General features: G+C 31.8%; 6 protein-coding genes and 1 long non-coding RNA gene across 10 annotated transcripts; 3 read left to right on the top strand and 4 right to left on the bottom strand.

Moving 5' to 3' along the window:
* The first annotated feature begins 1,240 nt into the window (after window positions 1-1,240).
* On the top strand, window positions 1,241-6,270 carry LOC112416298 (uncharacterized). Of its 3 annotated transcripts, none has more exons than XR_003006638.2 (8): window positions 1,241-1,468; window positions 2,096-2,505; window positions 3,504-3,626; window positions 3,723-3,804; window positions 3,889-4,093; window positions 4,786-4,928; window positions 5,043-5,538; window positions 5,910-6,270. It is a non-coding gene; the product is annotated as an uncharacterized lncRNA (long non-coding RNA). The 3 variants fall into 3 exon arrangements; XR_005643027.1 differs by having other exon boundaries at window positions 5,043-5,726; XR_005643028.1 differs by having other exon boundaries at window positions 3,883-4,093; window positions 5,043-5,726.
* A 6,669-nt stretch (window positions 6,271-12,939) lies between these two features.
* LOC25499790 (ras-related protein RABA5e) lies at window positions 12,940-14,915 on the bottom strand. The gene is made up of 2 exons (XM_013592334.3): window positions 14,482-14,915; window positions 12,940-13,661 (listed from the first exon to the last, which is right to left on the bottom strand). Exons 1-2 carry the CDS (start codon window positions 14,822-14,824, stop codon window positions 13,342-13,344), a joined length of 663 nt encoding a protein of 220 aa, XP_013447788.1. The 5' UTR covers window positions 14,825-14,915; the 3' UTR covers window positions 12,940-13,341.
* Window positions 14,916-18,028: 3,113 nt separating this feature from the next.
* On the top strand, window positions 18,029-28,242 carry LOC25499789 (signal peptide peptidase-like 2). Its single transcript, XM_013592330.2, has 14 exons — window positions 18,029-18,355; window positions 18,457-18,615; window positions 19,020-19,131; window positions 19,643-19,759; window positions 21,219-21,376; window positions 21,993-22,172; window positions 22,552-22,586; window positions 22,703-22,859; window positions 23,558-23,611; window positions 23,730-23,822; window positions 24,877-25,019; window positions 25,801-25,871; window positions 27,587-27,670; window positions 27,770-28,242. The coding sequence occupies exons 1-14, from the start codon at window positions 18,200-18,202 to the stop codon at window positions 27,871-27,873; spliced, it is 1,623 nt and encodes a 540-aa protein (XP_013447784.1). The 5' UTR covers window positions 18,029-18,199; the 3' UTR covers window positions 27,874-28,242.
* Window positions 28,243-29,638: 1,396 nt separating this feature from the next.
* Window positions 29,639-31,061, top strand: LOC25499788 (uncharacterized). 2 transcript variants are annotated; one of them, XM_039827271.1, is made up of 2 exons: window positions 29,639-29,930; window positions 30,104-31,061. In XM_039827271.1, the coding sequence occupies exons 1-2, from the start codon at window positions 29,756-29,758 to the stop codon at window positions 30,460-30,462; spliced, it is 534 nt and encodes a 177-aa protein (XP_039683205.1). In that variant the 5' UTR covers window positions 29,639-29,755; the 3' UTR covers window positions 30,463-31,061. The 2 variants fall into 2 exon arrangements, with proteins under 2 accessions (XP_039683205.1, XP_013447783.1); XM_013592329.3 differs by having other exon boundaries at window positions 29,645-29,918.
* A 3,316-nt stretch (window positions 31,062-34,377) lies between these two features.
* Window positions 34,378-35,563, bottom strand: LOC25499786 (auxin-responsive protein SAUR72). The gene has a single exon (XM_013592327.2). The coding sequence runs from the start codon at window positions 35,181-35,183 to the stop codon at window positions 34,695-34,697; it is 489 nt and encodes a 162-aa protein (XP_013447781.1). The 5' UTR covers window positions 35,184-35,563; the 3' UTR covers window positions 34,378-34,694.
* A 3,320-nt stretch (window positions 35,564-38,883) lies between these two features.
* On the bottom strand, window positions 38,884-40,680 carry LOC25499785 (bidirectional sugar transporter N3-like). The gene is made up of 6 exons (XM_013592326.3): window positions 40,496-40,680; window positions 40,220-40,256; window positions 39,926-40,136; window positions 39,669-39,830; window positions 39,452-39,571; window positions 38,884-39,312 (listed from the first exon to the last, which is right to left on the bottom strand). The coding sequence occupies exons 1-6, from the start codon at window positions 40,539-40,541 to the stop codon at window positions 39,082-39,084; spliced, it is 807 nt and encodes a 268-aa protein (XP_013447780.1). The 5' UTR covers window positions 40,542-40,680; the 3' UTR covers window positions 38,884-39,081.
* Window positions 40,681-53,299: 12,619 nt separating this feature from the next.
* Window positions 53,300-54,689, bottom strand: LOC25499784 (bidirectional sugar transporter N3-like). Its single transcript, XM_024770210.2, has 5 exons — window positions 54,571-54,689; window positions 54,380-54,416; window positions 54,062-54,272; window positions 53,648-53,929; window positions 53,300-53,540 (listed from the first exon to the last, which is right to left on the bottom strand). The coding sequence occupies exons 1-5, from the start codon at window positions 54,614-54,616 to the stop codon at window positions 53,310-53,312; spliced, it is 807 nt and encodes a 268-aa protein (XP_024625978.2). The 5' UTR covers window positions 54,617-54,689; the 3' UTR covers window positions 53,300-53,309.
* Between the last annotated feature and the right edge of the window lie 6,259 nt (window positions 54,690-60,948).

Below are 60,948 nucleotides of genomic sequence, written 5' to 3'. Positions count from 1 at the left end.
ATATAAATTATGGTCTATTGCGTTAAGCACTAATTAGTTGATGAATATGTCTGATTGGGCTATTCTTTCTAAATGGACCGTGATGGGTTGGACCATTTAGCTAAGAGGTCCCTGCCTCAGCCGTTTAGCTATTTAAACGTCATCCAGGTTAAACTATTCTGAACATTCTAGTACTAAACAGAATGAGGGTAGTCATTCCTCCCACTCTCATCTGACAGTTATCCTTCATGAACCTAAACATACAAGGTACACAATTTCTTATTCATTTGTTAATTACTACTTATGATATGCTATAATTATATATCTAGTGATCCATGGCTAAACCCTTAAACTTTTATCAATTGGTATCACAGCCAGATAGATACAATTTATGGCTATTGTTTTGATTTAATATTGAGTTGCTATCAATCTGTCATCGAACTTAATTTTGGTAGAACCTATTCTTTTATAATATCTGATTAGTGGTTCATTACAATCATTCTTTGATGGCAATGATGGCTATTCTTTAAACAAATAGAAACATGAATTATTGTTCTCTGTCAGAAATACATAATAAGTACGTGCTTCTAATTATTTTGAATTCTCTCAAGAAAGCATGTTGCCGGATATTCTACCTTTTCGCCAATAATACGTTGCCAGATTCGTAACGTATTCGTAGAAATCTAAATTTCGAGTATTCGAAGCCACAATTCTCAAATAAAAGTTTTCTCACCGTTGGCTTAAAAATTTCATGAAATTAAACGAGGGTTTCTCTCAATAGATCGATTCTAAACCAAACATATGTAATATCGTTGTGTTTCGATGCCTGTAACGAGAGAATGAATCGGGTTTTATTCCGGGTCGTATCGACCCGTTTTCCTTATTTCCGGGCGAAGAAGAAATCACACAAAAAAAAAAAAAAAAAAAAACTGCCCTTTTGCCCACTCGCGGCAGTAGCGTGTCCAGTAGTAGAAATTCCTTTTTTTATTTTATTTTCTTTTACCAAATAATAATAATTTATTATTCTTGATATTTTGGTAAAGATTTTGGAATTTGTTTTGACACCCTAAAAATATATTGTGTAATTTCATACGGGGATAATTATATATTCTAAGATAGTATATTCTCAAATCTTCTACTATACTATACTATATAGAAAAATTAATGTCTATATTTTTGACAATTTTGCCCTTATTAAGGGTATTATGGTAAATTAATTATTGGAGCTGCTCTTGCCTATATATGTGTTGCTGTAGAGAAAAGAAAAAAAAAAAAAAAAAGAAGAAAAACAGAACGACAAAGAGGAGAAGAAGGAAAAGAAGGGAGGCCGATGGAGAAAGAAAAGAAGAGGAAACAGTGGGTAATCAAGAGGAAGAAGGAAAATGGGAGAAGAAGGCAAGCTTGAGAGAGTTCATTCATCCACTACCACAATACTCACCTCACATCATTATCATTATCATCATCTTCAACTTCAATTTCCAATTTTAAGGTGGGTTTCCTTTTCCTTTCCCTCATGCATGTAGAAATTTGATGAATTTAGAGTTAGGTTTTCATTTGGGGGAAAAGACAATTTTAGGGTTTTATGAAATTGAGTAGTAAGAATAGTGAAGTTTTTTTTTTTTTTTTTTGTTATTCATTCAATTGGTATTTACATATCAATTCTTGCTATATAGTGGGAATTTTTGTTTTTGCTTTTGTAGTTTGGTGATTCTGGTTTTTTTTTTTGTTGTCGATTCTGTTTTTGGTGTGATTATGTTTTTGTTTGTGATGTTTCTATACATGTAACTTGTGAAAAAATTGAATCTTTTGAGATGAAATTACACTTGGTATAAATTGCACACAAGGTGTTTGTGAAATTGACTAAAATTGGTGATGCATGAATTGTTTACTTGATGACTTAAAAATTGATGGCACAGATTTTGTTATTTATATTATTGTTTGTTTGGATAGCCATATTCAAGGTTTTAAACCATGGTAGTAGTAATGATAACGATTGTTTGTGTCGTTATTCTTGATATCGTTGAGAATTGCGGTCTCTAATGTGGTCGATGCTGCCTAAATTGCAATTGAATTAGACTTTGATGGAATGTTGTGCTGATGAGATGTTGTTTTGTAGGTGAAGATGGTGATAAGTTGAGTTTGATTAAACTTGCTAAGATAATTGAGGTTTCTGCAAAGAAAGGAACTCGTGATCTCAAGCTCCAGGGCAAGCTGATTGGCTGCCTGATTCTATAGGGAAGTTATCTAGCCTGATTCTTGGTATAATATTTCACTATTGCAATTTTGTCATGGTCCTTGAGTGCTAGGAATTATGGTGACAGCCACAGTTGTAAAAATTGGGCTCATGACATATTGGATGCGGCTTAATCGAAACTTGCTTTATTTGTTATTTGTGAAATGTTTTCAGAAGATTAAAACATCCAGATTTATAAGAATGACTTTTTTTGTTAATTAAGGTTTTGGCCATGGTGAAGAAGACACCTGCTTATAAAAATAAACTAAGGGTGTTGGATGTTGAGCGCAGAGGTGAGATAACAAATTATATGTAATAACAAATCAATATTATTGTTGTTCTCTTAAGATGGTTATGGATAGCAGTTGCTTGAACACCAAGTAATTTTAAAACTTTGGTTGCTGTTTGTGTTATTTTTCTTTGTCATTGGAACATGATTTTGTTGTTTCTTTTTGAAACCAGTGAGATTATTACTAACTGTTCTGGATGAATATGGTTGCTGATTTAGTGCTGCTACAACTGTTGCTTTTTGTTTATGGTTCCTGATTCAAATGATTGAGTAAAAGAGCTTATACCTAAGTTTACATGGTTTTCTGGCTTTCATTCCATTTGTGAAGAATGTTTGAATCTCTTGAGCAAAAACAGAATATGAGTGAACTGATGTAATGAATTATTTTTTCTTCAATTTTTGTTTTAAAGCCAATTGTTGGAGTTAGATTCTGCATGATAAGGATTCTGAATGTTGTGTCTAAGGTGTTAAAAACTGATATAGTTTGTTGATACAAAATTTGGGTGAAAGATAGTGTTTGTCTCAGAATGAGGTTATAATGATAGTGTTTGATACAAAATTTGGGTGAAAGATAGTGTTTGGGTGAATCATTGGCGTAAAATGACCTGAAATTCTAATATCCTGATTCTCTGGTATTCATGTATAGTATAATTTATGATGCTGTGAGGTCATTCTCAAAGGTTTGGTTTTTCTATGAAGTTGGATGAATGTTGGTAAAGTCATGATTATTTTGGCTAATTTTGATAATAATGTTAAAATTATGAGAAATTTGCTATCATTAGCTGGTTTGGGATTGAATACATCTTGATATGTTTATTTTTAATAGGTTTGGTTTGTGAAGTCATACCATTTATATATCATATATGTTTGAATTGATAATTAACCCAAGGCAAAATTTTGAACATATTTCTTAAACATTGTTGAATGATATTACTTTTTTACCACTCATACTGAAATTTTGTAATTGAAATAGCTGTATAAATTGTCTATAACATATGACAGTTACCTAGACAAGTGGATATGACATAAGTGAAGCAGTACCATTTGTTGGATGGGGTCCAAAGGGTGGAAAGCAGATACAATCTGCTGCTGGAACACTGACATTTAATCGCAACAGCATGTGTGGTATGGATTATTACATAGTAACTCATTTTCATACCTTATTATCTTTTTCTAAAAATGAATCTCAACATATAATGCGGACATTTTGTTAATCTGTAGGTCAACCTGCACGAACCGTTGGCTGGCGTGATCCTGGTTTTATACATACAAGTTTCCTTAAAGAACTTTGGCCAAATATGAGGTGTGCATTGAACTATATTTGTTTATGGCACTATAATTGATTAGCAGAGTTCTGAAAATTTCTTTTCTGACTCCTGAGGTGAAGAGTTTGAGGGAAGGATTTGGTTTGAGGGGATCAAGTAGCAATTCTAACAGGGCAGTTTCGTCGTCGTCTCCTCCTACCGTGCAGCTGAGTATGCGTCATGCGCCACTTCAGCCGTAGTAGACTTCTAGGAAACAGAGGAGATGCTCATCACCGGAATTGCACCGGAGATTTGTTAATGCGTTGCAGAAGCTTGGAGGTTCTCAAGGTATCAATTTGAAACTTTACTGTATTTGTGATGTAGCATATGTTTCACTTTCTTAAATTAGAAATGTACATATATTTAATATCTTATATAGTTGTGCTGTGAGGTTTCAAAACACTCAATTTTGACCAATTTGGAAATATTATGGATTAGTAAATCGATGGATGTGCAGAAACTGAATGCCATTGTTAAAGTTTAAGGATTTGATGCTTGAAGTTGTGTTGATGTGAAATTTTAAAGAAAATGTTTGTTCTGTTTAGTTAACCAGTGAAGTTAGGGATTGCGTAAATTTAGATCAGCAAGGAAACAAATAGGAGTGTTATATATAGACAAGTCAATTTGTAGGTTTATTCCGAATTCAAATCTTGGCCGGAACAATCCTTGATCAGATTAATAACCTCCCAACCAAACTATGGATTAACAGGCCCTCCTTTCCCTAGGAATCGGAAGGTTAAGACCAAAAAATATACAAGCCTATCAAGTTCAAATGATTTGCCTTTGCAATTTTGCATAGTTCTCTCTAACTAGATATTCTAGCTGATTTATGAGCGTATAAACATCATAACAATATCGGCAAATGTAAATTGTAAGATAGTTAAGTATAATAGATTCCGGGCTTCTGGAATCTAAGCTATCATTTATGTGATCTCAGTATCTTTTTTCTGAAGTATTTCCGTGTTATTCCTAATGTGCAGGAGATGTTTTTTATGTAAACTGGGGCGAAGTACTTCCTGGAGCTACTGCAGTAGTCTCAACCCTCGGAGGTTTTGGTAGCGAGGAACAAATGAGTAAGATTAACGGCGAGGCTAATGTTGTGGCTGTAAATGCTGCAGAGGAGGTATGTGATGTCTTTGGCATTTGACTCTAATCTTTGTAATTCTTTATTGCACTTGCAGTTCATATTGGATTACGTAACAATATTACTATTATTTTGAATCTGTGTTTGTCTTAGGATATTGAATTGACTTCAACTCTATTGCATCAAATCCAGAAACATAAAAGATATCGTGCCTTCAACTCAAGTGTTCAGAAAATTTCATTTATAGCTCATTCTTTAGGTGGCTTGATAGCAAGGTATGCAATAGCCAAGCTTTATGAGAGAGATATTTCTAAGGAACTATCTCAAGGGAATGTACATAGTGAGAGTCAGATTTCCAATCAAGAATGTCATATTAGAAAATATGAAGGAAAAATTGCAGGACTGGAGCCTATTAATTTTATTACGTCTACAATGCCGCACCTTGGTTGTAGAGGGCATAAGCAGCTAATTCTTTTGGACATGTAGTATATCATGTTTTTTTTATTAAATTTTGTGTGAGTTGTCTGATGAAACTTTACTGCAAATAATGTCATTTGTCTCCTTTACTTTGGCTGATTACACTGCTACAAGTGATTGTTATTGAGGGTAATTAAATAGGAGTTTGCAACACCATGGTGTAAAAAAATAGGTATGTCATACTAATCTGTGTTGGTGAAAGCTTCATGACATGGTTTTGGAATTTCACATACTTTAAGTTCCTTTGTTATGTGGATTTGACTCTTTGGAGAAAACAACATCTCGTCTTTCACGGTTTTTTGGTAAAAATATCAAAATTATTAGGCCGAACGCCGTGACCAAGGTTACAAGATAGTTGAGGTAACAATAATAAAATCCAATGCAGTTTTAGTATTTTAAATATATATTTGTGTTTCAAAATCATTTACTGAAGTGAAGAGACATAATCATGTGTGCTATGTTTTTTAAAAACAGTATATGCTACTCTTGCTACACAGTTTTCACAAAATCATGTGTGTAATGTTTTTTATTCTGTTTCTGAAGGTTTTGGGAGGCCTTCTTCAATCCAGCAAATGGTAATTGCTCCTTTCTGTGAAGGTTTGGATGTGATTTTACAATATCCGGCCAATGGAAAACAATGATTGATGCAAGTAACATTCAGCACGGATCATACATGATCATAGGTGCACCGATACCAAGAACAGTTAACACTGCATTTATTAACTTTAAACAACTATCAATCTTTAGAAATAAGAATTTTAGAATTTTAGTTCAGCATTCAACTTCTATGTTTATCTATCTTTGTTTTTCAGATTCTGGTAAACGAACAATTTGAAGGCAAGTGCCATACTCTTATCATTTACAGTTTTTCGGATTTATATGCATGTAATATGTATGATTTGAATTAGTATCCTTTTAACCAAATTAATAAATATGTGTTTGCCTACAATAATCCGTTTCTTTACAACAATATTTTCCAAAAAAAGGTAATTCAACCCGTGCGAAGCACGGATTTGTAACTAGTTTGTTGTATGAAAATTTTATGAACATTCCTTACTCTTATATACACATAGATAAATTTCACCCTTTAAGTTGATGTGTAAATGAGGAATTATTTATCCTCTAATTAACTTAGAAATATTCTATAATTTTGCGATAAAATATGATTTCTCTTGTAGCCAAAATATTTGGAAGATTTGATTTATTCTATACCCTTAAAATTTGGGATTTAAATTACTTCATGAAATCTCTTAATGTTTGATGCAAATTAATATCGATGTGAGAATATTTTTTATAGTAATAACACTTGTATAAAATATTCTTTTAAAGTGTTATATGAATGTGAAAATTCTTAGACTCATACTTATATTCTTGCATCAAATATTCTATATTAATATTTATTTTGAGATTTGTTGATACCCTCAAAATTATATGTCCTGTCAAGATTCTATATTAATAACTTGACTATTATACTATATATATGGGTTTCAAAATTTTGTCAACTCTTGAAAATTTCAAAGCATATATTCTCAATATTTGAGCCTAAACTGCTTTGAAAATCCTCTCTTATATTATTAACAGTAACTATCTGATCAATTAAAATGTTACTATTGTGAATTTATAGAAGGCTCAATTTTATTAATTTCAATGCCAAATATAATTAATTTAAATTTTATGATTTTAAATAATCTTGGCATTATAAATATTCTAATATAATATATTCTTTAATTCATATTGTCTTAGCATAACGATCCAAAGTTCACTAATTGATCATTCTTTTGACGACATATTTAAACTTAGACACTTGTCGTCCCTGATTCTTGACACAAATTGATTTAAAGGGTCCTAATACTATGTTGTTTTCAAAATGAGCATAGAGACTTGTATATTATATAAGCCACTTATACTAATTGAATCTAAATTGGCATATTTCTCTTTAATATACATTCTTATAGTTTCTACTATACTCTCTAACTCACGTCTGTAATTTATTACTCTAAATATTATGACAAACACTATTAATTATCTAATTATGTGTCTTGTCGCACTTAAATGTTTGGATCACAATAATATTAAATTATACATAGTGAATAATGCATTGTTGCATTTTTTTGCTAAAATTCTATTTATGAATTAAATTTGCACACCTCTTTGTTGTTTATCCATTAAATTTATCAAAACAACATATTAAGAATACATGCAATTTTAAATCATCCTTACAACTGAACACTTCTGTAAATCATAATGATTTATAATTAGAGTTTCATATATGTTTAGTTATAATGACTTATTCTCTATTCATGATTATTTTGAGATGATTATATTATAAGATATTCTTATTAAGTCATCAAAAGTCATTGACTCTAAGCATAAGGATGAATGTCACACACTACGAGGTAAGTCGTTATTTAATTATTTTTTATCCTCTTGTGACTTATCATATATATTATTGCACATATGAAAAACATTTATTCATTCTTCTCTTTTGTTGTGCAATTATGATATCCTATATAGAAGTGAAATCATTTTACCATGATATTTTAAATAGAACTCTATAATTCTTATATATTATTACTATAATACTCCATGTTGTATTTATATTCTAATTCCAATTTATAATGGGAGTATTGAAAAATTTATTCTAAGAGTTCTACTCTGGATAAAATAGAAAACCAATTGGCACACTTGTATTCTAAACAATATCTCTTGTTATTATACTATTTCATATAAATAAATTCTAAAGTCATATTTATGATACGTTAATTTAAAATATTGTTAAGCATGTCATTCTATTATTTAAATATGACTGAAGTTGAGTAAATTAAATACAATTGTTTATGCACGATATTATTTATCACATTCTCTTAAGCATAAACATTATTGATTTGTATAATTGTAATCTCACCTATCGTGGATACAATTATGCAAATTTTGTTAAACAGATTAGCATTATATTGGTGACAGTCATACCCTATCGGTGTGTTGTTATTAATATAATTGCTATTATTCAATGTACCTTAAATTTTATACTTATGTCAAATATAATTAGAGTAACATATCAATATTTAAATTTTTTTAAGACATAAGAATTGTACATTGTGATGATATAGTTCTTACTTATTATTCTTAAGATCTCGAATTGGATTACAATAAGTAAGTTACTCTATTAAAAGATATGTAGCAAACTATATAAATTTTGCAATCCAATATTATTCTAATTTTTGAATTAAATTTCTATTTAAATGTTGTTTTTGTATATATATAAATATTTTGGATTGCTATTATCCCTTTGTTATGTGAGTGGCGGACATACCCTATCGGTGTGACGTTACTTAACATATCATTCTGTGATAGAGAAATAGTTGAAAATTTTATTTAAAATATCTTTCAAACTTTTTAATTCAACTATCATATTCTATTCTCTATCAAGTGGGAGAATCCTTGCTATGTATTATGTAACGTGATGGATATACCCTATCGGTATGACATTACTCAACATAATCATCCTTTTATGGGTAAGAAAAATACCTTATTAGTTTAACTATTATTCTCATCAAGTGGAGAACATATAATTCTTCAACAAGCGAGGAAAATTCTACATGTCAATTAACTATATCTTATAAACAAATATATTATTTGTTTCATAACTCTAGATATAAAATTATTGGAGAGACTTATATTGAGGATATTAATTATAGTATTTTCTCATAAATTATTATATACTTCCATATCCTTTTATAGTATTGTAAAATTATTTTGTAAAAGCAATATGTCGAAATCCTAAAATTCTTAACAACTTTGTTGAGAAAATTTTATTTATACCACTATTCTAAACAATTATAAATGGTATATTTGAGATATTTAATTTTACTATCTTTTGACATATTTTATATTATTGCTATTATTTAATACTTATGGAAGCTTATGACTATTTTCTCTTATATCCTCAATAATAATAAAATATAAGTCTCGTGCATTTCCGCTGCGTGTAGCCTTATTTTTTTTTATCAAATGTGTATAATTATAATTGTAGCATTTGAGTTTTGAGTGAGTTACTACAATTGTGAATGGAGTCTCCTATCCTATTTTATAATATTAGAGACTTATCTCACCCATATGATGATAAACCTTTTATATAATCATCATACTCTGTCATATAAAGGTTACTATATTTATAAAATTCTTTGAAATTTTAATTGTGAAAGGAGATCTTGTGTTATAAAATTCTTAAATGAAAATTTACATTCTCCTTGATTCTAAATGCAGAATATGTGGTTAACTACGAAACCCAATTCTTGATAATATCTGCAATTAATAAAAATAAGTATTTATGGGGTTTCATATTATCCTGGAGTTACCACTTGTGTTAATAATTCTGCTATGCTTATGTGCAAAATATGTGGTTGAGTTCGTGAAACTCTATTAGTTAAAATTATATAACCACTTTTGTTGATAATATTGCACTAGCAATTAAGTATCCTACTGTTGAATATATTACATTATTATAATATTTCATGAGAATCCCATTTACTTTTGTTTATCTATATGTGGGATCAGTGGGAGTGTGTAGACAACACTATATATTATGAGCTCAAATGAGAAATCTCACTCTTGTTTATATATATGTGAAATCAAGAGAAACGTGTACACAATATTATTCTCATCGTTGCCATATAATCTTGTGCACACTATAAAATATGGCATAGCTTAAGAGACTTTAAATTTTAGTCTCATTCTATTATATTGAGATATATATTAAAATTCTTTTAATATCTCAATAATCATCATAATTGAATGCTTAAGTCAATTTTGTTGGAATATGTACAATAACCTCTCAGCATGCAAATATATATTGTGCTTCTCTTTTACCAACATTCCACATTTTATGAGGTAATAAATAATAAGTACAATGTATAATATTAATACTCCTATCGAGTATGATATTGTGTTCTTGAAGTACTTATAAACTAATCATAAAATGTTTGTTCATACATTCTAGTGGCCACGTTAATTCATATTTATTTTCTTTAAACTAAGTGCCTATGTTGATTCATTTCGGAGATTCTTGAATTTCCTATTTTCTTATGGATTTTCATAGTCACATGTTTTGCTAAAACTTGGATTAATTGAATGTTAAAGAACATTTATTGATTTGGACTAAATGTAATTACTTTTTTTTTCATAGGCTATCCCTATAAGTAATTACTGTTCTTATATCTATGTGGATATATGACTTTTATGGAATTGAAAACTCATTGGCAGAACAACTAACCACAAACTTATATAAATGAGTATTGTAACTCATAATGATTTCATTAAGTCCATGATATTTTGGGTTAGTGGGAGTTTGTTATAGCATTTTTAAAATGTTTGGGCCATTATTTGATGACACATTCTTTTTCAATTCAAGTGTGTCACTATAAATTCATCATTTGTTAGAAAAGTAAGTCTTTGATCTGTATGATTTGTTTTCCCTATCGGATTCAATTTCTGGAGCATTAAAGCTTACTTCTCTATTGAATGATTAGTGCTTTGACCATACATATAATTTTAAATTTTAAATTCTTTATGACAACCGAATTTTTATTCTTTTAGTAATTGAGTATCGTCATCCAAGTGGGAGATTGTTGGATTAATTATTTAATTAATCAATTATGGATTGACAATAATCAATTATTATAAGTTGATGTCATAATATAAATTATGGTCTATTGCGTTAAGCACTAATTAGTTGATGAATATGTCTGATTGGGCTATTCTTTCTAAATGGACCGTGATGGGTTTGACCATTTAGCTAAGCCCAATGAGAGGTCCCTGCCCTCAGCCGTTTAGCTATTTAAACGTCATCCCATCAAACGGTTAAACTATTCTGAACATTCTGGTGCTAAACGGAATGAGGGTAGTCATTCCTCCCACTCTCATCTGACAGTTATCCTTCATGAACCTAAACATACAAGGTACACAATTTCTTATTCATTTGTTAATTACTACTTATGATATGCTATAATCTGTATCTAGTGATCCATGGCTAAACCCTTAAACTTTTATCATCAATTTCTAATCTATGCGTTTGGAATTCAACATTGGAGTGAAGATTGAACTTGTGGCGAGCGTAGCGTGAGTGTAGGTTGGACTTTGAACTTGACATTGTGTTTGCTTCATTGTGATTGACATGATATGATATGATAGAGAGATAATTATAGCACACCAAGAAGTGAACAACCTGGCTTGGACAAATTGCGCTTTTCGTTTTTGGTAAAGCAAGATTAATTTGAACCGAAAACAAGATAAACAACCTGTTAGAAACTTTAAATTAAGTTAAAAGACCGTTGATGGTTTCATTCCCTTGGAAGACATTTCATTGTACAAATATAACCGCTTTCTTCATGTGCCCTCCGTTTAACAGGCCAGAAACTAGAGCAGTGTATGTGACATTATCCGGTTGTAGTCCTCCGTCAATAATTTCATTGAAGAGTCTGATTGCATCGTGGAAGTTATCAACTTTTAATCTCCCATCGATTAGAACTCTGTAGGTAATAACATCAGGTTTGATCCCTCTCCTCTTCATATCCTGCAGGAGGCCACGAGTCACATAAAGTTTGTGGCAATGAGTCACGATTCAAACTCCGTCCAGCACACTCTTAGAGAGTAGTACACAACTTTAAGTTGCACCCTAAACACTCGAGTAAATATTAAGCTCATAGTGGTTCAAATTAAGGATCATTGTTGTGGAGATATACGTGGAACCACTAAGATGTCAAATAAACTTTTTTTTTTTTTTTGAGGGAAAGATGTCAAATAACCTAATCATTGTTGTTTTCTATATTAAAAAAAATGTTGGAGAGCTTCTAAAATGAGGCAAGATTTGCTACTATGAAAAGAAATAAATATTAAGCTCCACCTAGTTGTGGACTTGTGGTACCACCACACCCATTGTCATAGATTTCATAGGAGAAGATGACAGTCTCTCAAGTCCTCATTTTTCTTCAATTCTTTGACCCCATAACGTTTACATTAAGTGGACAATTTATGTGATGATAAACGTTGATCTTGTGGTGAAATCTTCCATAATTGGATTAAGAATGTGGTTTGGTAGGTCCTAATATTCTCCCTATTAATTATCTCGTTAGTTAGAGAGTGGATCGCTAATATTTTTGCTAAGCTAACTAGTAACTACATTGTGATATATAGACTCCAAATGTTTTAGTAATTACTATGTTCTTGTATTTCATTTACTATTTCCCTCAAAAAAAATAAAATTGCTTTACTATTAAAATGACGAGTTTAGTTGCGCAAAACAAAAAAGAAAAAAAAAACATTCGTTAAATTTCAAACAATAAAAAATTTAACGACATAAATTACACAATTGACTCCTAAGTCAATAGTTGACAAAATCAGTTAAAGTTTATCACAAAATTTATAGTAGAAGCATTGCCTAACCTATTAGATTGAAAAGCTGGCAGCCAAAAGTTCAAAGTTCAGAGTACAGACACCCTTTTTATAGGGTCGTTGAGAAGTCAATACCTATCAGTGTACCACAAATATTCGCCAAAATCAAAAGAAACCTGTGAACTAAAACCAACTTCTTTCTCGTTGACCATTGACCATGTACAAAAAAATTCAGTACATGCAAATTCTCTAGCAAACCTTGAATGTAACATTGACAAACAATAGGCAACTGAGAAACTTGTAAATTATACCACCGATTAATCAAGAACAACAATCATGTCTAAGAAAACACTAAACATGACATAAATGAATGTTCACTTCATTAACTGAAATTACAATCTCTCTGTACCCCCCAAATTATACAATTGAAACCCGTTTACTTAAAATTGAAGATATATAAAATTTCCATTGCTATATATAGTCTTTTGTGGTTGTAATGTAATCCAAAAACTATTCAAAGATATTCCATGCAAGAAAAAGCCAACCCAATTCAATTTTAATTCATCAAAACCAATAAAAACCAAATTCAGGAACAGCAAGAAAAATAGCCTTTGCTTTGCTTGGATGTAGAGTTGCCATTGTTGACAAGACTGACCCTGTTGACAGATAGTTCAGCCTTGTAAGTGTCTGAGTTGAGGACCTTCCTGCTAACATTGTTGTATATCTCTCTGATAACCATCTCAAAAGCTGTCTTCACATTTGTTGAGTCCAAAGCAGAGGTTTCCATGAAAAACAAACCTTCTGATTCCGCAAGACTTTTGCCTTCTTCAATACTCACATCTCTTATATTATCCAAATCACACTTGTTTCCCACCAGCATCATTGCCACCGTCGTATCACAATGAGCTGCATCACAGTTATCAAACACACAAAAACTTTAATCTTCTAGCTATACTTAGACATTAATTATATAATCAAACAGTTTTAAATTACAGCCCACAACCACAATTAACCATAGCAATTACACATAGATTTTAGAGAGGAAATTGCATTGACCTACATGAGATCTCTTTAAAGGACATTCACAAACCTCTATGATATTCAAAAAGCACTCACGTCCTGTATACTCACTAAAAAAAACCCACATCGAACATTTTTTCACAACACTTACTATTAGAAATATGGAAGGTCTAGTTATGTTCCCAGCGACACAACCTGAATGTGTACTCTAGTGTTTTTTGGTGAGTGTCAGATAGAGACGTAACAGGAAAAAAATGTCAAGCACAAATTTGTAGGGAGTACAGGCGAGGTGAGTGCATTTTGAAAACTAAAAGGGGTCTGAGTGTCACTTAAAGAGACACCTCATAGGAGGTCAATGCAATTTCTCCTAGTTTTTATAGGTCTTCGCAACATCATGACAGCACCAATTACAACCACATTTGCTCATATTTTGCCACAACTGCAATATCAAAGTTTGCAGCAAGACTGCAATTTCGAAACATGTAATCAAATATATAAGATTAATTAAGCTATGAAGAATTAAGATTATATATAATCAAAACAGTCAATTTCACATGGCAAAATCAAGATTAACATAACCTAACTACTAACTAATGCAAGATATAAACAAAATAACTATAACAATTTACGAGATCCAAAACCAAAAACATAAGAGTGAATTAAATTAACTACAAGATCAGATCTAGAAATAGAAAGCACTACTGACTCTTGAGTTCATCGAGCCAACGACCAACGCTATCAAAAGTAGTTCTGCGAGAAATATCATAAACAATAAGAGCACCAACAGCACCACGATAATAAGCAGAAGTAACAGCACGAAAACGTTCTTGACCAGCAGTATCCCAAATCTGAGCTTTAACTTCTTTAGAATCAATTTCTAAGCTCTGAGTTTGAAATTCAACACCGATTGTTGCTTTGGAATGAAGATTGAACTCGTTGCGAGCGTATCGTGAGAGGAGATTGGATTTACCAACGGCGGAGTCGCCGATTATAACGACTTTGAAGAGATATTCTTCTCCTCCTCCTCCTTCGTCTTCTGAACTTGACATTGTGAGAGAGAGAGAGAGAGAGAAGTGAACAACAACCTGGACAAGCTGCGATTCAAGTGGAAACAAATCTAGTGCTAGCTACTTTTTTGCATTGCATTCAATTCATTACCCATATTTCCCTTCTTTTTTTTTTTTATTATTTTTTTTTTTATTTCTTATTGTTTGTATATACATAATCATTTAATTTCACTATAAAGTATCTATAAATATAAGTTTTTTTTTTTTTTTTTTAAATTATTAAATATCTTTTTTTAATAAATCCTTAAATAATAATATCACTTAAGTGTCTTGGATATCCTTCCATGTCATTTACACTTTTTACATTTTACATGATAAACTCTGTAATTTAAATTCTAACACTTATTATATACACATGATATACTAATCAATCAAAGTAATTGAAATTTATTTAAGAGATTTCTAAAGATCACCGATATTATCCCGACGTTAGTAAGAAATATGTTTTATGTAGCTGTCATGTGTTCTAAACTTCTTTTATCGCTTTCATCGTTGCATGTGTGAACTTTAACCCAATTGTTTTCTCGTACGGTTAAAACATATAAATTAGGACACCAATTGGACGATCCTGACCCATCCAATGTCTCACTTTTCATCTATATCTCTTTCACTCTTGTTAATGATCGATCAATTACATATGTAATCTATTTGTTCCTCATCGCCTTAATCGAATCTGCCGTTGTGACAACATTTAACGATCATCGTAAATGAAACTCCCTCTCGAACGTTTTTTATGAAGTGTCGAAAATCAATATATGAAAGTTTAAAATTATAGGTAATAAATGAAGAATCACCCATTAAACCCTAAAATGGCCGAAAAAATATAATTATGCTAATCAAAACAAACCATATACAACGACTTAAAATGAAAAACAAAACACATTACCTTTAATAGTGTTGTGTTTCATTCTGAATGCATTGAATTTTTCCATAAATCTTGAGCTGTTTTTCAACTTCTTCTTCAACTTTTGGTCGCCATGACCAACAAAAGAAAAAAAAAAACGATCACATCACCACCAACAACTTCTTTAATCAATTGTTTGATACAAGTCAATATGAGATCCAATGCTACCCAACATATTTTTCCGGTCTTCCATCTTTTGATGACTTTATTTCGCAGTAAAATGATGTTATCATTGTTAATATAGTTCAAAACCACGATTAAGGCCCTTTATGGTCATTCTAAAATGAAATATTTAAGTGTGTATTAAAGAATTAATTCATAAAGACCACACCACGATGGAATATTTCTTTTTTTATTTATTGTTTGTTTTCTTACCAATCAAAAGAGTTTAATCGCATTCTCATTTGAACAAACTTTGTGAAAATTGGATATACCGGTTTACTAAAAGTTGATTTTTATGTGTTTGCATATTTCATTATATTCTTCCTTGTTTTAATTTTGAATTTGTAATAAAGAAGATGAGTTTAATCATTGATTGTTTTTTTGAAGAAGAACATTGATTGTTTATTTGTCTGCTGTCTACACACAATATTGCATTATGTTAATCTCCTTGTGTCCTAAACAACAAAAAGACTCTAGACTTCAACAAACTAAAAATCACATGCAATATAATCCCACCTTAGGTTGGTTTCATTTTAGAAATTACTACTTAAAAATATAATCCATATTTTACATATAACATGACTTAAATAAAATCATTTGTTTGGATAACAATTTATAATCAAAAAACTATTGTACCTCTGCGAATAAGAGTCCTCCATTATTCTATTGTTGGTTTGTATTTAAATATATTTTGGGAATTTTATGAAAAATAAAAATAAAAAATTATATGCAACACATGCACGAGAACATACACATATAATACACAAAAACCTCTCCCTCCCTCACAACGACAAGTTAACATGACTAATGTTCAAAATAACATTTAATGAGAGTTGTAATAATGATAGGATGGTAAATTGAGACATGGTTGGTAAGATGAATAAAATAGTTTTTTTTTTTTTAGCAAATGAATAAATAAAGTAGTTTATAACTTATATTTTATAGGTTTGTAAGATGAAAAAGACTTGTTTGTTAATTGTTTTTCATCATGAACTTATAATTTATTTTTATATATTATTTGTAATAGCGTTTGAGCCTATAACGTATCAATTTTTTTACCTTTATTATTTTATCTAAAATGAATTCTTCCCTTTATAATTTTTGTTGAAGGTTATTAATTATAAGTTATTACTGGGGCTGTGTTTTGATTGGTGGTGAGTGGTGGAATGGAATGAAATGGAGTGGGATAGAGCTATATTCCATTGTTTGATTTTGTAAAAAAAGATGGAATGGAATGGGATGTGATGGAATCCATTCCATCAAATACAACTCATTTACTCAATTTTCCATTCCCCTCAATTTGGGGTGTATCCAATGAAATGGAACACATTAATAACACAATTACAATTTTGTCCCTATCTTTTTCTATTAATTTTTTTTTTGAAATTCAAACAGCTTCGTTATTTTTTTTTGTATTATCTTTTTCTATTATGGAATAGTGGTAGTAGTATTACAACTATCAATAAAATTGTTGTTGGGATACATTGCTTATCCATACAATGGTAAAATTCCCTTAAAAAAAAAAAATACAATGATAAAATTTCAATTTTGATAAGATTGTTCCTTGTAAATCTCATGTTATTATATCCTGAATGCAACTAATAATTTTTTGGGATTCTATCAAAACAATATGCTTGTTATTTAAATTGTTTCCTGAAAATAGCTTCCGAAGAAACAACTTAGACTTGTTGCTAGAAATAATTTAGGCTTGTTTATAAATCTCATGTTATTATATCCGAAATGATGCACCTAATAATATATACTTCTTTCAAATGCATATAGTATATCCCGAATGCATATATTTTATATTATGAATGCATAAAGTGGTATCCATGTTTCACAATTTCATGATTTCATTTATGAGTTCATGCATAAAATTGATTTTATGTTTGGATTTTATTCTTGGATCTGTATAATTATTAGGGATTTAGATTGTTGCATTTGCAACTTTTCGTCAACATTTCAATAAGAACTTTTACATATCAATTATGAAGATGTTAAAGGGTATTTTTTTTTAATTTGTTATTAATGTTTGTTCCACCTATTGCTGTTATTTTTTTTAAAATAAAAGGGTAAAATTGAATTAAAAAAGTTATAACTCATTCTGTGTATGGTCGACTTTCTAAATAATGGAATGGAGAATTAGCAGCTCTATTCTATTCCATCATAAAATATCCAAAGTATTTTTTTTTACAGTGGAGTGAAGAAGAAGAATAGAAGTAAACTACTACAGTAGTTAGTTAGATCGCGGTGTTTATTGTAAGATGAGAAGAGTATAGCAACGAACTATAATGGCGTCTTCTTCTTCTTCTTCTCGTTTCGGATTGTGTTTCTCTCTGTCGGTGTTATTGCTGCTGCTTGCAACAACTGCTTTTGCCTCGAACGATGTGAAACGCGATGACGATAGAGCTCCCAAGTCCAAAACCTGCAATAACCCCTTCCAATTGGTATGTATGCTACTATCTCTCTCAATTTCAATTTCAATTTCGATTTCTACCTAATTTCTTGGATATATCTTCTTAAATTAAATTCAATTCAATTGCTTCAGGTTAAGGTGAAAAACTGGGCAGATGGTGAGGAAGGTGTTATTCAAAGCGGCATGACTGCAAGATTTGGTTCTTCCTTACCTGAAAAAGCTGAAAATAGCGTCAGAACTCGTGTTCTTTTTTCTAATCCTACTGATTGTTGTTCATCTTCAACTTCAAAGGTTCTTTTCTATTTTATATTTCTATCTCCTTTTTGTGTTTTTTTAGTTTCATCAATTCACAGTAACTAACTTCGTAGCACAGACACTTCTGATTCTGACATATGCACATGTTATTACATTTGATTAACATCACAATTCTTGATAGAACTCATAATTGAGAGAAAAATATAGAAAAGTGAAATGGATTGATTACGAGAGAATTCTTGTTACATCAAGCAATACATTAAGGCTTATCTAGTAAGTTTAACAAAGTAATAATATGTAACTAACTTTTACATCTCTAATATTTAATCCATTTTATTAAGTTTTTAATATTGTCGACGTGTGTGTGTCTATGTCTCATATTTTGCTAGCTAATGACTGTCGCGATGCCTGAGTGTGATTTATTGTTTCTCATTTTGCAGTTAGTTGACTCTGTTGCTCTATGTATTCGTGGGGGTTGTGATTTTCAACTTAAAGCTACAATTGCACAATCTGGAGGTGCTACTGGCGTTTTGATCATAAATAATGAAGAAGGTTAGTTTATGTTTCCCTTCTTTTTTTGTTTAATTTGTGATAGAAAATCCTTTCCTTAGCATGATAAGCCCTGATGAATAAGCAATTGCTAACACAAGATAAACTCAAATAAGCCAATCCAAGTAGGCCCTAACCCTATGACTGTAGTTTCATGTGTTAGGCTTGTCACTTTCTCATCCATTTACAGTTAGGCACTTCTCAAGCCTCAAGCATATTCACGTGTATTAAAACCTGAATACATTATTCAATATAAATGGAAAGATGAAATCTGAGTAGTAAGGCAAGCAAAGGCATAGCCTATGTTTGGTATCAGGGTAGCCAGAATCACGGCGACCCACCGTGATACCAAGCATATAAATAGTGAAATCTCATATTGCTTTTGCACAAACAATTAAATATTTGCTAATAATGCTTTCATCGCAATTAATGTTGTACTCACTTCTACATATAGTCAATAAGTTTTATGTCATAGTATTTTGTATGATATCTGACTGATTATTTTTCTTGTCAGATCTTGTTGAGATGGTTTGCACTGATAGTACTGAGGCAAACATCACAATTCCAGTTGTGATGATAACAAAATCAGCAGGAGAAGCTCTCAACACATCTTTAACATCTGGAAAGAGAGGTTAGGGCTTCAATTTTTAAAGCTTCTATTTCTACTATTATTGTCTTTGAGAAAGGTATTTAGGATTGTATATCTACTACACGTTGTGATATGCTTATTGCATGAACATCTTTTTTAGCCGTAATAAACATGTTTATGAGTTCTCTGTTGACATCCCTGCCCAATACATCAAGGCTTGGCTGTTTGTTGCTCAGATGTGCGCAACAGTAGTCTTTTATTAGTTGTAGAAAATTTTATTCCCCTTCCCCTAGCTGGCTTAGGACTTGTTAAAGAAAAGATCAATAAAACTCTCCTCTTAAAGCTGCGTGGCCATGTGAGAGTAAGATCTTTAGAGGCTCTAACAAGAAAAATTAATCAAATAGAAGATAGTATACAAGTATGGAAAAGCAGAAGACCTACAAACACAGTAGAAAAACCATTGAGAAAGACTTCACTCTAAATGCTTGTCTAACTGGTTTTATTGAAACTTTTGGTTTTTGATTGAGCCCAGTAGTGCATATTAATTTTTGCACCAAACCTACCAAGTTGCGTGGCCATGTGAGAGTAAGATCTTTAGAGGCTCTAACAAAAAAAATGAATCAAATAGAAGATAGATTACAAGTATGGAAAAGCAGAAGACCTACAAACACAGTAGAAAAACCATTGAGAAAGACTTCACTCTAAATGCTTGTCTAACTGGTTTTATTGAAACTTTTGGTTTTTGATTGAGCCCAATAGTGCATATTAATTTTTGCACCAAACCTACCAAGTTGGACAAGGCCATCGTATGGTATTGTTGTATGTTGAAGTGAGGACTTGGGTTTTTCCCAATACACCCCCGTCACGCCCAACACTCTTTGGGCTTGGTGCGTGAATCGGTAGGTGGCCCTTGAATTCGACAAGCTCTGATACCATGTTGAAATTTGGGGCCTAACTCATCATCACAAAACCAGCTTGTGAAGTGAGGAGTGCCTCCTCTTCATCAACTCTCATCAAGAGTCTCATCTATCCGATGGGACTTGGGTTTTTCCCAATATTGTACAAAAGATGTGGAGCAGGGAGCTTGTATTAATATTTAGCAATTGTGTAGAGTTTTATATTATGTTTTGGATTGGAATTAGGATATATTTGTGATAGTATTAAATTCAGTTGTAATTTGAATTAATAAAAAATTGCGTAGATAAAGCATCATAGTATCATGAATTGAAATTTCAAACTGATCTAATGGATAAAACACTAGCACAAGAAAAAAAAAAGGTAATTTACATTACCATGTGGTTTTAAAGCACTGACTAGAAATTCCACCATGTCTCCTCTCATGCAAACACATAAACGGACATTCTCATTTTGATGCACCCTTTGAACAAAGGAGACGAGACAAACATGGCTAGTTTTATCAATAAAATGCATATTTATCCTAGCTGTCGGGTTTATTTTCCACATGGTCTACATATGGTTAATGTTGAATTGTATATTGCAGTGGATGTTCTGTTATATGCACCACCTCGACCACTTGTAGACTTCTCAGTTGCATTTTTGTGGTTGGTGTCTGTTGGAACAATTGTGTGTGCTTCACTATGGTCAGATCTAACTACTCCGGAGAAGTCTGGTGAACGCTATAGTGAATTATATCCCAAGGTTTTTCCTTGCAATCCTTTGTCAGCTTTAAAGTTTATGATATGTACTTAAAAAAGTCTGTTTATGATGCCTTGAGTAAGCACTATTTGGATGTGGGGACATGCTTTTGTCAAGCAAAAATCACTTAATATTTGAGCAATGCTGAGATGGGAAATGTATTAGATACACTGACCTTGGCATGTGTACTGATCTACATTTCCATCATTGATTTTCTTTCTTACAGCCACTTTTAAGTTCATGCACTATTACAAACTGTGCGCTATAGTGAACTGACATGTACTCTTCCTACCATTTTGTTAACCGAAAACAATCTATTCAAGTTTGTTTTTAACATACCTTCTGTTGGAAATTCCGCCTTAATTGCGGTCCGCCCCTAGTCGCCTAAATTGCGACCTTTGGTTAGCCTTCATTGCAGCCTCCAACACCTTCATTGTGTTGGCTTTGAGGGGGTGGATTTAGTCCCACATCGGATAGATAGCACTCTTGAGAAGAGTTTATAAAGAGGAGGCACTCCTCACCTTACCAGCCGGTTTTGTAAGGATGAGTTAGGCCCCAAATTTCAATACCTTCAAAATCACAACTTTTTACATATACATTTTTTTTAATCTTTTGCTAGGAATCTCAAAATGTTGCCGCAGCAAGAGGCGGTTCTGATAAGCAAGTTCTTAACATTAATTCAAAGGCTGCTGTCGTATTTGTCATAACAGCATCTACCTTTCTTGTTCTGTTGTTCTTCTTCATGTCATCTTGGTTTATGTGGTTGCTCATTGTACTTTTCTGCATTGCTGGTATTGAGGTAATGTAATTCATTCCTTTCCATGGCTTTTGCTCCCACTTTTGCAAATTGACAAAAATCATATTTTGTGGTATACATGAAGAGGGTATTAGTTCCCTATATCATACATGATTGAAATTTCTGTCTATATACACTGAGTTTTTATTAGGCTATTAGCAGTTCAAGCATTTGACATACTAATCATATTATACTAAGTTAACCTTGTCAATTTCATACACAAGTTGCATGCAGGAAAAAATAGGATAGGAAGAGAGTGACAGCGTCTGTGTGAAAGACTAAGAGCACAAATATCAATATCATCACTCATCATTATCATCAACATACATAATCAAAGTCTTTAATTTCCTGTCCATTAATTTAAGTTTGTATTAATTTACAGGGGATGCACAATTGTATTACAAGCCTTACTTTAAGGTACACCAATCTCTCTCTCTGGACATAAAAGGAAATCAGTGTTCTTTCTGCATGCTGTGTGTTCTGTTAATTTTTCTAAATCCTTTACTTTTTCTTACAAATCTATATGTGAGCAGGAAATGGCAAAATATTGGTCAAAAGACCGTGAATGTACCTCTATTTGGGGAGATTTCTATTTTCTCGCTGGCAGTGTTCTTATTCTGTCTGGCATTTGCTGTTTTCTGGGCTGCTACTCGACATGAATCTTATTCGTGGATTGGCCAAGACACTCTTGTAAGTTTCATATTCTAGTAACTTTGTTCAAATGTCTACATTCAACGCAGTGTCTAAATTCATATTCTGTGTGGCATTCACGGTTTTCTGTTATCAACGCAGTGTCTAAACTCAAACTTTGTTCAGATGCTTAGCAGATGAAAGTTACTTCCCTTTCTTAAAACTTGTTAGTAAATACTGTCCGTCATTTGAAGTTAAGAGGATGCTAGAAACTTTGTATGATAATCTAGAGTAGAAGTGTGCAATAGTTTCTATTATAGATCTCCCTAGTATTTATATGTGAATGTTTCCTATAATCCTATTACACTTCCGCATACAGTGAGCTGAAATTACATAAAGTGTATAGAGGCCACATACAGGTGTGTATATGCAGAACAATTTCAAGACATGAATTCATGGGTTTAAGAAGTTTTATAGCTGATCTATCAAGTATTTAATTGATTTAACAACTGGTTTCTCATCCACCATTCTTTGAAGTTTTAACATTGTTAACCACGCAATTGCTTGAGTGGTCGTTAGATTATTAACTGGAAATCTTTTGACTATTATTTCCTTTTCGCTACACCTATTGAGCTTCATGAAGCATTGCACTGGAAGTTGGTTTTCTATTTTGTATGTTTGATCAGTTAACCAATGATTAGCTGTGTGATTGATCTTTGACTGTGTGCTATTCACTAATTATTGCATTTTCATAACAGGGAATCTGTTTGATGATAACAGTCTTGCAGTTGGCTCAATTACCCAATATTAAGGTACCTGAATGGATTCCTCATGTCTACAATAAATTAATCATTCTTCCCTTTCTTACTTTGTTCTGTATCTGCCATTAATAACAGTTACTGTAAATTTCTTATGTGTCTAACGTAATAGGTTGCGACTGTGCTCCTTTCTTGTGCCTTTGCCTACGACATCTTTTGGGTGTTCATATCTCCACTGATATTCCACGAAAGTGTCATGATTGCAGTAAGTATTCACTTGTACTAGTAGTACTTTAGTTCCTTACTTGGACTGTCTCAGTGCAGTTTGCTTCTTCAAAGGCAGAGTAGTATATGTGCTTATTTTAATATTTATATGTACTTGATAAATAGGAAATTTTGGTAGAAAGTGAGAACAAAGTAGAAAATGAAGTCAGAGGAGAAAGTATCATTTAGACATGGTGTTGGAATATAAGAAACAATATCAGAATATCTTGATATTATGTTAGAGTATCGTAGTTTATCTCGTAAGATTAGTTTCTAATTTTAGGGTATCTTCGATTTTATCCCAAGATTAATTTCCATATTACTTAATTATTATCATGGATTGTTTCCTAATTTCCTTATTGATTTAGGATTAAGTGTCTTGTATCTATACCTATATATAAAGGGGATACATGATTTTGAGCTGGCTTTTTATCTTCCAATTATACCCTTCATTTATATTATTCTAATTACAATTTTATCTTTTGTATAATATTATTTAAATCTTTAATTAAAAAATCAATTAAATCCCATTATAATAGGAACAATTCCACTGCAACATGAACAATATAAGTTAAATCTTTATTTGATTGTGGTATATTCCAAAAAAAAGCCTACAATTAAGCACAATAGGAAAGTGAAAATCCCTATAATAGGGATTACTCCCTCCGTCCCTAATTAAAAGCACCCTTTGAAAAAAAGTCTTGTCCCTAAATACAAGCTCATATACAAATTATTAGGTGCATTTTTTTCCCCAAACATGCCCCTGGTTAACACTACTAACTTATCTTACTACCTACTTTTCTTAATATATGTGAAATTGGTCAAAAGGGCTTATAGTTTTACTATAATTATAATTCCTCTTATTATTTAACTTATGACATGTATTATGTGTGTTGATTAATGGAGATGCGTGTTGATAACTGCTTTTGTTCTTATCAAATGTACCTTGTGTTTTCTTTCTCTAATATGATTATGTTTAATTGACAAGGAAGAGAACTCGTGCTGTCTGTCTTATATATTTGTCGCAATCATATATGACGAGTCCTCTTTTACAGGTTGCTCGAGGTGACAAGGCTGGTGGTGAAGCAATTCCTATGCTTTTGAGATTTCCTCGTCTTTTTGATACATGGGGTGGTTATGACATGATTGGCTTTGGAGATATCATCTTTCCTGGTTTGCTTGTTTCCTTTGCTCATAGGTACTGAATTCCTTATTTTCTCAATCTCAAATGTAAATGCAAGATTTACAAATTTTAAGATGTACACATAGCTCAGTAAAAAAAAAGGATGTACACATAGCTTTCAATGAATAAGTGTATATTTCTCCTACCATATTTTGTAGTGATATTCGTTGAAAGTTGAAACAATGTTACTGGGGTGACAATCAAGCTGCTATGCGTTTTTCCTCTAATATCATATTTCATTGAAGAACATAGCATGTTGATGCTCACTGCCACTTTGTATGCTAGAAGATTCTGCATGGTCTTATCACTTATCATTACTAGACACGAGCGGACAACTTTTACAGATTTGATATCCCTCACTTCCTCTCTCTTATAACTTTTACAGATTTGATATCCCTCACTTCCTTTCTTTTATAACTTTTACAGATTTGATACCCCTCACTTCCTCTCTTTTATTGGTCAAAGTTCATATGGGTATAGTGGGACCCATGTGAATTTTAACAAATAAAAGAGTGTTGAAAAGTGAGTGTTAAGAGAGTGTGATGCTATCACTCCTCATTATGTTAGCTTATACCAAGCATCCAGTCAGAATATCACACCATCTGTTAGCAAGTAAAATCTGATCAATTTTTTTACTTTCCGAGCCATCTGTCTTTTGGAATATATTTCATACATAAGCCAAAATGATCTGATGTAACTATAGGTCTTTCTAATATTTTCTCTAGGAAGCTTTCATTTATGTATGTTTGACACGGTGCTTCGTTTTTGACATTTATTCTGTCTTTTCGTTGTCTAGATTTGACAAAGATAATAAGAAGGGAGTATTAAATGGATATTTTCTTTGGTTGGTAATTGGCTATGGAATTGGTAAGTTCTTTTGTTCCATTTTAGTATTGATTAATTCTATAATTTTCTCCTTCCGTTTTAAGTGTGACTTTTCTTCTTTACACGTCTGTCCTTTAGCATAGTGTTAAATCCGCAGTAGAATATATAGAGAATTTCTTTAATAAATTTATTTTCTTTTAAAATAATATGTTAAGATTTAATATCTTGATGTGCTAGCTCAGTGGTAAGAGCTTAGCCTTGTAACCTTAAGGTACAAAGTTCAAATCCCCCGGGGACGGTTGTAAAATGGCAATAGTACCACTTTAATTAATATTTTTTTTTAATCATTTTCTCCTTCATCAGAACTGTTGCTTATTTTTGTTTCATTGCGTACATTTATGGCCAAGTATAACTTGGTTTTATTCACTCATTGACTGGTTATAGTTGGTAATAGTAACCGTATTTTTACTCTAATGACTAAATAAACAATAACCCACTGCTTAATAAGTAAGAAGAACTGAAATAACTTTTTATATGCTTTCTTAATCATAAGGAGCCTAAAATAAATCTTACAATTTGGATTTGGCCTAACTCAATAATGCAAAATCGGTTTGTAAGCTGAGAAATTCCTCCCACTTTAGTTATAAACATTACTTCTGTCTATATCTCGTCAAAATATCAACACACCACCTCATGCCCAACACTAGACATTTGGAGCGTGGCCGAGCGGTCCAATTGTAGGCGACCCAACAGATCTTGGATAGACTCTAGTACCCTCTTAGAATTTGGATTGGGCCTAACTCAACTCTACATAGCCAGCTTGTAAGGTGAATGGTGCCTCTCAACTTTAATTATAGACAATATTTCAAGCCATGTCTTCAAATTTTGAGACTCTCGACATTAAGTTAAGAATATTGTAGATAAAAAAAATTCAGCTTTTGTTAAGAACTTATCATAGTATAACCTCATTCAACACTTCTGTCTGATTCATCGGCTTTTACATTTTCTGTCAAATCCCTTTCCAAGCCACCAAAAAGAATTTTTATTAAACAAAACTTGATTTATTTTTTCCCAAGTGTTTTACAGCTTTTGTAATATTGTTAAACAAGAGGAACCCTTATAGATCTCTAACTAAAGAGGTTATATATAAAATACAAGCAACAGATGCGGATGTGTGAGATGAGAAACAAGGGTTACAAGCTGCAAATGAGAATAGGCCAAGACCCAACAGTTGTGTTGGTTAACACTAGTGATCACAAATTTACTTGAAAATTTTGTACCTATCACTCTCTTCATAAATTACTCCTCCACCTACTTAATATGTTGTTTGCTTCCAATATTCTATAAATGGAATTTCAGTTTATGTCGAACCTGTTTTTTCCCGTGTGGCATTCAAAACCTTACAAAACAATAGTGTGTAATGGATTGCTAATTCAAATTCACATCAAGTGTAGTTTAAATGAGAATGATTATATGCCATCCCAACATCCAAGCAACTATTGATCATCTGTTTCTTTCTGTTTGGTTCATAAAGCATAAGTAGCACTACTATCTCAAGCATGGTTATTGATTTTTCTATAAATATCATATCAATTAAATCCATGATTTCCTAAAGTCCAATTAGTTACTTGGATGCTACTAGTTTATGGCATAATAGATATTCCATTTTGATTTGTTTGTAATTTAGACTTGTAATATAGATTAGTTTCATTGATCTCTTATATCATGATTGATGACAGTGTCTTTTTACATTTCAGGCCTCGTTTTCACATATTTGGGACTATATCTGATGGACGGAAATGGACAACCTGCACTCCTCTACCTTGTTCCATGTACACTAGGTAATTAGTTTTTGGCTGAAATTATGTGGAGTTGTTTATGGTATTGTCATTTTTGCTCTCATATTGCCGGGCCATTGTTTACTTTGATTAAATCAACAGGTGTCTTTATCATACTGGGATGTGTAAGAGGTGAGCTGAAGAGCCTTTGGAATTATGGCACAGACCCGTCCTTGTCCACAGAGCCTTCAGATTCAGAAGTTTAAGTGATCATACTATAGTATATTCTTTGACGATTGAAGAAATTGAAATGATCGCAGCTCAATGGAGTACAAAATAAATGCAGTGATTAGGACAAACACCAGGTGTACAGGTTCCATAACTATCGTTGTGCTCCATCATCGTAGTTCTCTTGTAAAAAGAAGGAAAAACAGAAGGAGAACCGAGGCAATTCATCGTTTTTCTTCGTTAAATTATGTGTCAATTGCTTGTGCAACTAAAATTTGATAACTATTGATGCAAGTACCTTACAGTATAAAAGAGATACGGTAGGACTTTCGTCTTGTTAAGTTTTTACAATATCCTTTAACTTTCTAAACCAAATGCTTCTTGCTGATAAAAGCTGTACTTTTTAAGTTGTTTTTGTCAAAGTAGGTTGTTTGATTTCAGATATCATTTTAGCATCTTAGACGTATTACTTTCAAGTTCTATAGATATAATTTTAGTTGTTAAAACCAATGTTTTAAAAATTGAACTCGACATTGAAACGAGACCTCTGGCTCAGGGTCGAACTACTTCAAACCATGAATCAGGACGGAATAATTACCAAATCACCTAAATAAACAAAGAATAGAGTGTTGATTCATGGTTAGATCATCGGTTGAACATTTTGGTTTGGTTAAATGTTTGAAACATTGTTACAACTTATTACCGTGCTAATATCGATTGGTGCTAGTGTGTCGGGACACTCTGAGATTTAAAAAGAGACTAGGTTAGACTGTGGCCATCCCTTTGTTTGGACGTAATTTCTTGTTAATATTTTTTTTAGCATGTAAAAGTTGTTTTCCTTAATCTGAGACGTTATTTTTCTTATGCATTTCTTGTGGACATTTTATGACCTTTTTCTCGTTCAGATACTATTGTTAAATATATATGCAATCATTCAGTTGATGACGATAATAGGAAAATTATTTCTTTAAGAATGACAATTTTCCATATCAGAAACAAACAAACAGATTGGTCAAGAAATACGTGTATTCAGTCCAGGCCTTGAAATATTAATTCCACCAAGTCATTACACATTGGGTGATTGCTCAACATGAATTGTCATTTTAGCTCTCATATTAATTCCACCATGGATGGATTGTAACTCTCGATCACACAAAATCTATCGTGAGTTAAGATTTAGATCGGATCTTAACTTTCAACTGATTTATTTTATAGAACAATTTCTAGTGGATAGGATGTGGAGAGTCTTTAGGATCATCAATGATCCAACTTGTGTCGAAAGTGCAATCGTTATGAAGGAGTTACAATCAATTTCCCAATTACTACAAAGATTCTCCCTCAGCATTACCCGACCTGGCAAATGGCATATGACATGAAATTGAAAACGCACTAAAATATGTGCTGTAAGTGTAATGTATATTTGTGGATACACATGTAATCACCTCTATCCTTCTTTGCCACCGATATTATGCCAAAGCCAAAAATACTTTCTCTTCACATGTCTTTGTTTGTAGTGAATATATTATATATTGACAAATTTTGGGTCACCAATTGTGGTTGGTCCCCCACGGAACACTCACGGGTTCATTCCATCTATATTATAATATTAATATTATTTATTAAGTATTGCACTTGGCATTGTTACATAGGTTAACATCTAACATAATCTAAATAAATATTAATATTATTGATTAAGTCTCGCACTTGTCATGTGTGCTGATGTTAATTAGTTTGTAATCCCGGTTTAATTCAAACCGATCCGAACCGAACCATTTGTTATTTTAATATTTGGATGTAATGACTACTTTTGTCTCAAAATCAATCCAAATTGAACCGCAAATACTCCAACTGTCACACAACAATATATACATAATATGGTAGCAGCTAATTTTGTCAAAGTGCTTGATTCCAATATTCCACATGGATCCAATTGGTTTCTTCCTTCTTCTGACATCTCTGCTGTTCAGTTATCCATTTGTTCTCATTGCTCAATCTCCCACAACCACTATCAGTGTTGAGGGAATTGTTTATTGTGATGCCTGCTCAACCGGCACTTTCTCTAAACACAGTTATCTCTTGCCAGGTATGTATGTATGTACCAAGTACCTTGTTCTTTCTCATGCAATATACACATGGTTATTATATTCAGTCACTTTTATTTTCTTAAATCATTACCAGTGTCTATGTGTATGTGTTAGTGTTTGGCGTCTATGTCTGAACTTTATATATAGATTATAAGCAAATGAATGAATTGATTATATATGTCAGGTGTTGACGTTCATATAGAGTGCAGATTTAGAGCAAGCTCACCAAGAACCAACGAACAGATAAATTTCTCAGTGAACAGAACAACAGACAGAGAGGGAGCATACAAATTAGATATACCATCAGTGGATGGAACTAACTGTAAAATTGCCATGGATGGTAATTCACAGATTGTGTCTCTCTGCCAAGCAAGCTTGATAGGAACTTCATCATCTTCTTATTCTTGCAATGTTCCTTTCTTGAAGAGCACAGGAAGTAGTCAGATATTAAAACAAGAGAATAACCTATGTGTATACAGCTTGGGAGCTCTTAGTTACAAGCCACCTCAAAATATGATCAATACTACCTTATGCTCAAATTAATTCATTTGGATTTTAATTTCTTCTGAGGTATTGTCCACTTTAGATATTATAGAAACTTCACTTCACAAATGCGGCTTAGTTAAAAGTCGTTGTTCAATTGAGTGCGTGTTTATAAATTACTCGTAAGTTCGTAACCTCGGTTTTCAAGTAATGTGAGATTTTTTTGGTATACCAAAACAAAATTAGACAAAATTCATCCTAGTACATTCTTTTCTTTCCTTGGATCCCTTTCATTAAGTTTAGGATTGGGTGACCCTTCTCTCCCTCTTACTCAATATCCTTATCCTATACCACCCTCAATCACCTCCTTTTATTTTAGGGGAAGGGGACCCCACAACTTGGATTCCTCTTGTGTGTTCTCTCTCTCTCGTCCATCACCTCCTAAACCAAAATCCTTTCTTCATTATTATTATTATTATTATTCTTGTGATAGTTATTTAATATTTATATATTGAAATACCTAGCTAGCTAGAAGATGTGTAAAAAATACGACCCTTTTATAAGTTGCATTTATCATTTTAACGTATATTTTGAAATGTAATAGTGTAGTTAATGTGTTTATTTTATATATGAGTGTTAGTAAAGCACCATTTTGTTTATGGATTATAGATATGTCCGATTTTAATTTCTTATCTCTCATGAAAATTTGTATTATTACTTTTTTTTTTTAAAACAAAAATTTGTATTATTACTAAGAGGTATATTTGAAGAATAAAAAAATCAATGTGCATAAAATTTGACACGGTGCTTGCATTTAAGAATAATATATTTTTTCGTTTAAAACATACTATAAAATTTATAAATAGGAACGAAGAAGCAACATTTAGTACTCCTCACCCCCTAATTTTTTTTTTCCAGTACTCTTCCAATCTTATATTATATAGTTTGTGATATGCACACTTCATGAGAAAAAATGATCACCACCTTCAAAATACAAAGAAAATGATTTACTTATACCAATTTTCAATGTAAAATAAATTTTTTTTTTGAAGGACAATGTAAAATAATATGTTGACTAAAACATCATACTTCTTTTATTAAAAAAGATAAATATTTGTAAGTTGTAACTACTTTAATAAATAAGGATAACATTGGTAAAAAATAATTAATGAAGTGATTCATCTTTGATTATATGATTATGTGAACAAGACATTGAAGGCTCGCTGTATCATTACTTATCTTATGCTTTATTCTTGCGGACAATGAATCATTACGATGATGTCTTCGGTAAGCTCCTTTATTCCATTGAAGATAATCAAACAAAATAATAATAATATAAGCTATCTTAAAAAAATATAATATAAGCTAAGATGAAAACTACATTAAATTTTAGATTTATTGTAGTCAAAACTACTTGTCCTACTACATTTGTGCTTCACTTTACGTCAATAAACAATAATTCACCAAAAAATATTGTATATGATTAGCTTAATATATTCATTTATCTAAAGCGAAACAACAATGATATTTAAACATCTTTTATTTATTTTTTTGGTGTTATGGACGTCTTTTATCTATTTACATCTCCAAAACATAAATAAGTGGAATATTCGGAATTTGAACCTCCAACTTTATATATATATATATATTATGCTACATTATTCTCATCAATTGAACTAAGGTCACGAATACAGAGATGATACAAATTGCTTAACTTTATTTTTTAATTTAGTTATTCGAGAACGAACTTTTGATTGGGTTAAAAAAGCCTATATCTTTATCAATTAGATCAATCCATTAGTGTTGGTACTTTTAAAAACATTCATTTCCAATAACTCATTCAACACTTCGTATTTTTTGTTATATCTTTCTTGGTATGACATTGTTATATCTCCATCTCTCTTATGGTGTAGAATGTAGATTAATGGTTTTAGTGTCTACAAATCTTTTCCATTTCTAAATTCATACAAATTAACACTCACAGTGTTTCACTTTATAAATCAATCTTTCAACCTAGTTTATTTTTTTGGGGTTTTACGTGGGTTTTACTATCATGTGATGGTATAAAAGGGGAAAACTTGTTCTTGAAAGTTTCCATACCTTGGCTTCCAGGGTTTCACATAAAAATTCAATTTTTAAGCTTAGTTCCAGAATTATACAATCTGGGTCTTTGAAATCGGGTTCCAAAGGAGCTAACTTTAATGGGTTTTCTTATTTTCTTCAATTTTTAAGAGATTAGGTACACTGGGTTTTAAAAACCCTAAGAATGTGCAACATTGTTGTAATTGTGGCAGACCAAAACCAAGAAGGTCAAAAAAAACGTTGGTTTCATAAGCCTAGACGTGTTTTCATTGTAGTTACTGTTTGTTCAGGTGTTTCATTATTGTATTTTACACATTTGATTCTAATTCCGAAAGCGGTGGAGAGGTGGCTTGGGGAGATTGTGTTTGAAATGATGAAGGTAGAATGGAAGGGGAAGTTATTGACAGTTGGAGAGTTAGGATGATAGGGAATTATATCATTGATGCATTGAAGAGAGGGTTGAGTAATGAGAATGTTGAGTGAACAAAATGGGAAGAAACACTTATTAGTGCATTGGCTAAAAAGGAAGGGAAAGTTAAAGGGAATTGGTACCAAGGGTCACAACCTTCTACTTATTAAAAAGGTAATTAAAGGTTTAGATTTTCACTGCAGAGCATCCAGTGAAATTTTCATCGGAGAGGATCCAAGTTCAGATGAGCTAGATGTTAATGCCTTTTGCTTACCTGGTGGTAAGATAGTTGTTTACATTAAATTTGTCTTTTTTTTTTTTTTTTTTGAAAGAATTAAATTTGTCTTATATGTTAAAGATTTGTTTTATATGTTTTTAGTGAATGATAGCTAACTTACTAACAAAATTGTCATTTTTAAGTTGGTTTTCTAAATCTGTTTAAAATAAATATCGATTTTCTAATTACTGTCTTAAAACATAAAGCATTTACCTTTTTTGTTTGCATGAGAAAAAAGAGAACAAAAACTAAATCCTAATAGAGAATCGTAAAGTATCAACCATCAGAGGATCATGGAATCAAAGAATCTAAACTACTCCCAACTTAGTTAATATATTTGCACATTGACTCCCTTCTAATTGTCTTAATTGTTTTGAATAATATGTATAGTTACAAGAACATCACTAAGAAAAATTTAAAAAAGGGATATATTTTATGTGTGTTCTTAAACTCTAATGTTCTATCATACATGACATCTACAACCTAATAGTCAGTTGTGACGACGTTCTATGCGAGTTTGATCTCAAATTTCAACTCTATCTTCTTTCCATTATATCTATAAAAAAAATAAAAATAGAACTAGATCAAATCAAATAAATATATTTATGTAATTTCTAACTATATATTAAGTGACAACCCAATGGTTCGAGCCCCGCTAGTGCCCTTGGAGGGAGGTAAATGTAATTATCTTTGTAAACGCTCTTTGAGCCCGAAGGTCTTCCCTGCCTTGGACTGGGGCACCATCCCCTCACCCTAAAATTTTTGTAACAAAAAAAAGTGACAACCCAATGAAAGATACTAAAACTCTACATGGATTCATATTAGGAGAAGTAAACGCATAATTAAATAGCCATCATTATTGATGGATCAAATGCTCAACCGTCCATGACATCAAAACAGCCCAACCAACTTAAAAATAGTGACCAATTGATATGGTTTTGTTCATTAATTAAGATTATCATATGGATACATAGACATATATTTGTTTTACTGGATGAAGTAAAGTCAACCCAAAATTATCATTATTGTTTTAAACTATATATTGCAGAAAATTACAAACAAATGAGGCCATATTTGCGGTTATGATGTGATTAATTGGCAATTTAAAATAATGATTTTTGGTGTTGGTGGAATTGAAAAATGTATTTGTGGATAAGAAGTAATAGGACAGAGCACTACATACACAAATAAGAAAAGAGGATCAAAATTTGAATAGAGCAAACCATGGATCACACATTTTATTAATTTCAACATTTGATCATTATACTTGATGATGATCACTACATGCGATGGAAAGAACTTAATACAGCACTAATTGAACTTGCTAGACATTAATATATATATTTTTTACAAGATTGCTAGACATTAATATGTACCCTAGTAATGAGAAATTAATAAAACATTACCATATCCATATAGCTAGCTATTTATGAAGTTTACGTTAATTTTGATAGAGATAATCAGATGCAAGATTCAGACGAACTTCAGATTATCAGAACACCTTTTCTCTTTAAAAAAAGATAATTAAAAGTTGTTTAAGACAATCATTCTAGAAGGGCTAAGAAGATGATAAGAAGAACGAGAACGACCAAAAGTACAACCTTGGAGAGGAGCTTCATTATCCATTTCCATCAACACTTTGTAAAAGACATCAACATTACAAGGAAGAGCCAAAGGTCCTTGGCAGCTATAACCATATTCTGATTCAGCTTCTTCAAGCAACATCTTGAACAAAGGATGATTAGCATACTCAGTTTTGATCACAAACCTTTGCATTTGAGGTCCAACGTACACCGAAAAGCATCCCTCCGGGGCCACTTTCTTTCGTCTATTTTCTTCGCCCCGTGGAAGACCAGGCCATGATTTGCTCCTTCTTGTTGTTGGAGTCACTGATGATGAATATGATTTACTCTTGTGTCCTCCTCCTATGGACTTGCATCTCTCCCACGTTTTTGTGATGAGGCCTATTTTCTTGTTCCCTTTTCCTTGCTTCATGTTCTTGCCAATATCCATTTGTCTTTTTTTTTTTATTTTTGAAAAATAAAAAAGTGTGTGGAATGGAATATAGAAAAAAGTTGGAAATTAAGAGGGAATGTTTTTGTCAACCTCTATCATAAACCAAATTAAACATGACTTTGCTTCTTGGCATCATTGTGTTGCTCATATTTCTTTGCAAATTCACTAATTTATGAGCATAAACACTTTAATTACCATATTATGAGCACAACATGAGGAGTTGAGGATCGATGAGAAGGTTCAGAAGAGCATGAATATGATAGTAATTCCTAATTTTAATGATCAATTCAATTTAAGGAAAGAAGAAGAAGAAGCTAACATAGAGTTATTAATTTCTTCTCCTAGCTTGGGCTGGAAATTTCCGCCACTTTGGTACACTGCTTTAAATAAAGAACCATAGGTTATATAATATTATATATTGATGTATATTATTTCTTATCTAGTGGATTGATTTATTGCAATTTGTCAACGTTGCATTTTTCTTTTCTTAATTATTATTACTAATAGTTTTGTGTGTGTTTGTCTTTGTTCACAAATGAAAACTAGACACCTAAATTCATGCATTTACTCCGTCCACTCGTGTCTATATATTCTTTATTTTTATATCATCCATAATGGTAGGTGTTTCACCTATCTAACACTACACTAAATAGACATCCAATTATGAAGTATATATAAAGAATGATGATTAAGAAAACACCGACTCACTTCACTTTTCATATGTTCCATTTAATAAATCGAAATGAAAAAAATAAGATTTGTTGAAATGTAGCAATATAAAATTACCTATTTTGATTTTCTTTTCGAGGTGTTAGGTTGAAATAAATTGATACTTTTTAAGTATTATCATAAAATGAGTGATGTCGACTTACTATTTATTTATTTTTTCGGTAGTTCTTATCCTTTCTACTCCACAGTTAAATGTCGTTTGAAATTTTATATTATGGTTACTATCATGAGTGACAACAACTTCTCTATGTATTTCCCTTAAAAAAAGATAAACTTCTCTATGTATTTTCTTACTTGTAAAACTTAGCATTTGACAAATGCAAGCGAAAACTTCTTTTCAAATATTTATTCAGCGTGATGCTGATGTTAAATAAATAATCTAATAATTGTTGTCAAAATATTATTACCTATAATATTTTATGACCATAATTTTAAGTCAATGATGACAGATGCCAAATGAAGAGAATACATTTTTATGATATTATTTAAGAATTCATAAAAAATATTGTTAAAGAAAAGAATTTTATATTATATGTAATCATGGACGACAATGAATTTGTCCACACGCCCAGATATACATAATGCATATCGCAGGGAAAATAACATATCCTCTAAAAAAAAAAATAGCGTAAAATAAAATATTACATTGTTGAACATTTTTTTTTTTTTTTTATTATTATTTTTTTTTTTATCAAAAACTCTATAAATCAAATAAGATTACGTAATTGTAACCGACTTCAAATTGTGTATCACCTATAAAGTCGAGTACTTCAGTATGTGTTATAAATAGGAGTTTTTCTATCCACACCCTATATATTTATGGTTACACCTAGTTTTTTAAAAAAGTTTTTGATAATACCAAAATTGTCCTTTTATATAAATTTTCTTAAAATCTTGATTTCATTCATTGTCACTCTAAAATTCCACTCTCTTTCACCCACCAACGATCAAACAATCCTGATGTTCAACTAATCTCTATGAAAGATTAAAGAGTGATTCAAAACATCTTTCATTCATACTCGATTGCATATAAATAAGTGAATTTTTTCTTCTTTTTCAATAACGCTGGTTTCAATTTTCTTCTTCTTGTTCAACTGCATTGTACGACAGTTTCAGTTTTACATTGTTGAGGTTAACTTAAATTCAGTTTAAGTAGGTTCATGTAAACTTAGTTTACATAATCTACTTAAACTTAGTTTACATAACCTACTTAAACTGAGTTTAAGTATGTACACTTAAACTCAGTTTACATGACCTACTTAAACTAAGTTTACATGTACATACTTAAACTGATATTACGTATAATCATTGAACAAGGTTGAACTTTTGGATGTACACTTAAACTTAGTTAACATGACCTCCTTAAAATAAGTTTACATGTACATACTTAAACTGAGATTACATAGAATCATTGAACAAGGTTGAACTTTTAAATGTACACTTAAACTCGGTTTATATGACCTACTTAAACTGAATTTAAATATGTATACTTAAACTCAGTTTACATGACCTACTGAAACTAAGTTTACATGACCTACTTAAATTGAAGAGGGATTTTATGGTGTAACCAAGAAAAAAGGAAGATGCTTTTTGAAAATTAATTTTATGGAAGGGTAATTTTATCATTTTAAGGTGCAAGCATGATTAAACAGGGTGTAATTAGAAAAATTCTATAAATAATGATAAACACACATCTACAAATGATCAATAACACTAATCCTCTTTAATTGGTTTTCTCTAGATTACTCTTTAGGATATTTACCCCCTCATGATATCAACCAACCAATCAAAATGTAATATATATTGACAACATTAAATGTCATAAATGAGTCAATTTTTTATAAAAAAAAATCAATTTTAATCATAAAGTTACTTTTAATACTTTTAATTTTTATTTAATTATAGACAAGATTACATTAGAGGTCATTTATCTTATTTATTTTTAACACTTTGGCCCTTTATCTTTATTTTTTTTCCATTTAGGTCTTTTATGTAATGCCCTATTTTAAATATTTATTTATTTTATTGAGTTTAGAGTCTATTTTTATGCTTATGTGATTTATATGATTTTTGTGAGGTGTTGTTGATTTATTAAGAGGCTTATTTTATTATTTAATAGAATAAGATTTGAAATAAAATAAGATTAAGTTGTGGGGGCTGTTTTGGAAATTAGAAGAGTTAAGCGGAATAAGTGAAGAAATATTATATTATTTGTTGTAGAAATATATTTGTTATAGAGATATAATTGTTATATATATATATATATATATATATATATATAGGAAAATTCTATGGTGAAGTCATGAAAATGACTTTTTTGGTGAAGTAAAAAAATCAGTTTCCTAACTGCACCATAGAAGCTCCCATGTATAAATACCTCAAAGGAAACTTGGTGTTTACATCAAGCATATTGTGAGTTCTATATTAAGAATATTTATATATTTTCAACAAAATGGGATCAAGAGCTTAATTGTGAGAATTGAGAGTATAGAGTTGAGAGATAGGGCGAATCGTGAATACAATTCTTTCCACTTTTCTCTTGTTAAAAAAGAGAATTATAAAAAGTGGTGTCTTCACACGAATGTTGTGTTAGGCTCTCGAGGTGCATTAGAGATTATAGAGAAAGGCTATGAGAAGCCATAAGATGAAGAAAGTTTGTTTCAATGAGAAAGAAGAATTGTCAAATATAAAGAAGAAATACAACAAGTTGTAACCCTCATCCATCAATATGTGGGTAATTCTATGTTTGAGAAGGTTGAGGATGAAACTATCTTAAAGGAAGCTTCGTGTTTACCGGTATTTTTGGTAAACAATAAGACTAGTTTTAAATATTTGGTAAATTCAAGAGAAATCACTCTGAGGCATTAAGAAAGTGAGGAAGATGGTGTGTATCATTAATTAGTTTTTTTTATCAGCCTAAGTAACATAAAAAGGAAAATCTAACTATTCTATTAATTTATGTTATGAATTGAAAAGAAAGGGTGAAACATCATTAATTCATGGATGGCAAGATTTACAATGCAAGATTGATAAATGGTGAAAGCTTAAAGACATAATCACTAGCACATGCATGCATGTAGCTACAACTAAATGAAATTAAAGTAGAAGATATCGTGGCCATAGTAGTGCTCACGAAACAACAACATAATTAACTAAAAAAAAACATTTAAACTCCACAACCGATAGGTTCCTCACTTTTATCCTTTTCCTCATTATCATCATCCTTGTTCTTCTTTTCTTGTTCAATTTTCTCCAATTGGGTCTCTATAACAATACTTTTGGGTGGCTCAATTGGTGCTTTCTTTTCCTTTTTCATAGCTTTTTCCCCACCATTCCTGTAGATTGCATACAGTAGCATCTGAAGTAACCCCAATACGAAACCCAACACATTTGGTAGCTGCACGCACATTAATCATTCACAATGCAATCATTTAATTAGTAACAAAGTTACTAAAAATAATAAAATTATGACAAGTAAGTAAATAAGAAGAAATTTTTATTCACCACTAATTTTATAACAAGTAATTAACACTTACAGCAATGCATATGTCCTTGAGGAAGAGACCATAGCCAAACCACATTGTGGCACTCAATGTGAGAGTGAATGACAAATTGAAAGGCATAAATTCAACACTCTTTGTACGAACAACTTGAGCCTACATATATATAAATTTCAAGAAAATTATTAGATCCATATATTAAGTTCATAAATCAAACTAGAGTATGTTATATATTTATTAATTGAGTACATACCACAATGCTTAGTGGTGCTGCAAAGACACTAACACTAAGGGAAACACAAACCCATCCAAGAACTTGGACACGAAGTGGACCATGCACGGCATAGTTAGTGACTATGAGGATCAAAGCAAAGGACCCCACATTCATTGCCGAAAGTAACTTGAAAGTTAAGTTCTACAATATAATAATAAATATTTAAGGAACAAATTAATTAACTTTATATATTAATGTTCAATATAATTATTGGATTAGTAAATGTATAATAATACCCTTGCATCCCTTGGTGCATAGATGATGTACAATATGATGTAGATGGTCTCTACCACACATCCAAATGAGTTTATGGTAATGAGGAGAAAAGCATCTTTTTTGAGCAATGCATAGTACAACCAAAGCATGGAGCTGAACAAAGCTACTAGGTAAGGTAGTGACTGAAAACCCTCTGTCGATTTCTTCTTGTATATACGGTAAAATGTTGATCTGCAAGTTAAATTAATTATTATTTTTTAATTTTACTAATGAAAGCATAATGTTAATTGATACATACTTAAATAAATACTTACATTGGAGCCAAGAATACCAAGAACGAAATGACGTTACCTGTACATATGTATATAAAAGGTTAAAAGTGTTTATGTGTGAAAAATGTGGTAGTAAGGTGCTAAAATGAAGTGGGATTAACCTATATGCATTGATATTTATAGTTTAGAAAATATGTGTAAAATGTACTTTATTATATATGAAAATCAAATTAGAATCAAGTACTTGTATATATATTTGCCTAGAACAAAAAAGTAAAATACAATTATGTGTCATGTGTTTAACTTTATGCTACGTACCAAGCATGCCAAAGGTAAAAGCCAAAGTGTTGTGACTAATGGCCATGTTTTTGACTTCAGCAACAACAACAACAACTACACAAAATATTAGAGGGTGCAGTGCAGGGAGAGAGAGGAGAGAAACTATATTCTTCCAAACTCAAACCCTAAAACACGTGCATGCAGTTATTATTGATGCTGATGGTGAGGAGGGTCCTTCACAATCCCACTCTATATATACACACTTCCTAAGAGTAAGTAATTAAAAATTACTTAGAAAGGATCTTCACAATAAATTATTTATTGCAAACTGGCTCCCATGAGAAAATGTAAGTACGTCAGGGTGGAATCAGCATTAATACACTTTAATTAATATTTCTATATTCTTCACCATAGGATGATGCATTTCAACATTCATGCAAATTAAACTTGTTAGCCTTCTTACTTTGGTTTTTAATTTTTTCTTTTATTGCTGGCAAGTTGCTTAGATTCCTTTAACGTTACTGAGGCAGAACGAACATAACTAGGGGGTATGGGTTAGTTAGGTACGGATTTTAATTTTACCATTTGAAGGACAAGTTGCTAATTAAATTCTAATTTGATAAGTTATTTACATTTTGTTTTTGTTTAACTTAAATGTTAAAGGATGGCCTGTGAGATGTAATTGATTCAAGTTCTACAATGTATGTATTCATCCCGTGAGAAAATGTGTAGACACTTTATAGGTTTGTAAGTGGTACTACCTCATCCATCCCTAATTTCTTTTCGTTAAATGATCTAGTGACTCGAAATTCAAGTGAACAATAAGATACTATCACACAATAAGACACTTTATGTGTATTCATTTTAGTCCAATGGAAATGTGGGAGATACTATCACATAAGCCCTTAAATATATCACGATTATAAAAATATCTCAAAATATGTCTCTTGCGAGTTAGGTCCACAAATGTGTCTTAACTTACTTGATTTGGTTTATCTTTAAACTTGTCTTTCATTAGTCAATTTAGTCCATGAAATTAATCATACAAGGAACACTTAATATGTTTTCAAAATTTTGATACATAGCGCAAGCTAAAACATTTCTATGATGAGTAAATTTAAAGATTAATTATAAGCTGACATCCTTTTTTGTATCATCCTTGTACACCTCCATGTGGTACTAGGGAGAAGAGAAAGTGAGAGATAAAGTTGGTGAGTGTGTGGAGGCCACATGGTCATGTGTCACTTTTGTGTGTAGAGGTACAAGGGGTGTATGCCACATGGAGTGGTCAACCTATCATTGCTCAAATTTAAAAACATTTCATGTTACAATGACTTCAATGCGCTTCACAGTTTCCACAACAACGCTAACCACCATTTAAAACTATACTCTCAACTATAAGACTTCCAACTCGACCACATATGTTAAGTTCGACTTAGTCAACTCCTCAGACCAATCCCAACTCCACTACCACCCATCAGTTGAGGGAACTCCATTAGGGTCTGTGTGGGAAGAGAGTTTTAGAGGATTTTTCGGGGGAAAGCTTTGGAATGCTAAGTCTATATTTTAAAATATTAAAAGAACAATAAGATAAATGATTATTTAATATTTACGATATGTGTTATTTTAATAACCATTTATTTGACAACTTATGGGACAACTATAAATTGAAAACGAAAAGTATATATTGGTACGAAAACCAAAGCAATAGTGAGATTAAGTAAAAGTATAATGTGAGTATGAGAGATAAAGTTGTCACAAATTGATTGTACAAATATCATTTCCCAATGCTTTAATCACACTTCATTGATTTTAAAAAATATATTTTGTAGTGTAGTTTAAAAGAGAAAAGTAATCCCTCGCTTCCGCTCAATTCCTACTTCTAAAAACCAATAGCTTCACCATTTCTCAACATACTACGTATACTATCAATATATGGAGACCGCAAATTTCAACACCATCCGAACTTCCAAAAGCCACAAATCAGTCAACTGTGTCAGATAATTCGTGATTAAGTTGACGACCCTTCACAAACCAAGTTTTTTTCTCAACAATTCGTTCAACAGTCACCAAGTTTCGCCTTTTCTAGGATTTTCCCCAGAGTAATTCCCAGAAATTTAATAGGCAAAGATCCTATACAAGCTATACTAGGAGATAAAAAATATGAATTTTCTAAAAAAATATCCGACATAGACCACTTCACAAAAATTAAGTAATTCGTATAAATAAAAGAGATAAACTTTTTGTGTGAAGTAGCTTAATGACTTGATCCCATATGCTATAATTATGGAGAAGAGAGGATTCCAAAATTCATATCCTCTCCAGCGGGATATTCAGCAGAGAGTGTGCAGTGAAGTACATCCTCACTTTTAAAATCTTCCAAATCTACAAATGGTATACGAAATAGATGGTTCAGTTTCCACTGTACACACATCTCATGGGAGATGATCTCAGTCCCAACTAACTATTAATATTTGTCATTCATAAAGATAAGAGATTGAAAAAAATAATTTATGTTGTATTGAAAGAGGGAGGTCAATCATTTTAGAACGATACTTTTTTTTACAAATAAGTGGCTCATTTTGAGGCAAATATTTTTTATTTTTTTTTAAAATACAGTGTTGATTGTTACATGAAGGGTGTCTCTGATATGGGAAATATATGATTAATGCATCTCCAAACTAATGGAGCATATTTTTTTTTTTGAACAAGCAAAAATAAGATATATTAACATGGACACCGTAATTGTTACCGCACAAGGTGTGCCAAAACAATCACGAAAATGTCAAGGTCCAAACAAAATTACAACCAAATCAGTCAATACCCAGACGTGAAAGCAGACTCGACCACCACTGTTGAGTACCAAAACTAAATACAACATTACAAGCCTTTAACCACCACAAAGAAGTTGATTTCACTTTATCTAGCATTTGTGGCAAAGAGCTTTGTCTATTTCTAAAAATCATATCATTTCGTTCATTCCACAACACCGAAACACAAAGCAACCAAATCAAGTGGAAGAAAGAACGTCGCCCTCTCGAACAACCTGCATAATTAATAAATTGCAAAAAATGATCTGAATTTGATTGAGAGTCGACCCCTACCACTCCGAGCCATGCCCGCACCATTGGCCATAAGGCACTAAAAGTTGAACAAGACAAAAACAAATGATTAACATCTTCAACGTTCTCGCAACCAGAAACACACAACCGCGCCTCCAAAGGTAAAATGCCACGGTTTGCCAAATGATTTTTTTTGTAGGTAACCGATCCCTCAGAAGTCGCCAAGCAAGGATAGAGACTTTGAGATGAACCTGTTTATGCCAAATTAACTCCATATTTTGATGTAACTGGGGCTGCTCCTGTGATGTCAACATGTCATAGACTCCACGTACAGAATACCCACCATCCTGATTTGGTAACCAAAGTCATCTATCTGTCACTGATTCCTGTAAGGAAACTGTTAGTAATAAAACCCTACACTCCTCTACCAACTTTTCCTCCCAAGCCCACAATCGCTGACGCCACCGCAACGCCTCCCCACCCACGTCCACCCCAACAAGAACATATTCATAACTGAGATTGATTTGTTAACAGCCAAGTCATAAAGGCGACTAAAACGGTCACACAGTGGAACATCTCCGCACCAACGATCACGCCAAAAATCTGTTTTTGTACTGTCTCCCACCCTCCTCCTAACACACGTCCCAAATCAGCCCTCTCCACCCTCGCCTATCCCATCTCTAATCCTCACTATCTCCCTCCACCACGAAGAACAACTCCGGCCCCCATCCTCCAAACCTCCATCCGCCACACCATACCTAGCCACTAACACCTTTCGCCACAAAGCTTCTCTCTCCAATAACAACCACCAACACCATTTACCCAACAAAGCAATATTAAACTCTCGCAACCTCGTAACTCCCAACCCTCCATACTCCTTCCTCATACTCAAAGTATCCCACCTAATGGAGCATATTAAAGTATTGATTTAAACATTATTCTTGGTGGTCAAAGCTAGTCAATCCTAGACCTTTGAATGGAGCTGATTAATGATTTGTAGGGACCTTTCTAATTGTATTTGTGGAAGTAGTCCTCCTCCTCCTCCCTCATTTTGGCGTAAAGCATGATTCCCTCGCACACAAACCACTAACCATTAAAAAAATAAAAATAGAAGGAAAAAAAACTCTCACACACACAAAACACACACACCCATATACAAAACACACAGAAAGTTTCACTCATACACACAATTTACAAAACAGACACACTTTACTTTGTGTTTTAATTGATCTTTATTAAAATTAAATCTTTATTAATGCTTTCTCTAGAAATAGCCTTGTAAAATATGATATCTTGGATCTCTACCTTGTCTTAAAAAATGGTAGTCTAACCTTTGAATATTAAAAATTGTTAAAAGAGTACTAAAAGGTTTGAACATAAAGTTTATAAGTGGGTGTATTTATCATCTTACAAGTTCGTTTTGTAAAAATTGAATTAGACTCAACTCAAATTTTAAGAACATTAGAATCAATTTAAAGATTCGTAGAATCAACTACTATTAAATCACTTGAGTCAGTCTCATGATGTTTACTCTTAACGTATGATAAAGTCCCGTAAAATGTTAAACATAAATTTATAAGTGAAAAGTCCTTCTCATCATACACATCAATTTTGTAAAATTTGGGTTAAGTCCAATCCAAATTCTTTAAAAGGTTTGAACATTAAAATTTCTTTTCCTGATTACACCGTAGAAGCTCCGACCTTTTTTCCCTTTCAAAATTCATTCGAATGGGAAAAATAGAGCTTTCCATTTGTGAGGAGCAGCATGGGTGGATGTATTAAATAAAAGGAAATGGGTCCTATATAATTTTACTAATTAAAAGGTGCCGGAAGAATGAAACAGCCCAAAGTGTTACTAGAGAAATATACACGGTTCATTTAGTGCTTTCTATTTTACTCTTTTCCACCGTCTAATGAGAGACCAAAGTTAGTTCATTAGCATCATTTCATGCATGATTCATGACCACCATTTAGACACAAAAGCTGATTAACTCAGATTCACTAATCATGCTTTTTTTTCGCAGCTTAGAATTAAGGAATCATTTATAAATTAATGTAATTGGACTGAGTCACACAGCCTTCGGTTTAGTGGTCGACACAGGTCACTTAAACAAGCCTCTTCCACCATTAATTAAGCTTCAAACTATAGAATCAAATCTGAATATTACAGCAGTCAACCAACCATGAATCTTGATACTACTTTTTTTTGCTGTAAAATGAGTCGTGATACTTCAATTGAAGAATAAAATCAGGGGTTACTATTTAATACACTTGCATTGCATTTTAGGGCTAGCTAGCTAAAAAATAAATAAAGTGTGCATTAAAGGTTATAAGAGCTCAGCGAATCTTGCAACCGACATGCAATAAAATGTAGCTAGCTTAGGTTAATTTATTTATTTACATTATTGCATTGAATGTGTTAATTACTTTACCATAATATCAGACCACTACCATCCATTACAACTATGTAGCAGGGACCAGGTTTAATCGTACAAACATAGGAGCTATATTATGAGCTAGAGTGCATAATAGTAATATATATTTTCTTAATTAGCAAATCATAATCAAAACTCCAAAGCAACATGCAAGCCATATATCTATGTCTAGTCAATAAAGCATAGCACACTGGTTTTCGACTAAGAAGGTATATACCGCTTATAAACTTCTTGTCCTGACAATTATATTGGTCTCTATTGAACACTTTCTTTTAATTGTATATGAATTTAATTGAAAGGGGTACAAATGATATTTTAACTCATGGAGATTACAAACAACCAATAATATTTAATATTTGATAGACAAAAAAAGACCACAATAAAAGGAAAAAAATGCCACATCGGATGGCTTAAAGATAATAATCGGATTATTTAAGTGTAAAATGTAAACAAGTAGTGACTTGGAATGAACAACCAAACTTTTGAACTTTTGAGAAATGTAAACCCAATTTAAATAACGGACAAAAGAAGTATGAAAATTGCTCATTAGGCCCTTTGACTTGCTTGTATGTCCCTCGAATTTTCGAATTTGACCCTCTCCGTTCGTAATCCCCGAACCGTTCGATAGTTACGTCCTGATACACTGTGAATACATACAAAAACCACCATTTGTGGTTCAAACCTATTTCCTTGCACTTTCCCTCCATACTCCAACAAATCCAACCTCAACGAAATTCGTCAAACTCAAGTTAAAAATAAAAAACGTACGTGGATTGTGGGTCCTTCATATCCAAGTATGCTAGTCAGATTCTGAGTGTGATATCCCACACAGAATCTGTTGAGATAACTCTCCAGCTTCTGTGAGACATTATTCTTTTTAAGGACGTTGACTTCTGGTTGACCCATTTTTAGATATTCCACCATAGTCTTTTAAGCTTCTCTAGTTCTTTCTAATGCTCTTCATATGTTCTTTCTTCATGATAGATATATTCTTGAATCTGCACACTTGAACATATGTTAGTATTCCAATTGTTCTTCAATATTTTGTTATCATCAAAACCTTATAGACTTGTATGAACCATTCTTGTTTTAACAAAATCTTTATTCTTATTGGACATTATACTTAATCTTCATTCCTAATGATAAGGTTTTGTGCATGTGAACCCTACATGTAAAAAGTTTTGTTTGCTTTAAAGTTCATGTTATTTGATATTTTTTTAGGGTGGTTGATACAATTTTAGCAAGTGTACTAATTTATTTCAAAGCAATAATTAAATTTGTATCCACAAGGACTACTCTAATTTCTACTTGGCAATTTCATCAATATTCAAAATATAATTAATTGGGGGATGCACTAAGGCAATTGGTTTGATTTGCAATTTAGAATAAATAATTTAAGAGAAATGATCAGGTCTTTCGAATCATTTGTTCATCGCTAATTGGTAATCTAAACCTAAACATTAATTATTCATCTAGTTTACGATAATTAAGAAAATAGCTCAGTCAATCCCTTGACTCAGAGTCCTCTTTTCATATTACAATCCCCTAATCTCTTAGGTGAATCCATAATCTTCAAAGGTTTGAATGTCCGTTAATTTTAGAAATCACAACTTAACAACTTTCTATCCCTAAATTGTCTGTTAAGTTAAACAATATAATAAAATCCACGTTATAAGGTGGTGTCAACAGTCGTATAATCTCTAAGTTTAATTTATATTTGATGAGAACATAAAAGTATTAAGAACAAATTATACTAAATATACAATATTTGCAATTATAACTAAATGGAGTTTCCAGATCACATGCCCAAAAGATAGAATAGTCATCTAGGACCTAATCACAAAGGAATTAGTTACTCATGGCTACAATATAAACAACTAATACACGAATAGAATTCATTACAAAAATATGATGATTGACTATGAGTTTTGATGGTCTTCCACCCGATCTTCAGTTCTTTAGCTCCTAAAATGTGATTTTCCTCTCAAAATTTTGAACATTTTCCTCTGAAACAAACCTGGTTTTAATATTTTTTCAATTCTGCAAACCCAATCCTTTGAAAAATTCTAATTTCCATCTTGGCGCTGCTAATATCGTGTCACAATTTGAGTAATTCATGACACGATGTTTGTCGAATGCAAACTCTTGAAATTGGTAGCAAAATCGTGACATAATGTTTGTCTTCCTTGTCTCCTCATTTTCTATCTTTTTCAACTCCAAAACCATTCAAATTCATTTGAACTCTACTAACAATTCATCAGTGGCTGAAGTTATTTTGTGTTGATTTATTTTTTTAAACAAAAAGGTTACAACATGGTGCTGCAACCAAAATTCCATTTAAAGAAAAAAATATTACAAAGTAGAGGGGGAACATAGATCAAACCCTCAAGAAGAAACAAACTTATAGTTAGGCATACCTAACTTGTTTTGAATTAAAAAGCTAGAAATGAAGGATGAAGCAGATTCCCAAGAAAACAATTCTTGAATTGTTAAGCCAAAGTTTGCAAGGGAATCAGCACACTGATTTCCTTCTCTAAAAATATGAGATATAACAAAATTCATGCTAGCTAAAAGTTTCATACAATTAAGCCATCTATTGCTTAAGTGCCAAGGAACTATGCTCTTGTTAGAGAAAGCATTCACCACTAGTATGGAATCAGATTTCAACCAGAAATTTAACCAATTCTTATGATAAGCTATCTCTATGGCTCTTATTGCACCAATTAATTCAGCATGAAAGGCAGAAACCATACCAAGATTTTCAGATATGCAAAGTAAATAATCAGCTTTAGAGTTTCTAAAAATAATACCACTTGCAGAAGCTAAAGCAGAAGATGAACCATATGTATTTCCTTTAATCCAATGACTAATAGGAGGATGCCATATGACCTCTTTGATCTGAGGAGCCCTAGGAGAGTGAATATTAACTCTGAACTTCTTGATGATAGAAAAATCCGACATTGATGAGTTTGATGAAGCTTTGGAGTTGTTACCAGATAAAGCTACATTAGAAGAGATTAAAGAAATGGCACTCTTCCAATGTATTGTTTTATCTTTGAATCTAGTTGTATTCCTGGAAAACCAAATAGTTGATAAGACATTGATGATGGCTGCTTTGATCACTATCTTGCACTGAGGGTTCCACCTTCTATCACAGATGTGCCAAATTTCGTCAATATTGTTAAAGTGAAAATTGAAATTTAGAGTATTAGCTAGCCGGTTCTAGATTCTCATTGCATAAGGGCAAGCAAAGAATAAGTGAAATGTTGTTTCTTCTTGACTCAGACAAAGGGTGCAGATGGATGGGAACTTACAATCTCTTTCCTTAAGCTTTTCATCTATAGGCATTCTGTCATGCATAATTCTCCATGCTACAAATGATCTGGATGGAGGAATGTCAATACTCCATATAGTTGTGGCCCAATGAATCTTCTGCATTGTGTGAGATTTCAATTGATAAGCATCCTTGAGTGAAACATCACCAGATTTAGAGTTTGTCCACATCAGCTTAACTTGCTTATGCTCCAAAGGAATCACAATGTTTTCAACAATTTGTGTGAGATTAGGAAATTGTACTTGAAGCTGCCAAGGTATTATCCATTGAAAATCATTCAGATAATCATAGACTCTAGAAGTAAGAGAGTTGTGAATGTTAGGGCGAATATGAAACACCTCACAAAGGGGGAGGCCCACACCAACTATCAGTCCAGAACTTGATATTTTCCCCATTTCCTAACAAACATGTGGAATTCTCATGAAATGTGGTATATTCACTTTTGACATTGCTCCAAATTGAGGAAGAAACATGATGAACAATATGTCTCCTATATCTGAGAACTCTATTTTTTAGGATGACTGCCCACATTTCATCAGAATTAAGCAAATTCCAACAAAGCTTGAGGTTTGAGGCTTCATTAATTTTGATTAAAGATTTCAGACCTAAGCCTCCTTCATCAAATGGTCTATAAAGCATTTTCCAAGCCATAGTAACAAGCTTCCTTTGAGTGATATCCTCACTCCAGATGAAATTTTTTATACATCTTTCCAGATCCTTTAATGAAGAAATGGGCCAAGAATAAACAGTTATACTATGTATCAACATTCCTTGAATCACTGACTTTACTAGCTGAATTCTACCATAAATGGACAGTAATGAGGCTTTCCAAGCACTAAGCTTTAGTTTGATCTTGTCTGCTAAAGGTTGGAAATGCAATGATTTAGGTTTCCCTTTGAAAATGGGAACTCCTAAATAAGAGAATGGTAACTGGCCAATGCTGAAGCCAATTAACTATGCAAGATGATGTAATCTAGATGGTGGAATGGAACCTGAAATGGTTGACTTGTTTACATTATTCATCTGCCCTGATGCTAGTGCATACCTTGTGAAAGTGTCCTTGAGAGCTAATAGACAAGATTGTTTACCCTTACAGTAAACCATTATGTCATCAGCATACAAACTATGTGATGGAATATTGGAGAATCTGGAAGCTTTAATCAATTCAAGCTTTCCCTCCTCCACTAATTTTGAGATACTCCTATTTAAAACATCTTCTGCCAGACAAAATAAAAGGGGAGAGAGGGGTCCCCCTGCCTCACCCCTCTCTTGCAATGGAAATAACCCTATTGACTGCCATTAATATTGATTGAAAGAGTTGCAGAGTTAAGAATCACCTCTATCCATTTGCAAAAAATTTCATTAAAACCAAGACACTTGAGAACTGAAAGAAGAAAGCTCCAATCAAGGGTATCAAATGCTTTAGAGATATCAATCTTTAAAGCCAGGTTCCCCCAAATGCTTTCTTATGAAGAAGATTTGCAGCTTCTGATGCTAAACAGATGCAATCCTTAATGTTACTTCCTTGTATTAAACCCCTCTGCTCAGTTGAAACAATTTCAGGCATGATTTTGGCTAATCTATCTCCAAGAACCTTAGAGATGATTTTGAACTTGAAATTGGCCATTGCATGGTTCTTTTTTTTTTTTTGGGTACAAATTCATTTTATTGTTGGTATAAGTGCATATTATTGAGAGAAAAAAAAGGTTTAATTGCACTTTTGGACCCCTATCTTTTCAAAAGTTGCGGTTTTGGACCCCTAACTAATTTAAATACAAAACAACCCCCTATGTTTTGATTCTTTGGCAGTTTTGGACCCCCAAGGCAAAATAAAAATAAAAAATTTGACACGTGGCACCTCACTTAGGGTGCCACATCAGCGTTGACCGAGTCAATAATGGATTGGGGGTCCAAAACTGGCAAAGAATCAAAACATAGGGGGCTGTTTTGTATTTAAATTAGTTAGGGGTCCATAACCGCAACTTTTGGAAAGATAGGGGTCCAAAAATGCAATTAAACCAAAAAAAAAAAAAAAAAAATCATATTTTTACAATACATGCATCATGGTCCCTAAAAAAAATTCATGCATCATGGTAATATTTTGAGGAAAGTAATTTTCACGATACTGATTTTGTGAAAAATGGTTTCATGACATTGAGGCATACGTCATATAGTATGCATGGTTGATTGTCAAATGCGGCGTTGTTATTTTCCTAATCACATCTGTCAATTTAAATGAAAATTATTTATCCAAATGGGATGATATATCTGGATCATTGTCGAGTCTCACGTGTCATGCATATTGAGCATAATTTCATGTTTTCTTGATAAAAACTTCTTTTTTTGCTATTTCTTTTTATTTGAAAAGCATTTTTATTATTCATTTTATGTCTTTTTTTATGAGTTTCGATGATCTTGTCTTGAACCAAAAATTGATCGTCTAAACTTATTATTTTAGGTGTGAAAGAAGAGATGTTTGATTAATGCTTTGCTTCAAGCACATACAGGAAAAAAATGGATATTTTTAATTAAAATAAACTTTTGCCATAATATCTACAACGTCATTTAATTTATTTAAATTTTCATCATTGAAACTTGTTTAGAAATATGGAGGTGATTTTTCTTCCATTGTAAAATAATTGACTCGTTCCTAAATTCCATTTAATTTTTATTTTCAAAATTTTAATTAGCAAGTTCATTTATTTTATCATTTAATTGTCTATTAAACTAAATTATTTTTCTAATATAAAATCAATTACATGTAGGAAAACTATTTTCCAAGAAAAAAGTCTAGTGGCATATCTTTCTAAATTAAATAAATATTAAAATAATATTTTGGATCAAAATATAGATGTTATAGTGCAAGTATGGGTTGAGTTGAAACATGTGGTTTTAGTTTTTATATAAATCTAAAAAATAAACTTTTACTTATATTTGAGATCGGATGAAGTATAAACATCAACTCGTCCTTTACCATCTACAAATCCATAGGCCCATGCGTTGGTTACTCCATCAAAAAGATTATAAGCACGACAATAATGGGAAGGAAAGAAGACAAAGGTTATCCGAGGAACCACGATCGAGGCCATGACGAGGATAAATATTTGTATTTGTATCTCTATATATAGGCCTAGCTCACAACCCTAGAGGTATCCACGTTTTCTACCCAAAAACCATACATTGTGAACCTCGATCATGGCACATCACTAGCAAAGTTCATATTTCTGATACTTAGCAAGAACATTTTTCTTTTGGCTTTTGCCTAGTTTTGTGATGAGTTGAATTGAATATTAAACGTTTTTTTTAATATTTTTCCTACATTAGAAGTAATCTATTTGTTCAACAATAAAAGAGGTAATCTTTGTACCAAAAAAAAAAAAAAAAAAAGAGGTAATCATGCTTAAGGTACACGGGTACTAAATGTGAATAAGTATCTCAACTGAAAATAAAATATTGGTTTTTTAAATTGTGAGAGTTTAACTTCTGCCGTTGGTAACATATTATGATTATGGTTAGTTAATTAGTTGGTTTAAATGATCAATGAAAACGTTTTTATTTATTTATTTATTTTTTTGAAGGAGTTTTTTTTTTTTTTTTTTTGTGTTGAATTTAAACGTTTAATTGTCGTAGTATCAGAGTCAAATTATGTATGATCAATTATATTTAATTTTTTTGTTAATATATGATCAATTTTATATTGATTTTTACCTTTTATTTTTATTTGTATATTTACTTATATACAGACGGAACACAATTAATTAATGACTTTTCGAACACAATATTGACAATGATGACATAATAAAATTTATTGACCCTCCCACCTCCAAAACTAAAAAATAAAAATACAGATACACAATAATTTTAGAATGATCACTACTCACTAGCTAGCACATGTAATAGTTAAGGTATAGCTACAAACTATGGAAGAATATATATATATATATATATATATATATATATATATATATATATATATATATATATATATATATATATATATATATATATATATATATATAAAATTAGACTTTGGAGTCATACTCAGTTTCTTCAATAGTCTTCTTTTTCTCTTCCTCTTCTTCTCCATCATTTTTCTCGACTTGAAACACTTCACCAGTTCCTCCCAATGAGCTCTCTATAACAACACTTTTTAGTGCTGCCTTTGAATTTGCCTTCTTCTTATCACCATTTCTGTATATGCAATACAGTATCATCTGAACTAACCCTAGTGCAAAACCAAGCACATTTGGAAGCTACACATAAAAATAATATTCATATAAATTAACTAATAATTGTCAATATCATTAAAATTTGATTCATCAAATTAAATAATGATTAAAAAATTAAAATATATACTTACAGCAATGCATATGTCCTTGAGGAAGAGACCATAGCCAAACCACATAATTGCACTCAATGTGAGTGTGAATGACAAATTGAAAGGCATAAACTCAACACTCTTTGTCCGTACAACTTGTGCCACAATGGTTAGTGGTGCTGCAAAAACACTGACTGATATAGAAACACAAATCCATCCAAGAACTTGGACACGAATCGGACCATGCACCGCGTACTTGGTCACCAAAAGGATCAAACCAAATGATCCAATGTTCATTGCCAAAAGCAGCTTAATAGTTAATTTCTGCAATTATGTAATGAATTTATGGACAAAACTTTAGTATATATATATATTGATCAATTATTATAAAGTAGCTAGAAATTTTAATTATATGATGGAAATTAATTAAGGTAGCTGTATATATAGGCCAATTACCCTTGCATCCTTGGTCGCATAGATTATGTACAAGATGATGTAAATGAGCTCTACGACGCACCCAAAAGAGTTAATGGTAATAAGGAGAAATTCATCTTTTTTGAGGAATGCATAATACAACCACAGCATGGAACTGAATAGTGCCACTAGATAAGGTAGTGACTGAAAACCCTCTGTTGATTTTTTCTTGTAGATCCGGTAAAATGTTGTCCTGTATAATAATATTTATTGGAGGGGCTAAGTTAAGTTCAAATATATTTTATTTTATATAATACAATTTATATAGCTTTAAGTAATTAAGTGGAAGTATATACTTACATTGGAGCCAAAAATACCATGAAGGAAATGACATTACCTGTGCATCAAAAAGAAAAATAAATTAATTCTTTAATTTATTCAATACAAATGAGATGCTAGAAATATGATATATTATAATTTGTCTCATATCACTAATATAAAATGGATTGGAAATATTGATCAATTTTTTTTGAATGCATGAGATATCCTACCTAGCATGCCAAAGGCAAATGCCAAAGTGTTGTGACTGATTGCCATGTTGCCTCTAATTTGTATCTAACTCACCCCCTAAATCTTAAATCTTAGGCAATGCAATGCAAACACTGAAGTTGATGAGACAATCCCACTCTTATTGCACATATATATACAACACAAACTCCAAGTGCACAAATAAAAAAATACACACAAAATTATTTTTTAAGTTTGTGCTATTGTGTCGTGGTCAAATAAGAGTCGTGAGGTAGAGACGAATCAGCATTATTCCTTCTTACATTAATTGTCCATCAATCAAAATATACAGGAATGCAAACTTGCAATATTCTCAATGTTACTTAAAGTAGTTCAAAGTGTAAATTAGGTACAACAAGAGTCAGTACTTTTAGTCTTTACTCTAGGAAGTCAGAACAAACTATTTGATATATATTTGCAGGGCTGTCCTCGTAGAATCAGAGGCTCGGCTCTAACATTAAAAAAAGTCCCCCATAAAATAAAAACAATTCTTTTTTAAAAAAGCAAGCCTCTATTCATATTGAAAATAAGATCCAATAAGAAATGATCATCATTGTAACTAACATAAAATAATCAATATTGTAATCAATAAAATTAACAAAAGATTTCAAAGGAATATCTTTATTTATCAACCTTCTACGTTGTTATTTTCTTTAGTTTATACTTGGGCAAAAAAATAAAGTTTATAATGTTATTTCTAGAGAATGATTATAATGTTCGTTATTAGAACATTGTTATTTTATACGACAAGTATGGGCAAAAAACTTGAAGAAGTGCTCTAACAAAAATAAGAAGAAAGAAAAGTTATATTGTGGTTTTATTTGTAAATATATAATCCAATATGCTAATGAGATATAGACTGAATTGGAGAAAAAAAAGAGAATACTACTAGAGGTCATGCTAAAATCAAGGCCCTCTTACACTAAAAAAAATTAAATTAATTAAAGAAGCAAAATGGTGATCCTAAAAAAAAATGAAAATTAATTAAAGTAGCAAAAAGGAGATCCTAAAAAAAATTCAATTAACAAAAGAAGCAAAATAGAGGTTCTAGGTGTTGAACCATTGACCTTAGACATGCCAAAACACATGCGAACCACTACACTATATCTACAAAGTCTAAAGTAGTGACGCATTTTTAGAATATATTCGATTTCTTTGTGCAGCATATTTTTTTAAAAAAATTGGACCCCAAAATTTTGGACGCCCAGCTCAGTAGAGCTGTTTGCACCCCCTCATTGCCGGCCCTGTATATTTGCAAAAGTCTCCCCACTTGATTTCATAATTTGTAGGTACACAATTATTATTGATCACATTCATGATTCATGACAAATAACTTTTTTTTTATTTTACAAAATTGCACTCCCTGTTCTTTAAGTTGATTTCCTATAACAATTTTATCATTTTTTTTCACGTCCATTTTGTCCTTTGGATTCGGTTGTATACGAGTATTCAAACAACAAATATAAAATTTATATGAAAACATGAGTAAAGAACCATAAATTTTAACACTAAAAGCTCTTATCAAAATAAAACAATAGATTTAATTAAATGTTGAAAATTCATATGCAAATTTATCAAAATGACGAAAAAAAATTACGTAAAAATAAACAATAGATCTAAGGGTTTGTTCCAAAGGTTTCTTTTTGTATTCATAGATGTGGTGCTACCATTGTGGTACAACCAATGAGCTCTCTTAACATGTTCAAAGTCGTGACTAGGGTTGGAAATGAGTTGAGTCGGATCGAACCTGTCTGAGCTTGGCTCGACTCGATAAAAATTTGCTCGGCTCGAAACTCGACTCGAGTTCGACACGAACTCTTTTTTCAGCTCGAATTTGACTCGTTTAAAATTCACGAACAGTTCGGTTCGGCTCGTTAGGTTCAATTCGTTGCTCGAGTAATATAATTCAAAAGTTTTTTTTTGTTTTTGTCAAAAATTTATATTTTGACCTCTTAATTTATTTAAAAAAGTATACAAAAATTGTACTAAAACAAAAAACTATAGACCATGTTTGTCTCAAGACTACTAAGTAAAAAAGTAGTAGTAACAACTGTAGTGCAATCCATATAGATTCTCAAATGCACTTCTCTTTTATAACTACTCTTCTGCTATGTTGTTGCTAAACTCCCCGATGTGGGACAAAGTTTAGCACAAGTGTGTTATTTTCTTCTTATTGTTTCTTTCGTTCTTTTTTTTGGGTGATATTCTTTCTCTTTTTTTATTAAATTGTTAATTAAATTAGAAATAATTCTTCCTCCTCTCTTTGATAAAAAAAATAATTCCTCTAAAAACAAGTACATAAATATCATAGAAAGTTTGTAATAAATTACATGTATATATTAATATTAATGCATGTACTTTATAAATTTTTACTTATATATATAATATTATCGAGTTAACTCATGAACCAACCGAGTCGAACTATATAAAGCTCAAGTTCAGCTCATTTGTTTAACGAATTTAATTTTCAGTTCAAGTTCAGCTCGTTTGGTTCATGAACCAAATTCAACGAGTTAATTGTCGAATCAAGTCCCAAACTATTGTCGAGTTGGTTCGGTTCATTGCCAGCCCTAGTCGTGACTTTACCGGCTACTCCCCTTTTCGGTGCAAACCACCATCTTGCACTACTACCAACTGTTGCCCAATCTTCCAGTGAGCTTGTAATAAATTGTTTTTCATAAATAAGTTGTTTTGAATAAGCTGTTTTTGAAAAAGAGATCGTAATAAGTTGTTTTGGACAAATAAGCTGTTTTGGATAAGTTGTTTTTTGAAAAGAGATCGTAATAAGCTGTTTTGGATAAATAAGCTCTTTTGAAAAAGAGATCGTATTAATTTGGTCATATCTAAAATTGGAATTTTGAATTATGACGAGGGCAAAATTGTCAATTTGTATGTTTAACCCCCCAAAATCCCCCAATTTGAAGGAATTTAAAATTGTTACAAATTAAGACCTTCAAAACCCCCCAAAACTTATCCCTTGTTTTTTTAAAACTTGCAAACAAGAATTTACCACTCCACAAGCCTTTCCTTCCCCTTCCCTTCCCTCCAAACCCAATTGCATACAAAGCCTAAGAGAAGAGGTGTGTCTTGTTTAAAAAGATGAGTCTCTTCATGAATTTAAAGTTTAAATTAATAGGCGTATTCTTACTTGAATGGATGTGCTTAATCATGAGTTAATACATCTTTTCATCTGAAATCAATTTTAAAAAAAAAAAATGTATTTCTTTTTTAAGCGTTGTTTCTTAACGGTGTTGTTAGCTGCAAAATTGTACATTTTTTTTTTTTTTAAAGTCAAATGCATCTAAAAGTCTTTTAAGTTTTTCATTTTTTCGAAAGTCGTCCTTTAAGTTTCAAAAGTTCCAAACAAATCCTTTTAGTTTTTGAATCGTTTCAAACAAGTCCTATTGTAGATAGCATAGTTGGTAATTGTTTCCTTGAACTCATCTTTGGTACCAAATCTGGCTCCTAACACCCACTTAAAATTAGTCTTCTTTTTAGGCACTTTGTTGCTATCATCTAAATCATCAACATCATCCTCTAAAATGACTTGTTTGAAACGATTCAAAAACTAAAATGACTTGTTTGGGACTTTTGAAACTTAAAGGAATTGTTTGGGACTTTTGAAAGTTAAAGGACAACTTTAAAAAAAATGAAAATTTTAAAAGACCTTTAGATGCATTTGACTATTTTTTAAACCCTCTTTCTAGTTTGCATACACATTATTCACTAAGCATACAAATAATATTTCATCTCTATTTTATTTGACACAACATCCTCAACTATACAAATTGTCTGGGGGAAACTATACACAGTTGGTATATATTTTAGGGTAACCCTATATTTTATCCCAAATTAAATAAAAATGTTAGGCGCTGGTTCAATTTCCACCATCCAACAGGATCCAAAGAGAGTGGATGTTCTTTTAGGACCAGCAGCTGTTTGACACACAAAAGTTAAATCAGTAAGGTTCACTAATCTTGCTGCTTTTGGTTAAAGATCTAAAAAGAACCTATCAATGTACTAAAAAAACTGAGGAACACTTTAATATTGTGATTTCAAGGTTTAACAGTAACACGTACGTAGCCTTTCAATTTCAATATATATGCAGTGGACATAGATGAGTCAACCATACATTACATCTTTATTATACTCCAATCAAATCTCCCACTTACAGTCAAACTTGTACTCTCAACCATAAATCATAGTAACTCATGATAAACTTTTTGTTTGAATCGAACAATGATATATAAATTATCTTAGCAAAATAAAATTTGTTGTTACAAGTTGTGGTACTTGTGTTTTTGGACGACCTTAATTTAAAGTGTCTCCAAAAATGTTCGAAAAGCTTGGAGAATCTTGCATCAAGCATTATATATAAATATTATTCTTGAAATACTTTTGACATTAGAACAATGTATTTGTGAGGTTTCTAATTCAAAACTCGAACTAGCTATAATAAGAAAAAAGTTTTCTGTGGTTGTTGGGGTTTGAGTCCCGGACTTTACATATATTATTATGCATTGTTTCTATCAACTATATGAGAGTGTATACACCTCTAAATGAAGAGAAAAAAAGGAGTGATGTGATGGCTTGATGATATGTTGGGAAAAAAGAGATAGAGATAAAATAGGATGTTGAATAAGCGTATGAAAAAATAGGGTGTTTAGCAAGTGCTTCCGAGGCACTCTTTGAGATCTTTAAATGATAATGTTTTTTGAAAATTTGTGTAATCAATATATTGAAAGTTGAAACATTTAACTTTTTATGAAGTAATTTATTCTTTTTGAATCCTTAAAGATTGTTTTGAATATAGTCGTTAATAAAACTTTATCATGATTCATGTATTAATGTCAATGTCACTCATTCCCTTTCATTTCTTCATTCGAGATGCCAACCTAGTTAGTTTAAAACTAAACGTTAAAAATAAAAGAAAAATTATTTTTGTACGCATAGAGAAAATTATATTTGAATAAATAGTTATCAGTGTTTAAATATAACGGTTGAAAATAAAAATACAAATAGTAAAAGTATACACTTTTTGTTGGCTTTAAATATCATGATGATGTATAAAATAAAATACAAAACTAATGATTAGTGAGGTACGTGACAACCACTTACACCAAATAAGTAAATAAAAACTCCATCAATCAAGTAACTCGAAATTCAAAATACATCGTAAAAATATGGCAATATTGATAACCAAAATCAACATGGTAGTCGTGTCTAGCCAATAAAGCAGAGGTCCTCTTCTATGAACGATTTAGCCTCATTGTTGTGATTCTGTCATGGATGGTTAAGCGTTGTTGTGCTTCTGCCAAGTGGTTAAACTGGTCATATAGTTTCTACTTGGTGGTTAAGCGTTGTCCCCTAATTGTCTTTGTTGATGACAACTTCTGCCAGATGGTGGTTAAACGTTGATTTGTTGTTTTTTCTTCAAGCGGTTAAACCTTGAGTTGTGTTTCTTCTTGTTGGATAAGCACTTTCTTGATGACTAGGTTGGCTGATGTGTTTCTTACATCTCTCCTTGTTTTTTCATTTGCTTGATGTATTTTTTTGTATTGTTCTTCCCAAGTTGGAAGTGTTGTGAACACCTTCCAACTTTCGCGAGATTATTAGAGATATGGGTTTTTAAAGGGGATCGTTCAATAATTTCGCGAGATTATTACATATAAAAATTACGTAATGACGAGATGTCATCATCGATCGATGGGGACAAATGTATTTTTAAAGGGGATCGTTCAAGCCTCGCGATTTATGACATCACTTCATGCATTCTTTAAAAACATTAATGTCAGAATTGCTTCCAACATCTTGTAATAACAAGTTGTCTCATGACAACATGATAGAAAATTGCTCAAGTGAGCATGTTAAAAATAAAAAGAAATAGAATAAAGATGAAAAGAAATGCAAAAGAAAAGGAAAGTAAAACAAGAACAATGATATTAAATTGTAGGAATGTAAAGGGTGGTCGGAATCTGTCAATCTCTCCACTCCTGAACCCGTTTGCTCCCATGGCGTGGGTGTTACAAAGTTTTCAGAAATCAAGAAACCAACCCAGTGTTATTATTACAAATTGATATATATAGATCTTGCAGAGAAAACTACCACTAAATCCTACGGTCTATATTTAAAGTAGAAATAACTTCCTAAGACAGTAGAAAATAACTTCCATGCACTAAGACACTAGGAAATAATCTTCAATGCACTTCAGCCTTGTTTCCCGCCATGCGCTCCAATTGCAATTTCGAATTATTTCTCCTTGTCTTTGGTCGAAATTGCGGTGTGTCGAAGTCTGTCTTTTATTGGTCGAAATCCCTTTGCACTTTGCAACATGTCGAAATAACCCATCTGCCTTGTTGAAA

This window comes from Medicago truncatula, chromosome 7 (assembly GCF_003473485.1).
Source record: "Medicago truncatula cultivar Jemalong A17 chromosome 7, MtrunA17r5.0-ANR, whole genome shotgun sequence".
Classification (NCBI taxonomy): domain Eukaryota; kingdom Viridiplantae; phylum Streptophyta; class Magnoliopsida; order Fabales; family Fabaceae; genus Medicago; species Medicago truncatula.
This window is presented reverse-complemented; position numbering and strand designations above follow the sequence as displayed.

What these genes read in the sequence shown, in the direction of transcription:
- LOC25499790 (XM_013592334.3), bottom strand. Translation starts at nt 14,824, where the DNA reads ATGTCAAGTTCAGAAGACGAAGGAGGAGGAGGAGAAGAATATCTCTTC. An exon ending in TTGGCTCGATGAACTCAAGA is followed by an intron (nt 13,662 to 14,481) that starts GTCAGTAGTGCT and finishes ACTGTGATGCAG; the next exon opens with CTCATTGTGATACGACGGTG.
- LOC25499789 (XM_013592330.2), top strand. Translation starts at nt 18,200, where the DNA reads ATGGCGTCTTCTTCTTCTTCTTCTCGTTTCGGATTGTGTTTCTCTCTG. An exon ending in GCAATAACCCCTTCCAATTG is followed by an intron (nt 18,356 to 18,456) that starts GTATGTATGCTA and finishes CAATTGCTTCAG; the next exon opens with GTTAAGGTGAAAAACTGGGC. An exon ending in CTTGTTTCCTTTGCTCATAG is followed by an intron (nt 25,020 to 25,800) that starts GTACTGAATTCC and finishes TTCGTTGTCTAG; the next exon opens with ATTTGACAAAGATAATAAGA.
- LOC25499788 (XM_039827271.1), top strand. Translation starts at nt 29,756, where the DNA reads ATGGATCCAATTGGTTTCTTCCTTCTTCTGACATCTCTGCTGTTCAGT. An exon ending in CTTGCCAGGTATGTATGTAT is followed by an intron (nt 29,931 to 30,103) that starts GTACCAAGTACC and finishes TATATATGTCAG; the next exon opens with GTGTTGACGTTCATATAGAG.
- LOC25499786 (XM_013592327.2), bottom strand. Translation starts at nt 35,183, where the DNA reads ATGGATATTGGCAAGAACATGAAGCAAGGAAAAGGGAACAAGAAAATA.
- LOC25499785 (XM_013592326.3), bottom strand. Translation starts at nt 40,541, where the DNA reads ATGGCCATTAGTCACAACACTTTGGCTTTTACCTTTGGCATGCTTG. An exon ending in ATGCACCAAGGGATGCAAGG is followed by an intron (nt 39,831 to 39,925) that starts GTATTATTATAC and finishes ATTATATTGTAG; the next exon opens with AACTTAACTTTCAAGTTACT. An exon ending in TCAAGGACATATGCATTGCT is followed by an intron (nt 39,313 to 39,451) that starts GTAAGTGTTAAT and finishes ATGTGCGTGCAG; the next exon opens with CTACCAAATGTGTTGGGTTT.
- LOC25499784 (XM_024770210.2), bottom strand. Translation starts at nt 54,616, where the DNA reads ATGGCAATCAGTCACAACACTTTGGCATTTGCCTTTGGCATGCTAG. An exon ending in ATGGTATTTTTGGCTCCAAT is followed by an intron (nt 54,273 to 54,379) that starts GTAAGTATATAC and finishes ATTATTATACAG; the next exon opens with GACAACATTTTACCGGATCT. An exon ending in ATGCGACCAAGGATGCAAGG is followed by an intron (nt 53,930 to 54,061) that starts GTAATTGGCCTA and finishes ACATAATTGCAG; the next exon opens with AAATTAACTATTAAGCTGCT.